Genomic DNA, 72,089 nt, shown 5'->3' with positions numbered 1-72,089 from the left:
CTTAATCTGGCTTCGGAGTTGTTGAAACAACAAAGAAGAGAACGTGCCGCCAGAGGTACGTTGTTTTGATCTATTTAATGCTATAATAATAAGGAAGTGGATCTAGAATTATGTACGTTTACTTCCAACTGTGATAAAACACGATGCGATGTTTCAAAAGCATTTTGCACTGTATGCGTTTGAATTTAAAATTCAGATTCGCTTGACTATAATTAGCTTTTATCGCAATAAGCAACTTTTAGTTCCGCGGAAAAAAGTCAACTTCAATCGTTCCATATTTAAATATTTTGACGTAGGTTTTATTCGCGCAACCTTCCATTTAAACAAACATATATCGGGATAATAAGTAGCCTATGTTAATACTCGTATATTATTAAAAATTAAAATGTATTTGTTGGAACCATAAAAATTACAATATACTCGTAGTAATATTGATAAAAAATTAAATGTGTCTACAAAACATCTCGTCATTCAGCGATTAGTGTATGTATATGCGTGTCTCTGTACGTGTGCGTGCGTGCGTGCGTGCGTGCGTGCGTGCGTGCGTGCGTGCGTGCGTGCGTGCGTGCATGCGTGCGTGCGTGCGTGCGTGCGTGCGTGCGTGCGTGCATACCGTTCCATTTATAACATAGTAGCAAATTGTTTTTTTTTTTTTTAAACTGTCCACTGTAACGAATAGTACTCGACTACCATAAAATATTAAACTATTCCTTTTTATAAAGTGTAAATGAAATACCAGCGGGTTTCATAGCAACGGAATTTTTCAGCCGACGAGTTGCTAACGAGTTGCCGAAACTAGCGGAAATGGTTTCCGCTAAAGTTAGAAACTGCTTGATTTGTTCACTGTTTAACTGCGTTTTAATGTTGCATACATTATTTTGATGTGAAACTTCTGTATGACGGTAGCAACAGTATAATTCGCATATATTATGTGAAATGGAGGTGCAGACCTATTTTAAATTACTTCTAAAAGGAAGTTTTAATCTATCTGTTTATGTTTTTTTATTATTGTCTGTCAATCTGTATATATAAAAATCAATTGCTATTCGTTAGTCCAGCTAATACTCAAAAACGGCTTGACCGATTTTAATATTTCTGTTTTGTTTTGTTCGTTATAATACAGGGGATAATTAAAAGAAACAAATAGACTTAAAACTTTATAATTTTGCATAAAAAATGGAAACAAGTTAAATAGGTAATTTTGTATGAGAATCGCTAATTGTATTGCTTTTAAAAATTAAACATAATAGAGTATACTGTTTTGCCCATGATACCCCCCATGCGTTGCCATTCCTGAGGACTCGGGTGTTATTCCTCTGTACCCAGTAAATTCACGCCATATCCCACCCTTTAAACCGAAACACAGCTATGCAAACACCGCTTCACGGTAAAAACACGAATGGGACAGAGGTATCTAAGCAATCGACTTGTACAAAGTCTCCCTCTGGTAAAATTACAATTTTGTCTACTACACCGTAATAGAGATTTAATTCCCGTGTGGTCCCGGCATAGAATGGGCCACCCCTTCCTTTCCCGTGGGTGTCGTAAGAGGCGAATATAAGGGAGAGCGAGGGATAGGCAGCAGCGTCCCTATTAAAACATCTCTAAAAGCCTAACTGCGGTTGCCAACCCGCCGACCAACTTAATGGTAGAGAAATGGGCAAAAGCGTTTCTCTTAAAATAACATCAAAGCATTCCTTTCCCTTGGGTGTTATAAGAAGCAACAAAGGGAACTTATTTGTCGAGGTATGGACAGCAGATTATCAAACATCGAAACCTAACTACCTCTGCCAACCCACCTGCCAATCATGACAATACTGTCAAAACGCCCCTCATGAGGGAAGCCTATGTTTAGCGGTAGATAGTTAAGAACTGAAATAATACAACACATAGTTTTACAATAATATTACATAGAATGAACACACGAAAACATTTGTCCTTTCTCGTCGTCTCGTAAATCTGAACATATTTCTGAAGCAATGACTCGCGCTCTGAATACGAAATCAAAGAGATTAATTTTTCGATAGTTCCCCACGTTGGCATTTACGTGAGAACAATTGGGAAAATTTGTTTATGTCGTTCAATTATATACGAAGATAATCAGAAGCCGACGAATAGAGATACTCGTCCTTTATTGATGAAGACAAGTCTTCGTCATTATTTTATTGTTATTCAATTTTAACTGGTTTTGTAATAAGATCGCGTTTTATATTACTTCACATTAATAATTAACTATATTTATTATGTTTGTAATTAGTACAATAAAGTGTAAAATAAATAAATAAATTGCAAATAAGTTGAAATATTTATTGTTATTCAATTTTAACTGGCTTTGTAATAAGATCGTGTTTTATATTACTTCACATTAATAATTTACTATAATTATTATGTTTGTAATTAGTACAATAAGGTGTAAGATAAATAAATAAATTGCAAATGAGTTGAAATATTTATTGTTATTCAATTTTAACTGGTTTTGTAATAAGATCGCGTTTTATATTACTTCACATTAATAATTTACTATATTTATTATGTTTGTAATTAGTACAATAAAGTGTAAAATAAATAAATAAATTGCAAATAAGTTGAAATATTTATTGTTCTTCAATTTTAACTGGCTTTGTAATAAGATTGTATTTTAAATTACTTCGTATTAATAATTTACCATATTTATTATTTTTGTAACTGGTGCAATAAAGTGTAAAATAAATAAATAAATTGCAAATAAGTTAATAAATTATCTGATGGCAAACGGTAACCGTTATTTTTAATTTAAAAATAGAGAAAATTTGTAAGAGTAAGTGGTAATGGCTGGAAAAAAGCTATATAGTATTTTATTTTAATTTATTTTTTATTTTTTATTTTGTTACACCATTCTTGTATCTCTTAATGTAATATTTAATAACTATAAATTTAATATGTATATAAATATAAAAACATTTATGAAACTACAGAAATGGTATAATTTTTTACCTCATCTTATAAGTAAGTCCTGTTGTTTTTTCATGGTTTTTTTTTTGTGGAATTCCAATGACAAAAGATTTTACTCCACAATGAGTTTTTTTGCTCCATAAATAAAAATGGTAGGTTTCGGTCTTAAGAAATTTAAATGACAATTCATTTAGATGTTTTATACAAGCATAATACCTTGGCCCTCAAAAACGGCAACACATGAAGGGTATCATGGGCGACCCAGTATATATATATATATATTAGTTTATTTACAAATTAATACATTTAGTTTTTTATTTATACTTTTGCACACATTAAAATATGGCGAGTAAATGGCGGTGCATAGAATTAAATTGTTAAAAAAAAATGTTTATATAACACATATAATTTACATACTTTAAAAACATTATTTCTTTTACATGTATCAGCTTAGTAAATAGTGAATTTTTCTAACCACAAAACACATTAGATGGAATTACAAACGGAGGTGACCAGGGCAACATAAATCAGAGAGAATTTAAACTCCTCAGAGCTCCCTGGGGAGGCGCCGGAAGCGAAGGAACGGCATGGATATACGTATACATTATTTAAAACAATTGGGGGATTATGAAAGAGTAACGGAAGCTTTTTATGCCGTGTGGATATCAAAAGAACATTAGAATTTAAACTCTATGTACTTTGGACTAAGTATTATGTTGCAGAAGTTCATATCACTGGTTATTTGATTAAAATTATTTTCTTCAATTCTGCTACTATTTTTTTTTGCTGGATGAAAATGGTATGGTAACCCCGCCTGCGCTAACGGGATACGCTGCCGGAGCACCAGTGAAGGGTGATAGATGAGAATGAAAACAGGCCAGTTAGCCCATCATGATGAATTCATCAGGATTTAAGCATGATAGTTTCCAAGGAGAACCGCGAGGAGGCCGACCTGGTTGGGTATATTGCTAGCAATGGGATTCTCAGTCTCCATTACTAACAATCCCTTTCCCCCTCCGCTACCATTAGTATGTGTATGACTGCCAACACTTGAAGACTGACCACCACTATTACTACCAGATGTTCCACGACCTTCCAAAAAAACGGTTTGAGTAGTTTTAATAAAAGCAATAGAAATTGATTTTTTTTTTATTTTTCTCTTTATTAACCTTATTTAAGGTATGAGAGGTTGTATGTTATGTGTTATCTATGTTGTTGTATAAAGGCAAAGGAAATTGATTTTTTTTTTTATTTTATCCTTAAATAAAGTATGAGAGGCAATAAAAATTGATTCTTTTTTTTATTTTTGTCTGTAAATGAGTTTGTAATAAAAGCAATAGAAGTTTTTTTTTTTTTATTTTTGTCTCTATATTTGTTCCAAGATCACACGAAAACTACTGCACCAAATTGTACGTAGTTATCAAAACGAAATATGGTGTATATTTCTTGTTGATACGCCATCTAGAAATGATTACCTACTTTCAAAATCCATGCGTACGAAACAGCGGGAGAAAACTAGTTAATAATATTTTAATTATTCTCCTAATTCTTGATATGACTACTTGGTTACGACATGATCGTAACCACAGATGGAAACGAGAATGGAAATGATATCCCCGGCTGTGCTTCACTGTAGGTATAATACTCAGTACTTAGCAATGAAGCCACTAGACTAGCGTTTTTGCACAAGTTTAATAGAAATATACATATATAATTCGCTATATTCCACGGCTTTTTGAATTAGTATATAAATCTTCATCGTGCCTCCAATCAAACTGTTTATAATTACTCCTCTCCATCCAAAGGTTGCCTGGAAAGGATCGCTTTTAGCGGTAAGGTCGCCCATTGTTTTCTCATTGTGATTATTTCTTGTAATTGTTTATATTTATAATAAGATTACTATTGTAATCTTTTGGAAGAAACAATAAAGAGTATCTATCTATCTATAAAATATCCTATATGATAAGTTAGAAAATAACCTATCTGTGTTCCAAATTCAATTTAATTCCGTTTAGTAGTTTTTTCGTGAAAGATTAGTGAGCCAGTACAAACAATATGTATCAGAGCAACCCTGTGTTTGTTAATAAAGGATTTTTTTTATTATTATTTATTTATTTATCCATTCATACATTACTTATTATTTTATGATATTTATAATGGCATAATATATAATTTACATATATGTATATACTGTACATATTGTGTCCTACAATTTCATTGCCATATCTTATATTTCAAACCGAAAAGCGCGGTTTCAGGGATGTTTTCTCATATAAACGCTCAGGTTATGCAATGAGCTTTCTGTTGAGGTTTTTCCATGAGACTAGAGCATGGGATTCTTCAAAGAAGAGGTTACATCAGAGTCGGTAACGCGCGTAATGGCCTTGGTATTCAAGGCATTTTTTTTTAATGGGTGAAAATGGATTGGTAACCCCGCCCGCGCTATCGGTATACACCGACGAGGCACCAGTGGAAGATGATAGATGAGAATGAATGCAGGTTAGTTGGCCCACCATGATGAATTCGACAAAAATTAAACATGATGGTTTCCAGGGGGTACCGCGTGGAGGTCAACCTGAGAGGGTATATTGCTAGTAAGGGAGCTATTAGACCCCATTACTAACAATCCCTTTCCCTTTATTTCAGGCATTCATACGGTCACCAAACTGAATATTTTCAGAGTTACACTTAAGTTAAGTTACACTGCGACACTACCAAAAAGAGGTGCATAGGAATGCTACCCTACTGCGGAAAACTTGGCTAGTTCAGTAATCTTTGAACTCACTCGTTTGTCTAATGCACCATCATCGATATCATTATCATTGACTGTAGATATTTGAAGTTCATCAAGATCCTCTTCAAGTTTGACACTGGAATTATTGCTGTCATCTTCCTTAGTCAAGTTCGAATTCACAGTCATTTCGCATGAATATCCTCACATATTGATTTACTACCAAGTACTAACCTACTGATTTTACATAGCAATTTACTGTATAAATATGACTCTTTGTATTATTGGTAAATTTTAAAATAATAAATTTCAAAGAAGGAGAAAATAATGAAAAAACAAAAACACTGACAGCCATAGACTTTTTGAATACGGTATCCGCTTACCATCAGGTTGACCGTATGCTTATTTGACATCTCAGTGGTATAAAAAAAATTAATATCTAAGAGGGTAATCTGCTTATTTCGTGGCCACGACTATCAGGATATATTCGGGCTCGTGTTAACTTCTGAAACATCACCGACATAATTTTACGATTTCTCATATTCGGGAGAATATTCTTAATTACAGTTTTATGTTACAATAACCATATGATTTACAATTACGCTACTAATTAGCACTTTATAGCTTTATTATAACACGTGCAAGATCCATATTAATTTTATTATTGCACTAATGTTGGCAACATTATGGTCACACTCGCTTACGAGCCTATTATGTATTCATTTATGTTTTCACGCTATATCTGACAGGGGGTTAACAGAGAGAACCGTAATAATATTTATATTGCCGTGTGTATCGTCCCAAGCGGCGCTTCAATCGACCGATTATTCGATTCTTAATCGAATGTCCACACCTCGCGGATATGAAGCGATTATATTATTATTAAGTTGGAGGGCAGTTAGTGAACTTGTCCTTGCACTCGGCTTGAGATCACGTACCGTCGCGAATCAAGAGCATAACCGAACAGTGATCTAGGAGATCCATCATATTAAAGATCAAATATTGTATATTTAAAGATATTTGTGTAGGCCTACCAATCAAGCATCTATAACAGCATCCAGTCAAAGGTAGAAAGCAGTGCGGCGCATGAGATTCCTTCAAGTAAGTGCACGTACCTTCTTAAATATTGTAATCGCTTCATCCTCATTATCAGAAATAAGGACAAACGTATTTCCACTGCTTAACGGTGTCACTACACCATGTGTGCCCCGGCATAGAATGAGCCGCCCCTTCCTTTCACCTGGGTGTCGTGAGAGGCGACGAGGGCGAAAAATGAGCAGCAGTGTCCGTCTTAAAATATCTCTAAAAGCCTAACTGCGGTTACCAATCCATCTGCCAAACATGGCAGCTACTGGCGAAATTCCTCTTATGAGGAAAGCTTATGTCCAGCAGTAGACAATTAACGGCTGAAATAATATTATACGCGTAATACCCCTAGTGTTGCAGACGTTTAAAGGCCGTAACCGTTTACCATCAGGTGGGTCAAAAAATTACGAGGTAAGAAACATAAAAAAAATACAACCAAATTGAGAAACTCTTTCTTTTTGAAGTCAATTGAAAAGAAAACAGTAGCATTAGAGTTAGTTTACTTTTACGTTTTATATTCTATTTAATATAGACATTTTGACAGAACTGATGTAATATACAGTACACAAGTAAATGTACAATTATTTTAAACATTGCCTTAGAAATATTGAAAACTAAGAAACATAGAAAAGAAAATAACAAAACGCCAAAACAGAAAAGCTTGATTAGGGGACAAATTGTTTTCTTAGATTTAGATATGTTGCAGTCAAAACTCTTAACCATTCAAAAGTACTATTGACTAGCAAAATCAGTCAAAAGTACTTTTGACCGTATGCTTTAGTCAATAATACATTTGACTAAAATAACAGTTAGAAGTAGCTAACCTAACCTAACCGAAAATTTGCGGGGGGATAGGATTGTTATGGATTGTGATGGAGACTGAGAATCCCATTGTTAGCAATATACCCAACCAGGTCGATCTGGGAGGAAAGGGATTGTTAGTAATGGGGTCAAATAGCCCTATTACTAGCAATATACCCTGTCAGGTCGACCTCCATGTGGTTCCCCCTGGAAACCATCGTGACTAATTCTAGTTTAATTCGTCAGGATGGGCTAACTGACCTACTTTCATCTTCATCCGTCATCCCTCACTGGTGCCCCGCCAGTGTATACCGATAGCGCAGACGGGGTCACCATACCATTATCACCCATTAAAAAAAAAACCAGGTCGATCTCCTGTTCTCGGTTCTCCCTGGAAACTATCATGATTAATTCCTGATGAATTCATCATGATGGGCTAACTGACCTGTTTCCATTCTCATGTATCACCCCTCACTGGTGCTCCGCCAGCGTATCCCGTTAGCGCAGGCGGAGTTACCATTCCATTTTCACCCATTAAAAAAAAATTAAAAAAAAACGGAAATTTGCAGTCAAAAGTACTAATAACTAATAATTTTCAGTCAAAACCACTTTTGACCAACCTGTCGAGTCAAAAGACTATCTTCCTAATACTCCTCAAATATTGCATCTAACTTGCGCCCACCAAGTACCCTCTTGTATAGGCATTCCGTCACCCGTATCCAATAGCGAGGACGGGATGCCTTAAATACTGTACCGCTAACTATAAAAAAAAAGTACTTTTGACTGATTCTGATAGTTGTGATGTTCCCCCCCCTGTGCCCCTTTGTACCCCTTCATATAAAATACCTACCCTCTAAACTAAACCTACACATCGAAAACCTACAAAGCCTAAGGAAAAGCCTATGAAGACTTAACCTAATGAAAACTCATGAAAATCTAATGAAAACCTACCATAAAGAATGACCTAACACCCTCAATATAACTCCATACCTATATTGCTTTATATATCCCAAACATCCTATGAATCATATAAACCCTTACAATAACATATAATATTGAACAGATCTTATAGTAGAACACTTGATCATTTGGCCAAATAAATAAATGTGTGATCGTCTAGTAATGTAGGACCCGTTGTGTGTGTAATACCCAAAACGTTCTTTAATTGGTATATGATAGGAGTTAAATAATGAAGATGATTGATAAATATTTAAGGATTAAGAATAATTAATGAATTATACTCATAATTCACGAAACTAGAAGGTTATGTTAATTTAATATTAAATTACAGAATAACTGTCATAATAAAAAAATGGGGGAGCGGTCGGGCCCCTCACACGCCCGGACCAGTGGAAGACTTTCCAACTATCTATAACTCTTCCTCCTAAAAGGTAGGGAAGGGTATTACTATTTATTAATGCACTCTGATGGTAATAAGGGAATGAGTATTCTTAGTTCCAAACCAAACATAAGTACATTTACTTCAACATTACAGTGGCTCCACCAGCCCCACGATGCTTCCAGTATAAATTAGTGTTTGCCAGAGGCAAACGGATCGAACTGAAATCCCAGGATCACTCCGACACGAGAGCTTACTCATGGGCGATGACCCTTTCAGTCCTATATGGCGACATAGAGATCACCCACTAACAGTACGAAACTGTTTCCCAGCGTCACCCTGTTACGAGCTTACTCAATGGGGGTTTCCCTTCGGCTCCACAAGAGATCAGACCAAGAAGCGAGATCACCCAGACACCAGAACTTACTTTGATGGGACATAACCCTTCGGCCCTATAATGTGACATTAGAGATCACCTGTGAAGACAGTCCGATAGAGATGAAGATTTGTGTGATAGGGGATACCTTCCACACCCTGGAATTGGCCAAGCCATATAATGTTGATAATTGCTATATCATAACATAGCATTGTCAATTTAATATTATTTACTTAATACCAAGAATACTCAAGGTTCAAGTTAAATCTGTTGATTAGGCCGGAGCCTAAGAATGAGTAGTCCAACCCATAGGTCGAGAGCTACTAAAAGTAATGAGTGCTATTGAATGAACTATAAGTCCAGTCAATTATATATAATATTATTGTTGATTAACCACATTGTGAATTAACCAATTATTTATTCAGAGAGATATATCTAAAGGAACTATAAGTCCTTTAAAAGACACTGATTAATCACAAGGTAACAACGTCTCGTGAAATAACCAGTTGGGTTTTCTATAAGTTTGAGGACACTAAGTCCAACAAGCTATTATTGTGTTGAGAGTAATAGAGATCTTTTGTAATATTTGTAGAGGTTTGATTACTCACATTGTGAAATAATTAGATTAAATAATTATGTAGCTTTATAGAGAGGACTATAAGTCCTAATTGGTTGTTGTCATAAGTACTGATAAATTACACATTAAATTGCCAGGTCAATTATTATATATAGGTATATAGGAAGGACAATAAGTCCTATTTGTGTATGTTGTAGTATTAGAGGCAATATATTGCATAATTATAATGTGAAAGATATAGATTAAATATATATTTGTATAGAAAGGACAGTAAGTCCCATACAATTATTGTAGCTGTACTATAGTTATACTATATCTACTTCCTTTTAGTGTCTTAGTAAACCTATTTACTAAGAGGATTTCTCAGATAAACAAGTGTTTTAGTGTTTAAATCATCATGATTAAATCCCTAAGAAATTAGGTCTTTAAATAATTATCATATCATTTAAGTGAAATTTCTCATATAAATAATTCCAATATTTCCCCTACAGTTATTATAAAATAACAGAAAATTATATAAATTTTCTATAGACTTAGATATAGAATCATAACGTGTATAATCTCCTTTTGTTTGACATCTGTCACATTAATGACGTATTGAATGACGTATTGATGTATTGAATTGAATTTTGATTATCTATCACAATTGTCAACGTAACAAACACTAGCAAGTTTGCCTATTTGTATTTGTTTAATATAATTAAATATAAAATCATCATATATCAACCGTAATATATAACTAAATTATCAGTGATATAAATAATCAAGGTTTACACCAGTAATAATTAATAGTATCCAGCAATGCCGCAGCTTTATATTCATATCAGTAGCCAAGCTTACTCTCAAATCCAAGAATGAACAGAAGACCAGAAGTTTAACATTCTTATTGCAATTGTACTTGCAATAATATATACATACAGTACTAATTATCAAGAACATTCCTCAAATACATGTGTGGTGAAGATTTCCCAATATGCTATCTATTTGATTCCTAACCTCCAATGCAAATTTATTAAAGAAGTGAATAATCAGTGTTAGTGTTTGCTTTATTAATATTTAAAGTAATTGTCCCAACTTGATATTAATAGGATAATATCTCCTTGGATACAGTCCGACATAAACATATAACTCAATAATTAAATTTATAAAACACTAATACCACATCCTACTACTTGTATATCTCCATACTATTCCCATAAAATATTCAAAACATGTATATTAAATATAAATCCAGCAAACATTCACTAATATTAACCCTGTCTGAACTTGTCTAATCAATATAACATGAACAAACAACACACATACAAACCCCATCGCCAGGACAACCTCCTTTCTAAATATGAGTAAAATACATAGCTTCACAAGTGTCATACAGTACCAATTTTATACTGAACCTCACACCTAGTTAAGAGTAACTATAGTCAGAGAATCCTTTAGTACTTTTATTACCATTAGGAAATAAATCCACACCTATAATATCAGCATAATTAAATATTATTAGTAATCAGTAATACACACAGAATTGTTATTATCAGCTTGCTTACTACAACAAAATCAATATTAAAGTTTATAATAAATCAAGACAAAATATCTATTTAAACAATACAGGCTTGCCCACCCTAAACACCCCACAGTCCCATGAATCCATCTACTAACACAACAATGCATTAAAAGTATTACATTCACATAAAATCACTTGCAACAGTTAAGTTGTTTCTTTGTACATCTGGTGTAAAACAAATCCCACATGTAGTCATGGTTAATCAAATATAGACCAAGAATCACCAATCTGGTCAACCGAGCAATGGTACAAAAACACCTCACCATGAAGCGCCAAGTATGAACAGATACTCCAAACCAACACTGCAATAGTGTAACAAATACAAATATTTCATCATCATCATCGTCTCAACCATCACCAACCCACGACCGAACACAGGCAACTTCCACCGACTGACACAAGGAACGGCCCCACAATACACATAAAACAGTCACCCCAAACAATGGAGGCAGCCCACACCGCACCTGCACATACAGGGTCGCCACTCAATAACCCCTCTCTCCCATCAACGGCCGTTTCCCCAGCAATGAGACCAAACCATAGTCACCCCAGTCTATTACTCCCAACAACTAAATACTTTATAATAACTAGATATGATAGATATGAGACCAGTTAGTATTGCAATAGTTCAATAGTTGATTCAATAAGTATTTTCCAAAACTGGACAATTAGAACATTGAATCAAATTGATGAAGTTCTATCAAACGACCATATAATTGGATTTTGTATATGAGTAGAATAACGTAAGTACGTAAATTATATTGATGTAAACTTTGTTCAAATGTGATTGCATTTAACGATATACGCATTACCTAAAGGTATATGGACTCGACTAAATACGTATTTTAATAGCCATTGGGAAAAATATTAATTATAGACCTTGCCTGTGATCACAGTCAAAAATCTAACCACGTAGTAATAAATGGAACAAGCTCACCGGATTCTCCAGTCTTCTATTGATTAATTTCACACACTTAATCCATAGTGATACACTAAGATCTCAAACCCCTTCATCGAACCAGTCCCTCCTAGATCTATATCCCAGTTATTTTTTATTTTATTGCGCAATCCCCAAAACACGACTCCCGCGCCATTTTTTTTCCTTTTTTTTTTTTTTTCTTTATTGCGCAATTCCTAAAAACCGACTCCCGCGCGCCCGCCGATCTGCCGTCCCTCTTTTCTTTTTTTTTTCTATTCTTTCTCTAATAACGTCATAGATTATGTCACCGAAGGGTAGATATTTCAATAATCAGATTTAGCCTATTATTCGAACTGAACTTTTCTTTAAATTCAATTTAATTATATGTTAACGTATTTTGGTATTTTATATTAAATTGATTATTGAATTTATAAAACTTTAAAGGCTCTCATAAACCTTATTAAACTGTGTTGTATGTATCTTTTTTACACCTGATGATAAAAAGGTAAACTATAATTTGGTTAATATAAAATATAATATATTTTTGTTTAATTTATTTAATTTTCTTGTGACGTCCACTACACTTTGGAAACACATCAAAGGAGTTTCCCTTCTGTGTCAATATTTCATATATGGTAACGTTTTCTCTGTATACTATTGTGAACCTTGACTTTAAAGTTTGTTTATATTAAATAGCTCAGCTTTCGCAGCGGTCACCCATAGGAACCCCTGTTTCTTTTATGTACTTATGGTATTAAACCTATTGTACTATAGGCGAACCGTCACATCCGGCCCCCTAATTATCAAGGAGTTTACCGGATTGATAATTACAAATATTCTGTTGTGCTTCCCCTCCCTTTTTGACATTACCATATTAAATCTATTTCCCTATATGCGAACCGTCACATAGTCAATAGTACTTTTGACTGGTTAAGAGTTTTAACTGAAACAGATATACGCTCATCACCATTTTATAAAAACTCGAACAACTCTGTAGAGAAGGCCATGGGTCTTATTTTACCTCTATAAATCTACAGATCAGTCGCTGAGTTTGCATGTAAACTTCAAAGTCATACAAATATCATGCTGTCACTTTTATGAAATACTGCCCGATCTTGAATAAATACACAAGGCAATAAATTTATATGTGTTCCAAACCAGGTGTCGGCAACCTGCGGCTCGCGATTCACGCGCGGCTCTTTTGATGTGAAGCTGCGGCTCTTTAGTTCCATATTCAAATATTATTTATTTTATAAAAAAAAAATTAAAATATTTCTGAATCGATTAAAGAAATTTAGTCACCAAACTTTATTGATGCAAGTACTATTTTATTGTTGGCATCAAACTTTTTTGTGGCTCCTAAAAAACTTTGAAATTTTCTAAAATTAAATTTTTGACTCTTCCAACTAAATAGGTTGCCAACCCCTGACCTAGACTATTCGCCAAAGTGTCTACTCTCTCGTAGTACCTACTGCAGATTACCTAGTAACTCATTCCCTATTCATTGGATTTTACTAGTGTCAGGCGTGTGACACGTATCTTGTATTTGGGTTAACTTAAATAAATAAACGGTAGATTTGTTGTAACACTTTTACTACATTAAAAGTATACAATAACTATGCTGAAATAAAATAGCTTTCATCATGTCCACTGCTGAACATAGGTCTCTCCCATAAGGAGAATTTTGCCAGTTGTTGACATTCTTGAAAGGCGAATTGGTAACCGCAGTTAGATTTTGGTGATATTTTAAGAAAGACGCTGCTGCTCATTTCTTTGAAATAACATAGTAAAGACAATGAAATTACAGGAATGCATAACACCATAGTTCTCAGTAAGGGAACGCATAAAGAATATCGTGGGTATCACAGTGCAGCGTTGTTAGATTGAGTACTTTTATTGCAATTGTGGTAAAAAAAATCTGTTAGCGTAATTTTGGAGAAATTAAATCCTTGGAGAAGGTTTTAGAGAAATTTAATGGGTTTCGAAAAATTTGGATAACTTTTAGGACAATCTTGGTATTTGTAAAGTGTATAAACCTTTATACACTTTATAATATACCTATTTAAACAGAATAATACCAGAGGGGTGTTTCGGTTTGAAGGGTGGGATATGGCGTGAATTTACTGGGTACAGTGGAATAACACCTAAGTCCTCAGGAATGGCAACGCATATGGGGTATCATGGGCGAGACAGTATACTCTATTATGTCCATGGTACTGCTCATGTCTATAGGCGACGGTTACTACTTTCCATCAGGTGGGCCGTCAGCTCGTTTGCCATTATAAGTTGTATAAAAAAAAATTACTTACAGAATACAAAGATCTGACATAAAAAAAAAATAATGAAATACTTTACAATTGGTTTATTGAGAAATTTTGTTATTCACTTGAAGACTATTTGAATACAAAATTTAAAGAACAAATTCCAAATAAAATATTTGCACGTCAAACGATTGAATGCAGAGAGACTTTTTTTTTAATATAAAATACTTCTTATATTTTAACCTGTATACGTGCAAATATAGTATATTACTGCAGCGGCCAGCAACTGAGGCATTAATGGACGAACATGCAAATGTAGGCCGAGGCATAGCCGAGGCACGTATATATAGTACACGTATGTGTATACGTGATTCCATCAATGCCTAGTTGTTTAGTAGTAGGTTTGTATAGTACTTTTCTTAAACAATGCGCGAAAATAAAAAACACAATTTTACTTTTTAAGTTCAATGACGAATAACGCACAATAATAATTTTTCACGCGCCATAATGTTCCTTTGTTTTTTTTTTTTCAATAATCGACTTTCTATTTGCAAGCCAATTCGAAATTTAAATAAAACCTTTTATTTACCTCCTTGGTAATGCCATGTTTCGAAATAAAAGGTCATTCCATTTTTAAATTACAGGACAGATATGAGTTTACATAGTAATTTATCTGGCCGCAAAACACGACAGATATAGATTTTCATACAAATTTTGCCGGCCGCTGCCCGCATGTATCTGGCAGAGATTGAAGAAGATTGTCAAAATAATACTCACATTTCCAAGCATGTTTGAGAAAAAGTTATTATTCATTTATTATCATTCAATAACTCATTCAAATTTCTCATTCAAATTTGTTTAGCTAGTCAAGCATGAATTAGTTTTTACGTAGTCAAAGCACTTTAAATCCTTTATACCACAAAATGGCTATGCAAAGTCAAGGGAATCGGGCCGTGAATATAGTTTTAAAATCAGTTCGTAGGTGAGTTGAATTATTCAGTGAGCACAACGGGATCGCTGGCTCTTGCTTCAATATTAAATCTTTGACATCAATGCGCTGAAAACAAAGGGGTTATGCCGAGGAACGATATTATAAAGGTATTATAACGTTATTACAAATATATTGCCGTGTGTGTACCGGCATAGAATGGGCCACCCCTTCCTTTCCCGTGGATGTCGTAAAAGGTGACCAAGGAAGGACGAGGAATGGGCAGAAGTGTCCCTCTTAAAACATCTCTAAAACTCTAATTGTGGTTGCTAACCCGCCTGCCAAGCGTGGCAACTACTGGCAAAACTCCCCTTACGGGGAAGGCTTATGTCCAGCAGTGGACAGTTAACGGCTGAAATAATAATAATTTTGTTTTAGTCGTTAACTATCCACGGTTTAACAAAGCCTCCCCCATAAGGAGGGTTTTGCCAGTAGTAGCTATGCTTGACAAGCGTGTTGACAGTTAGGCGTTGGAGATGTTTTAAGAGGAACATTACTGCTCATTCCTCCACCTTATAGTGCAGCGTATGCTGTTCCTCCGCCATTCGATGGCGGGTTCTACACAGTTATTTTTATAATTTTATTACAAATATATTAGACTTGACAAAAAATTCTATTTATGAATGCACACACTCTAGAACTACGATTAGCTTCAATCTTTGAAACGCTTACATTGAAAATATTTGAATTTAGAACTCGGTGTCGCATGCTTACAATAGGAAATTTTGTTTCACAACGTAAGAATTAAAATAAAAATTGTTAATATTTAAGTATTCAAAATTTTGCATGCCTAATTATGGTGAAATATGTGGACTTAATATTATTCAATCTATCTGTATATTTACCATATTTCTTGCTGTTTTATTATTATTGTTATTACAAGTCAACTAAATAGATTAGTAACGATGGATAAGAGAAATAAAAAAAAACAATCTTTTTTAGTTCAGTCATTGACACAGAAGTAGCTTTATTTTTATTTTTTAATACCATAAACAAAGTTAGGGTTGCTATATAGAGTTCACAATAAACTATACTTCAACACTTGCAAACAAATATTCATTCATTCATTCAACTTTGATCGTCAGCTGTTATACAACCCAAGGAGCAAAAGAATACAAAATTATATTCAAAATATATAACTAACAACAATCCTGTCATACTGATGAAAAAGAATCTGAAAATTAGTTTAGAATTAATGACGTAACATATAAAAAAATCTGACAGTAATATATATTTAAATTATAGATATATACCTTCTTCACTGGATATCGAAATAAGTTGCAGTTACACCAACGGAGCGAATGATCGCGTTTTCGCCACACCTTCAATTTTTATTTACTGTAAACAGGATAAGAGCATTTTACGAGCATTTCAAGAGCACTTCTTCGTTACTTGGCTGCATTCACGATCAATTTTGTACGTTGTACTTTCATATTGAAATGTTTTACTTATACGTTCTTAACTGCGTGAGGTTTTATGTTTTTCTTATTCATTGCTCTTCATTTTCTTAATTTTACACCACCTTGAAGTGATTTAAATTTAGTTGCTTGTGTTTAAAATAGCTGAGATTTATTAAAAATACATCTAAGATTGTTTCTACAATAGGGTTTCGCTCTAAACTTTGTTTATAGGGGCTCGCCACTCAAGAATTTTCCTTCCTTATTAATTTCAATTTATTTATGTCATAATATCAGCCATTATCTGTCCACTGCTAACCATGAGGCTTTCCCATAAGGAGAATTTCACTTTGGCACAATTTGTTTTAATTATACAGCAAAATTATTTCCATATTAGCCGTGAATTATCCACTGCTGAACACAGATCTCCCTCTATTTGGGTTGCCATACTTAGCAGGCGGGTTGGCAACCGCACGAACCTTAGAGATGTTTTAAAAGAGACGCCGCTTCCCTTCCCTCGGCCATCAAGTTTCCCTTAGTCGCCTCTTACGACACCCACGGGAAAGGAAGGGGTGGCCTATTCTATACCTTGACCAAATGACAAAATTAATGGGGGGAAGGGATTATTATAAATAAGGAGGTTAGTCCCCATTAATAACAATATAACCTATCAAGTCGACCACAACGCAGTTTCCCCTGGAAACCATCGTGACTAATTTATCGTTGAATTCGTTACGATGAGCTGTCCTTTCATTATTTCTCACTGGTACCCCGCCAGTGTATACCGATAGCGCAGGCGGGGTTACCATTCCATTATTATACATTAAAATAAAAAAAAACAACGGCAAAATTAATTCAGTACAGTTGAAGTAATTGTTTTCCCATCGTCCCCCATAATAAACACATAACAATGGCTGCCTTTCCCCGCCTGCACCGACTGAGCGTTCCTGATATCAACTCCTTTGCGAGGGAGCTTTCTGAAATGTACTAAAAAGCCATTTCTTGCTGAATTATGTTCACTTAAAAGTTTCCTGGCGTTACTATCAAATAACAATCTAAAAATTTACCAAAAGTATGTCAGATGCGCATTATCTGAGTTCCATAAGTACGTTTTTGTTTTTCTCTGTAAGTTATTAATAGAATGAAAGGAAATAATCAGTAATATATTGATATTCAAATCTATACTGTAATACTACATGATTAGCCATGACTTATATGTTTCTTATATTATATCAGCTTTAACTGTCCACTGCTGGATATAAGCCTCCCCCTTAGGTGGTTTTGCCAGTAGTTGCCACGCTTGGCAGGTGAATTGGCAATCGTAGTTAGCTTTTGGAGATGTTTTAAGAGGGACGCTGATGCCCATCCTTTGCCCTCCCTTAGTCGCGTCTTACGACACCCACGGGAAAGGAAGGGATGGCCTATTCTATACCGGGACCTACACGGCGATATATGTATTATTTTGTATTTCGCATATTTATTTATATATGTATTGTATGTAATTTATGTATGTATAATTTTTGTAAGTACATTATTTTTAAATAATGTATTTTCATTCATTTTAAAATGTATTGTTGTTGTTATCTATTAAAATATTTATTTCATTTGCAAACAAAATCTCGATCGAGGTCTATCTGCAATAATATACCACTTAGAAAACCAGAGGGAGACTTTGTACAAAAGTTGATTGCTTGGGTACCTTTGTCCTATTCATGTTTCAACCGTGAAGCTGTTGTGTTTGCATGGCTGTGTTTCGATTTGAAGGGTGGGATATGGCGTGAATTTACTGCGTACAGATGAATAACACCTGAGTCCTCAGGAATGGCAACGCATGGGGGGTATCATGAGCGAAACAATATACTCTGTTATGTCCATGGTACTGCTCATGTCTATAGGCGACGGTTACCACTTTCCATCAGCTGGGCCGTCAGCTTGATTGCCATTCTAAGTTGTATAAAAAAAATATTTACTTACATTACAGTATCCATTAAAATATTATAAAAAATATTACTAATTTAAAACAATTTACAAAATCTTATTCTACGTACAACTACAACTTTATTCTCGTAACTCCGTTTATTTTATTTATCAATTCCAAAATTTTAAAAAATCTGACCGCATTAAAACTTTACTGCAAAAATAATTATTTCAACATTCAGATGTCACCTCTAATATTATCATTCCACTTTATGATCGCAAATGTTTATTTTGATATCCAGCCAACGTAAACAAACGTCTAGTTAGGAAAGGTGTACATCATCACGACGACCTAATAATATCCTACTTCAGGAAACATTGCTGTGTGGTCCCAGTATACAATGGGCCACCCACGGGACAGATCCCGTGAGTGTCGTAAGAGGTGATTAAGGGAATTTATTGGTCGAGGGATGGGCAGCAATGCAAGGGATAGATAGATAGATAATTTATTTGCATTAGTTACAGCACACAAAGTGCTGCATAAACAAGCTGACGGCCCACCTGATGGAAAGTGGTAACCATCGCCTATAGACATGAGCAGTACCATGGACATAACAGAGTATACTGTTTCGCCCATGATACCCCCCATGCGTTGCCATTCCTGAGGACTCGGGTGTTATTCCTCTGTGCCCAGTAACTTCACGCCATATCCCACCCTTCACACCGAAACACAGCCATGCAAACACAACTGCTTCACGGTTGAAACACGAATGGGACAGAGGTACTCAAGCGATCGACTTTTGTACAAAGTCATAACAATAACATAAGACTACAATATTATACCTTCGTATCCTGTAATACTACTGCCAAATCCCAACCTTCAAACCAAAACACATCCAGGCAAGCACAGATCTTAAGATACACGGTATACTACAATGTAAAATAATCAATATTCAACTTCTCCATATTATAATATTTCAACGGCCCAATACTGACATAGAACGTTCTCTTTACGATTCCTTTATATGTCGATGGAGAGATGGTAACATAAGCGAGCTCTCAGCTAAGTGAGCGTTTATACTTAGAATTTACACGTCGTAAATTTATGACTGGATACTTCACTTAGTCCTAGACATTCTTGAAAGCGCTTATCGAACCATGACTGAGCAGGGAAATATAGGTACATAAAAATATAGGTATCCAATTGATATTTGCTGAAACGTGCGCTACACGGTTAGAAGAATAACTACAGCAGCTTGGAGGATAGGTGGCGATAAAAATAATTTTGAGATTTTGAGTCTGCTGTTTTTTTTCATATAACTTAGAATGGCAAACAAGCTGACGGCCCACCTGATAGAAAATAGTAACAGTCGCCTATAGACATAAGCAGTATCATGGACATAACAGAGTATGCTGTTTCGGTCATGCATTGCCATTCCTCTGTACCCTGTAAATTCACGGCATATCCCATCCTTCAAACCGAAACACAGCCTTGCAAACAAAACTGTTTCATGATAGAAACACGAATGGGACAGAGGTACCCAAGCAATCGACTTTTGTACAAAGTCTCCCTCTGGATTTAGAAAGTTGTTCAGTTTCATACATCTCTGTTTCATACATATCATCATCATTTCACCATAAGAATAAATTTAATAATAATAATAATTCTTTATTGCACAAAAGAGTAAATAATAAAATAATAAAGAGTATAAATACGAAGAGTATTTATACAGAATGTGCATATACAAAAGGCGGCCTTATCGCTTAAAGCAATCTCTTACAGACAACCTGGCATAAATAGTTCAAGTAGGTACCTACAGAAAGAAAGGTGGATGGCGTAAGTCAGACACGGTATATACAAAATGTACCCATATAAAATGCATAATATTCTAAATGTCATTTATATAAAAATAAGATTACAATACATATACATACATATATAATATAAATAATAGTACATAAATAGTGTATATACATAGTGTATATGTATGTGTATGTGTGTGTGTGTGTGTGTGTGTGTGTGTGTGTGTGTGTATGTATATACTATTATATATATTTTTATGTTCATCAATATCATATATAATATCAATAATCATCTGCTCTCGATTATTTGGTTTAGTTTATTGTGGAAACTTTACTGATTTATGTTATGGTTATGTATACTATTTTATATGTTTTAGATATTGTATGTTTCCCTTTCAAAGTAAAATAAAAAAATAAAAAAAATAAAAATAAACGTACAAATATACTAAATAGATCAAGGTAAATAACACGTAGTAAACATCAAGGCAAACTAAAAAGATAGGTAATGAGATTTAACATGCCTCTTAAATGAGGCAAGAGATTGTGCTGATCTAATGGAAAGAGGTAATGAGGTCCAGAAACGGATAGCTTGGATAGTGAAGGAATTATGAAGAAGAATTTAGAAGAATGTAACTTATACATATATAATAATACAATTAAATTTAACGCCTATTCATAAGAGATGAGCAGAAATTATGTCTTCGTTAGACCACTATCTAACTAACCCACAGCTGACCAAAGTTGAATACAAGTAGATGATAACGTATGGATTTTAAATTAACTATCTTCATAGCTTTGAAAGAAACCTTTAGAGTTTATATATATATATATATATATATATATATATATATATATATATATATATATATATATATATATATATATATATATATATATATATATATATATATTTATTATTTATTATTTTATATTCATATCACCAAAGTTAATAACGCTACAAAACTGAATACAAGTTACTAAATGAAGGAATCTCGCGCTGTGCAATGTACGACCCTGAGGATCAATATGAAATTCGAAGCACATCTTAAGGTAGTAAGAAGTGGAAAGATGGAAAAGAATAGTGGAAAGAAGAAATAGGAATATACTAGATTGTTCTTATAATTTGAGCTTTTATGCCTATTACGACGATGCTCGTGTGATCTACATTTTTCCCTAAAACATTGTAAATTCTATTGATTTTGATGGCAATCTGAGTATGTCTTTTAGTAAAAGTAACTGGTAAAAAGGGTTTATTTTTACTTCTTGTCTAAATTTTGTAAAAAAAAAAGAGAGCCTGAAGATCTATAGTACAGGTTTCGATCTAGTTCAGACTCCAGACTTTCACAAGGATTATTTATATTTTAAGTTAAAACCTAAATAGTTATACACTGTACAATATTCCTTGTGAGTAGTAAAATAAAGATAATTATTAAATAAATTCTATAAAAAGAACAAGAATATACAGACTTTTTTGTATTATTTCAAAGCCAGACAAAGTAGCAAAATGTGTAAGTGAGAATAAAACATTACGGATTCATAATGGCGCTTTTAGCGAACATCCTGCACCAGCCTTACACCCGTTCACATATCATATTGTTTGTTCATTATACGACGTCACAATGGGTATTTTGGATACAAGTAGCGTGCACACGGAAAATTCTATTGTTTCAACATAATTGACTTGTTTGGCTCCATCCAAAAATGGCGCGCAGTACTTTATATTATCCGTAAAATGTTTGTATGTAAAATTGAAATTTTGTTCTTTTATCGTTTCTTGATGAAATAATATTAAATTTATTTGCAGTTAGAAACAAAGAAAGAGATAGAATTTCATCAGATATTGATCAAGGATAAAGTAGATAATTAAGCCTCTTCTGGTAGTAATCAGAAGGGCTAATTGCAAATTTAATATTTAACATCTTTAGATTACGTGATTACAAACTATCCCGCCTTTTCTATGACTTTACTTTCTGAAAGGCATCTCGATTTATTGTAAAAAAACTTTTATACTACCTTATTTATAAAAACGACAAATCTCGTATATATCCATCTTAGCTCTTAAACTGTTTTGTCTCTTTCTTGGTGCTAAATTTCTAATTTGAAATAATGTGACAAAACAGTGTAACAGTTATAACAGTTTTTTTTATACAACAGTAAAATATAAGAATGGCAAACAAGCTGACGGCCCACCTGATGGAAAGTGGTAACCGTCACCTATAGATATGAACAGTAGCATGGACATAACAGTACTGTTTCGCCCATGATACCCCCATGCGTTGCTATTCCTGAGGACTTAGGTGTTATTTCTCTGTACCCAGTAAATTCTCTGCCATATCCCACCCTTCAAACCGAAACACAGCCATGCAGACTCGTCAATAATGCAGGTAAAAAACAAGCCAAGATATTTTGAAGATTTTAGTTTTTAAATATAAGAGGTTTAGACTCATAATAAATATTTACTTCTTTGCATCGAATGTTAGTAATCTTATGATGTTGGCTCACTCATGTATTGTTTACATGCTTTTGTTATTTTGTTTAATTCCGCTAATTTAAATTAAGTAAGGGAATTAAATAAAATAAAAATAACAGCGCTGCTCACGACAGCCGTGGACCGTGCTCATGAATTAACACTCCTAGTGTTCGAAACTAGTCGAGCGTCCCCGAATACACACACATACCTGAGTAAAGTGATATAAATAATTACAAAATAATAAAAAAAATAACCTTTAAAAATGTTTATTCAATTACTTTATATTGCATTTTTTAATTACATAAGAGGGTGGAATTATTTATTTAATACGTATATTTATCTCGTGGATCGTATAACGGTACTTTTATGCGTTGGAAATCCACCTCCGGCTCACAGATCCATCAGATTGTAAAATTTCAACACCACAATTCTGTGGGGAACGGACCCTTCATATTTTATCATTTAACCCGATTTTCGTATAATGTCGGAGTCGGGACCAGGGTCGCCATTCCTCCGGGCTATCCCGGATTTATCCGCGCTCGATTCTGTACATAGTCCGCATAGAGTTACATTAAAATAACAAAGAGTTAAAAATAAGAGTTGTAATATAGAAGCAAGTTCAGTGAATAAAACGACAATACAATAAGAATGTACAAAAGCATTCGCGAATATTCACAAACAATGAAATTAGAAATAAGTGAAAGTAAATTAATTTTAGGGTAGACTGAAATGTTCGCTCTCTTGATACAACTGCACTTTAAAATTACAAAATCAATTCATACCTTTTATTCAAAAAATATGAGTAAGTAAACAAATGTAACATAATACATTTTTTATATTACATATACTTGTACTTCTCTTCATTGTTATATTACAAAAATGAACGAAAATTTGTTTATAATCTTGGTACTTTTTTTTTGGATGATATACAATGGTAACTCCGCCTGCGGTAACGGTACATGCTAGCGGAGCACCAATGAGGAATGATAGGTGGGAATGAAAAGGCAATTCAGTTTGCCCATTGTGATGAATACACCTGGAATTCAGAACGATGGTTTCCAGGGGGGACTAGGTACCTGTACCGTCAAGATCAACCTGACAGGGTATATTACTAGCAATGGATCTGGTAGTTCGCATTATTAACAATGCCTTCCCCGTCTTCTATTTTTCTTGGTACTTTGAATGTTTAACTAAATTATGTTGGCCTTCATGCAATATTTGACATTGAGAATAACGTTATCCCGGTCAATAATATATTGCAACAATATCAACCATGCAAAAAGGGGGATAGTGATTGTTAGTAATGGTTCCCATCAGCCCCATTGCTAATAATATACCCTATCAGGTCGAACTCCATTCTTCACGATAGACCGCCTGACCTGACTTCATCGGCACCTATGATACCTCATGACTCACTGGCCCCACCAGTGTATACCGATAGCGCGGGCGGGGTTACCATTTCATTATCATCCATAAAAAATGAAACATGCGAAAATGTCACGACTGACAACTATTTTTTTTTACAACTTAGAATGGCAATCAAGCCGACGGCCCACCTGATGGAAAGTGGTAACCGTCACCTATAAACATGAGCAGCCATAACAGAGTATACTGTTTCACCCATGATACCCTCCATGTGTTGCCGTTCCTGAGAACTCAGGTGTTATTCCTCTGTACCCTGTAAAGTCACTGCCGTATCCTACCCTTCTAACTGAAACACAGCCATGCAAACACAACTGTTTCAAGGTTAAAACACGAATGGGACAGAGGTATCCACGCAAACGACTTTTGTACACAGTCTTATGAAAAGCAACAATATAACAAGTACCTATAAATTTGGATTAGACAGTTATTATATACAAGTTAATACACAGCTGACGTTAGTGTACATGTATTTTATTTGCAAAATAAATTGCCAGTAAATTAAAAAGGGTTTTAAATTAAAAATGTGCAGTTTTGTCCTGATAAAAAGATTTTGCGGGTGGCAACCCTACTATAAAAGAATGAAGGTAATCTATTTGGCTGTATTATATTCGCAAATATGTATGTTTTCAGTCGAAGAGGCCCTTACATTATTAAGACATGAAAATTGTATTTAAATATTTATCTGCATCTTCTATTCTGTAGCCTGCTTTTTCGATCTTTTAAAGAATCGTTACATCCTTATTAATATTTTAAATGTGAAAGTGAGTTTGTTTGTTTGTTACCTTTTAGCCCCTTTTTTTTTCATTTAAGAGTTTCCTCTTGTCGGTGCAACTAATTCATGCATCTTCCTCCAGCCAGCTCTATCCCAGGCCATATCCTTTTAGCACATACATACTCGTATATGTACCTATATACATACAAACTATACATAATACCATATGTAACGAGTTCCTGAACCTTGATATATTTCGAGACCGTGCCAAATCATCCAGAAATGAAATACTAAAAATTCTGCCATAATATTTACCATATAAGACTCCCGGATAAAGTAGAAACAATTAACAACAATTAATTAATTAATTAAATAATTAATTATTATATATATGTCAATTCTTGCCACGCTTGGCAGGCGAATTGGCAACCACAATCAGGCTTTAGAGATATTTTAAGAGAACGCTGCTACCCATCCCTCACCCTCCATTAGTCTATTCTTACGACATCCATAGGATAGGAAAGGGTGGCCTATTCTATGCTGGGACCATGCAACTTATACCTTAACATCTCATTCTGGGGGGAGAAGGGATTGTTAGCAATGGGCATTAGTAGCCCATTGCTAGCAATTTACTATATCAGGTCGATCTCCTCATGGTTCGCCCTGGAAACCATCGTGATTGATTTATTGTTAGATTCGTCACGGTGGGATTACTGACCTGCTTCATCCTCGCCTATCGCCCATCACTGGTACCCCGCCAATGTACACCAATAGCCCAGTCGGGACTACCATTCCATTATCATCCGTTAAAAAAAAGCATCTCATTCTGTTAAATAAAGTATAATATAAACCAAATCAAAATAAGCCTTCAAAATAACAGAAAATCCTATGAATATAAGTCAAGAATCCATTGTTTTAGCAGTACCTATGCTCCGTTAACAGTAAGGTAAATGTCGAGATATCGGGGCACTGCAGGGCAGGTCCATTGTTCCCACTATTCCCGTATATCACGAGTGGAACACAAATCAAAACTGTCTACATTGTCTACACGACTTCTAGAATGAACAGTGTAATTTTACGTCTTTCAAATTACATAATTTATGTTTTTTTAAGAGACGAGAACTTGTGTGTTTATTATGATACTAGTTTTATCTCACGGCTTCATCCACGTGAATTAGTACATAAAGTATTCTATGTGCTAAATTAGGATATAACCTACCCATATACCAAATTTCGCCATGTAGATCCCGGCATAGTATAAGCTATCCCTTCCTTTCCCGTGGGTGTCTTAAGAGGCGTCTAAGGAAGCTTATGATGGAGGGATGGGCAGCCTTATCTTAAAACATCACCAAAAGCCAAACTACGGTTGCCAACTCGCCTGCCAAGCATGGTAACTACTGACAAAACCCCCCTTATGGGGAGGGCTATGTTTAGCAGTGGACAGTTAATGGCTCATACAACAATGCAAAATTTCACTGAAATTCGTTCTTGTATGAAACAGTATCTATCTATCCATACATCCATTGATACAAACTTTAAATACGATTAATAGGGGGGAAAGGGATTGTTAGTAATGGAGACTGAGAATCCCTTTGCTAGCAATATAACCAACCAGGTCGACCTCCTAGCGGTTCTCCCTTGAAACTATCATGGTTAATTCCTAATGAATTCATTATTATAGGCTAATTGATCTGTTTTAATTCTCATCTATCACCCTTCACTGATGCTCCGCCAGCGTATCCCGTTAGCGCAGGCTGAAAATGGTAACCCCCATACCATTTTCACACATAAAAAAAATAGGATTAATAATTTAAATGCTTGCGTTGCTTTCTGTCTCATTAAAAGTAGTACTTACATACCGGCTAAAAGCCATAAGATGTGAAGAAGACCATTTTTCATTAGTCGCCTCTTACGACACCCATGGGAAAGGAAGGGGCGGCTCATTCTGTGCCAGGACCACATAGGAAACTGCACGCGTTAATTCACGTAAACTATCATAGTTTATCTAAATAATTACATTACTTCCAGCCTTATAAATTATAAAATAAGCAGAGCCAAAATCTATATAAAAAATAATTTAATGCAAACAAACGGATAAAATAAAAAAAATATATATATAACATAGTTCTAGCTAATATTGCTCTTATTGGTCTAATTTTGTAAATAAAATAAATCCTTCAACTTTCGACGCTCGTTGTCTTAGGACCCAAGTTTCTCAGTGGGCACAGTCGACCCTAGATCACGTTTCTCGCGTAATATTTCACGTCACTTAATACAAAGGTGAAGCGTTTTGTTAATTTATTTCCCCTTATTAATTCATAACGCGTACAAAATTCTCACGAGATAAGATTCGTGTCATTTTGCTTATCTTATATTTATTATATCAAACAATTTTATAGACCTACTGGCTATGTCCCTCGGTTTCCTCCACGCGTATAAATACATACATACATACTGTCACGACTGTCTCCCATTAGGTTAGGCAGAAACAATGGAACGCCAAATGCTTTCGCTCAACAAACCTCTTTCGCTTCTTCCACATTCATCAATCTTTTCATACATGCTCGCCGGTTACGGGTACTTTTAATTTGGCCCTTCTTCAGCACGTCGCCTATTTAATCAACATACGTCCGTCTAGGGCGGCCCCTACCGACATCTCCATTCATTCTTACTCCATAAATCTCTTTCGTAATTCTTCTTTCATCCATCCTCTCCAAATGACCAAACCAAACCTATTTTATAAAATAAATATATAAAAGATCCTATATATTAAGTTAGATAGATATACAATATATAGATAGATAGACAATAACTGTTTATAAAATATGCTGGTTCTTGTTGTTATATATTATTATTTATTAATTATATTTAATTGTAACTAAAAATACCGTCTGTTGACTTGATGTAATATCTAATATATAAAATTCTCGTGTTGCGGCGTTTGTTACCAAACTCCTCCGAAATGGCTTTACTGATTTTTATGAAATTTTGTGTGCATATCGGGTACGTCTGCGAATCGGCCAAGATCTATTTTTCATACCCCTCAATGATAAGTGACCCACCCCTTAATATTTTTTTTTTAATTTTTTTTATTTTATTTTATTATGGTTTAGCATTGAAAAATACATACAAATTCAAATTTTCACGCTTATACGATCAACCCCTGTTTTTTAATCGCGATTTTTATATGCCTCAATAAGGTTGCAAGATTACAGTCGAATATAATAATTGTAGTACGATAAATTTCCAACTATAGTTCTAGAAATATATGGTAAAACAACATTTGCCGAGTCAGCTAGTACGTATATATATTTTGTTTTAAATTCATTTGTTTATCATTTTCCTTTTTTATAAGAAAAACTACATCTATCTAAAAAATCTATGTAAAAAAGTTCATTTTGAACAATAATAACAATAATTATAGGTACAAATAAACATTAATAAAAAGGGATATCATCGGCATGATCGGCCGAGGGGTATCATGGGCGAAACAGTATACTCTGTTATGTCCATACTACTGCTCATGTCTATAGACGACGGTTACCACTTTCCATCAAGTGGGCCGTCAGCTTGTTTGCCATTCTAAGTTGTATAAAAAAAAATCCCGATGAATTCGTGGGACAACTCTCTTGACTTCATCCTCATCTGTCGTGTATCACTGGTGCCTAACTGGCTTATATTAATAGCGCAGGCAAGCAGGTTAGCGTTCCACTTTCATCCCGTTCAAAAAATACCTTTGCATATCCCATCAAAGCTTACAATCGTGAGCAGATTTTTTTTATATATTTTTGTGAACATATATAACATTTTGCTACTCCAAAACCTTCTCATCTCGTAAAGGTTTAATTGTCAAATAAATATTTAACTTTGTCTTAATTTGTTTATCTATTGAAGGTTTTATTAAAAGGGGCACCAAGCACCCGTACCAAGTAAATAGACGAGAAGCTTCTGAATACCACATAATTCATTACGGTGCGTGTTGATTTTTATTTAACTTACAAATTGCATTTCATTCGACGTTTGTGTCTAATAAATCCAAAGGAATATATTTGGTACAAATTTACAGTCAAATTCGAATTAATTAAACAAAAAAAACAACTCCAATCGTGATGAAATAATAATAATAAATTTATTTAAACAATACACACAATTTACTTTATGTAAATACACTAATTTTGAATACCTCTATACAATATCCTAATATTCAAACCGAAACACAGCCATACAACACAACTGTTTTACGGTTGAACACGAATGGAACAGAGGTACCCAAGCAATCGACTTTTGTACAAAGTCTCCCTTTGGTATAATAAATATCTGGTATAAGTGAACGACATCAAGAAAAGAAGATCCAAAATTCGGTTATTATTATTACCTTTTATGTTTGTTACCTCATAACACCGTCAATTATGAACCGATTTGAAAAACTCTTTTTTTAGGATCTAAAACGATACGAAAGATTAGTCGTATAGAAATTTTCCGAAATACAGTTTAATTAAATTTACTTTTTAAACTGGTTTTACCATAATTGAAGTCGGTTTTTTTTCTGTTGTAGAACACAATCTTTATTTTGAAGTCGGATAAAGAAAAATTGTTGCATTGTTTTCAAGTGGTTTTATTTTTTTAAGTTTGTCACCCCATAACTCCATCAGATATGAATGGTTTTTTTTTATGGTTGAAAATGGTATTGTAACCCCGCTTGCACTAACGGGATACGCTGGCGGAGCACCAGTGAAGGGTGATAGATGAGAATAGAAACAGGCCAGTTAGCCCATCATGATGAATTCATCAGGAATTAACCATGATAGTTTCCAGGGGGGACCGCGAGGAGATTGACCTGGTTAGGTATATTGCTAGCAATGGCATTCTCAGTCTCCATTAATAACAATCCCTTTACCCTCAATATGAACCGATTAGGAAAATTTCCTTTTTTGAAAGCGATGAAAGAAACTAACAACAAGGGTGATAGTTGAAGAATCTCATTGGTCTGGTAAGTTTACGTCAAGTTATTTACGAACTTATCAGACAGAACTTATTAAGAACTATGTTATTAAGCACTAATTGTACCTACCACTTAGTACGCGTGGTAACTGGTAATTATATTTCGTAAAACATAAATATTAACGAGTGGCCAATACAAATTGCTTTTATATTATTTTACTATACTTTTATTATATCTATTTAACTCTTTATTGCACCATAAACATAAAAATAAACAATAACATATAAAACGATTCAACTGAAATACAGTAGCATGGAGTACAGATCAAGATATACATATAAAGGTACAAAAGGCGGTCTTATCGCTAGGGCAATCTCTTACAGACAACCTTTGGTTAGAAGAGAACATATAGAAGTGGGTAAGGCGTAAGAATAAATTAATATTTTTTTCTTTTCCTTATTTATTTATTCCTAGAAACTCTAATAGCGTATATAACAAACTTAACTTATCATGTGGCCTCGGCATAGAATGGGTCATCCCTTGCTTTGCTGTAAATGTCGTAAGAGGCGAGTAAGGAAACACACGTTTCTTTAGTCGACGACGAAGACGTCAGCAGCGTCTCTCTTAAAACATGTGGCTAGCTGGCTAGCTGCGGTTGCCAACCCACCCGCCAAGCATGGCAACTACTGGCAAAATCTTTCCAATGGTAAACTGCCATAAGGAATATATATATATATATATATATATATATATATATATATATATATATATATATATATATATATATATATATATATATATAGTGATAAGGATGCCGAGTGATTGACTAACTGAGCCGAAACCGCTGTATCTAGAATCTTGAAATTTTGTATATAGTTTTTTTTTTTTTTTCTTTTTTTATAGAGCGTATGTTAACAATAAGGAAGGAATTTTGAACATTCAACCACTATAAAAGATCAAACTTCCAAAATCCACACGTACAAAATCACGGGCAAATGCTAATTTCAATATATGTATGTACAATAGATAGACATATTTTTACTCGTCCAACGAATCAAATGTCACTGTCAACACATCTTTTATAACGAAGAGAAAAAAATGCACAGCAATGCCTAGTTTGTCTAGACAGGACGCTGTTTATTTAATTATTAAAGATATATTTATTCTAGTACTCGTATCTTTAATCACGCCTACTTCTTATTAAACGCCTGCCAAAATATGACAAGCAAATAATAAATATTTATCATAGTAATGATCAAAGTGCTTCATAAATACAAATACATTGGGGGGAAAGGGATTGTTAGTAATGGAGACTGAGAATCCCATTGCTAGCAATATACCCAACCAGGTCGATCTCCTCGCGGTTCCCCCTGGAAACTATTATGGTTAATTCCTGATGAATTCATCATGATGGGCTAACTGGCCTGTTTTCATTCTCATCAATCACCCTTCACTGGTGCTCCGCCAGCGTATCCCGTTAGCGCAGGCGGGGTTACCATACCATTATAACCAATAAAAAAAACAAATACATTTTGTTACGTAAATAATTTAAGATTGTCCCACAATGTACTGCTTATGTTGTGGCAAAATTAGTTATTTTGACATAAAAACTAAAATAGTGAAGTGATTTCTATAATATTTCTATAGAATCAATCTCAAAATACATTCTCGTGGACAAATAAATAATTTCCCAAAGCGGTTTACAACTGACGGAGTTCACCATCATCACCATTTCAGCCATTATCCGTCCACTGCTGGACATAGGCCTCCCCCATACACTGCCATAAGGAACGATCCTGAGCCACCTACATCCAATGACTCCACTGACAGAATTATGAAGCAACAAATATAAAAAAAAAATACAATTGAATTAAAAAAAATGCTTTAATCGAATAATAAAAGATTTTATAAATTTTTCGCTGCTGGTAATTGCCTTCAAAAAACCACGCAAACCCCGATCGGGTAGCTAATATCAAATAAACTGTAAATAAATGTACTAATGTAATAAAATCCTTTCAAATCCATGCAATTTAATTTCGCCAAACGTCCTAGAACTGCAAATCCCTGAACTGACCCTCGGAAAATAAAAAAGGGGATGAAAGCATTAGAACAATTAATTTACGATAGCACTACTAAAGACAAGCCGAGCTGAATTTAGTTCGGATACAAAGCAATAAAGACTCTGTGTTAGGGACTCGTAAAAAGATATCCCGACTCGAGTCCGAGAATTCGGATAAATATTTGAGTATTCAGCGAAAGGGATTATTGGTAATGTAGACTGACAGCCGCATTGTTAGCGGTATGCCTATCAGGTCCACTTCCCTGGAAACTATCGTGGTTAATTCTTATGGAATTCATCACGATGAGTTATTTTTGACAAAACTTTTACAGGACAAATTTGAAAGTAATTTCTTTTTGATGAAAAAAAGATTTTTCCAAATCGATTTATAATTAACGAAGTTATTACCTAACAAACGTAAATAAAAATAAAAGCAAAATGAAAACCTCCTCCTTTTTCGAAGTTGGATGATAAATAATAAAACGATGCAACAAAAACATAAAAACTTAGGTATAAATGCGTTTAATATTCAAGTATCGCAAGTACTCGATACCAGTATTCGAATATTGCGTATTCGATTTCTGTATATTAAAAGCTCGAGTACCTATTAGGTATTCGAATCAGTACTCGAGTCGGCCTAACATGAAACATCACTACTCTGTATAGGGTTGCCAACATTTAGTCGGCTGATTATTATAGTATTTTTCATAATAAATTATAAAAAAGCAAAGTACACTTCTAAAAAATATATATGGGTACTAAGGGTAAAAAGATTAAGAAAAAGCATTTCTTTTTTTGTTTTTTAGCCAATTTTTGTAACGGTACTGCGCTATATTTAGCAAGATTTTTTTTTTTTTTTTTTTTTTTTTTTACAACACAGGGGGCAAACGAGCATGCGGCTCACCTGATGGTAAGTGACTACCGCCGCCCATGATCACCCACAACACCAGCGGCATTGCAGGTATGCTGCCGGCCTTTTAAAAAGGAATATACTCTTTTCTTGAAGGTTATGTTGTCGTATCGGTTCGGAAATACTGCTGCTGGAAGTTGATTCCAAAGAATGGTTGTGCGTGGAAGAAAGTGCCTTGAAAAACGCACGGTGGAAGACCGCCACTCGTCCAGATGATTGGGATGAAACTTTAGTTTGTGGTGGTGTACGGTGGTGAAAATCAGCAGCAGGTATCAATCCGAACAATTCCTCAGAACACTCCCCATGATAAATTCGGTAGAAGATGCACAGAGACGCAACATCTCTGCGCAGTTTCAATGGGTCAAGTCGGACAGTAAGGCGTTGACTATCGATAATTCGAGCCGCCCGACTTTGAATGCGGTCTAACGGAAGGAGTTGGTACTGTGGCGCTCCTGCCCACAGGTGAGAACAGTATTCCATATGCGGCCTGACTTGGGCTTTATATAATTTCAGGCGGTGTTCTGGCATGAAATATCGTCTCACCCTATTGAGCACTCCTAACTTTTTGGAAGCTATCTTAGCCTTCTCCTCCAGATGACCGCAAAACTGGACGTCGCAAGATATATCAACGCCCAGAATTCCTAGACTTGACTTTTTATCAAGGGAAGTGCCCTGAAAGTGAGGAGATACGACAAACGGCGTCTTTTTTGCGGTAAACGCGCAGACTTGTGTCTTTTTGGGGTTAAATTGGACAAGATTTTGTTCACCCCAGATCGAAACTTGATGGAGTGAAGTTTCGATTTCAGACACAAGTCTATTCCGGCACTCATCGGTATGTGCCCGCGAGATCTTTGCATGACCGGTATATAATGTATCTCCTGTACTGTCGTCCGCATAGCAATGAATATTACTTATCTGTAACATATCATTGATATGCAGAAGAAACAGAGTCGGAGATAGTACACAGCCTTGCGGGACACCAGCATTCAAAGGTTTTAAATCAGAGCATGCACCGTCGACTACGACCTTAATGCTACGTTCCTTGAGAAAACTGGCGACCCAAATGCACAGTCTCGCAGGCAACCCAAATGAAGGTAGCTTTGAAAGCAGCGCTCTATGCCACACCCGATCAAAGGCCTTCGCAATATCCAGACTAACTGCTAAGGCCTCTCCCTTACTCTCGATTGCCACTGCCCATCGGTGTGTTAAGTAAGCTAAAAGATCACCGGCCGAACGTCCCTGTCGAAAGCCATACTGGCGATCACAGATCAGCCGGTGCTCTTCTAGGTACCGGAGCAGTTGACGGTTAATGATGGATTCCATAACCTTCGAGAATAAGGAAGTGATAGCTATGGGCCTATAGTTAGCTGGATCTGAGCGATCTCCCTTTTTAGGGATCGGATGCACCAGAGCAGTCTTCCAAAACTTTGGGACTATGCCCGATGAGTAGCTAAGCCGAAAAAGACGCGTAAGAACCGGAGCCAACTCTGGTGCGCACGTCCTAAGCACAATTGGAGGAATACCATCAGGCCCACTCGACTTATGGATTTCGAGAGAGAAAAGTGCTCTACGCACTGAGCTATGCGTGAATTTAATGTCAGGCATAGAGCTCCTACAACACGTGATGGTCGGTGGTGGTTTCTCCCCGTCATCCAATGTCGAGTTTGACGCAAAGATGGATCCAAGAAGATCGGCCTTTTCTTTAGCGTTCTGGGCCAACGAGTCATCCTCCCTGCGCAAAGGTGGAAAAGATGACTTACAGAAATTCCCTTGTGCAGCTTTGGCAAGAGACCAGAAAGCTCGAGTCCCAGAGGGCAAACTAGCCAGTCTCTTGCCAATTCTACTAATATGCTCTGACTTCGCTGTGGCTATAACTCTTTTGAAAGACCTAGAGGCAGAGTTATACTTCTTTTTAAGAGCACTGGTGTTAGGATCTCGCGACGCCACACCTTTAGCCCAGGTTAGGAAGCACTCCTGTTTCAGACGAGATGCTGTTCTACAGGAGGCTCCATACCAGGGCTGGGATTTCCCGCCGACGGGCACCACAGAGTTAGGAATAAATAATTCCATTCCCTGAAGCACCACATCAGCAATGGAATCGGCAATGGCGTCGGGATCATCCAGTGTGAAGCAAACCTGCCTCCATGGGTAAGATGCGAAAAAAATCCGCATCTCATCCCAATCCGCCGACCTGTAGTGCCAAATGCGACGTCTACCCGTAGAACGAGGTGGAGTCGGACTCGTAAGAGGCACTTCGCTCCGCACCAAACAGTGATCCGACGATCCAAGCGGGGCTTCGACGGAGATCACATAGTTGTCTGGGTGGGTGGTCAGCAGAAGGTCCAGCAGTGAAGGTGAATGATCCAACACATCAGGGATTCGCGTAGGCGAGGAAACAAGCTGTGTCAGACCATAAGCCAAAGCAAAGTCATGAACAGATCTTCCCGCATAGTCGGTTGTACGCGAACCAAGCCATTCGGCATGGTGGGCATTAAAGTCGCCAACAATCACGACTTCAGCGGAAGGAATCTGCTCAAGCAGGGAATCTGTAGCCATTTGGACGTGCTCAATTAGTTGGTCGGTTTCAGTGTTACCGCTGTGGGACCTGTATAGGCACGCATAGATGCGGGGATGGTCATTGCAATCTACGCGCAGCCATAGAATGGACAGGTCCGTACCTTCAAGAGTCCCAAGGCGTCGACAGCAGATATCCTCTCTGACATACGCACATACACCGGCACGCGAAACAAAACAATGTTCAAGCTTATACCCCGGGTAGGTCAGGTATGATGTTTCGTTAGGAGGGGATATCTGTGTCTCCGTGAGGAAGAGCAATGCCGGCCGCGCCGTTTCTAGGTGGTGGTGGACAGCGTTCAGGTTTGAATGAATTCCCCTAATATTACAGAGGCTCACATTGAGCAAAGGGGATGCCGCAGAAGTCTTGCTCTGTTTGCCCTTGGTCCCATAGAGCGGAATTTTGCCCCCCCCAGAATACGCAGGGCAGCCCGAGCGTGGTTGCTCGAGGGAGGATTCTCCAGCAACATGGCTGCTGGTACCTCCCTGGGGTACGTTATTTTTTTTAAATTCCACTGCCATGGTATTGAAAGATGGGGGGACGGAGTTGGGGGAGGATTTTAGGATAAGGAAGGGGATGGGTATAGGATGGGCCTCCGGACTCCCTCACTCACCATACGGAATGTGGTCGCACTAAAAGTGCGGCCACTTAGCGTCGGTATTCTGTGAGGGTGTGGTACTTCCCCGGTCGAGCCGGCCCATTCATGCTGCAATACCATATGGTATTACAGCGTGGCTCTACCACCTACAAGATACTTTGTTTCTTTCCTTTCGCCACTTCGAATTAATAAATATATATTTTCTATTGTACATTAGTTACTGGAACATAATATTTTTGCATATTATATATTAATTGAACAGTATATAGTAAGGCGAGTCGAAATATAGTACTATACTTATTATAATATAATTGGCAACCCTAATTCAGTATAACCCTCCAAATCCTACAGGTTACAATTGCTTAGTGAGGAATCTATAAATATGTAGCGAGTACAGATAGCTCTTATTGCGTTGTAATTACGTTCATTTTCGCGATACATATAAAGGCAACGGTGGAATAATTTTGTAAAAGGATTCATGATATCTGCAGGGTTTAAGGAGTAAATGACCAGTAACAGCGCGATGGTGCATTATAAGAAATGTCGGTAGAAATACGAGAACAAATAGACCGACTTCACTTTATGTTTTGTTTTCATCAAGTTCCGTTTAGACTCGCTGTATACTTATTTTGAAATGCTATTTGAAATAAAAAACAAGCTGATTGCTCACCTGACGGTAAGTGGCATATATAGACATGAACAATACCATGGACACAATAGTATCATAACTAAGACATAACATAAGACAACAAAAACTAAGGTTTTACGCCTTCATATTCTGAAATTTCACTGTTATTATTATTAAAGCAGCTTTTAGCAAAAAAAGCAATTAGAAGTGTATAATATACAGCAACGTGTATAATATATATATATTTATCAGAGATTACCGTCAAAACGACCTGTGCCTCTTTCAATCCGGTCAGCTCCGCTCTCGCGGACGTACTGTTCTTTGCGGATGCAGATGTCGATGTCGAGGGCAGAACCTCGACAATCTGCACCACGTCCTCCTCGTCTGTGTCTCGTCCGGTGGTCCGTTCCACAATCCGGCGCTTGCATCGAGATGTGTTGCCGACTGGTCCAGACATCTTGGCGGATGCGACGTCACTCTCTAGCTCTGAATAGAGCGAGAAAGATGACGCCGTGCGCTCGGTGTCAACATCCTCATCATAGAGCGCAAAGTACTCTCCAAGGAGTTTTTTGCGCTCCTCCTCCTTTGTCTTACGCCCCCCTTCTCCACTCTTACTCCCACTTCCTACCTGGCCTTTCTTGTTCTATTCTATTCCATCCTATTCCATCATATTCAATTCTATTTCATTCTATACCATTCTATTCTATTCTAAGAACAAAACTTTTTAGCTTTCAGTTCTTTCTACCTACGCTACAAGATTCTTGGTGTGAGGATAAGTTAAGTTGTGAGTGTAAGTTCTCGTAGAATAAGTTTTTTTTTTTTTATTTACAATAAAAGTTTTGATTTATACCTACCATATTTTATGAGACGTTATTTATAATACCGTTTTATGTTGTATCTAGTTGAAATTCTTGATCTATGATTTATCTATGATATACGGTATTTGCCAATCAGAAATAAACTCTGTTACAATAGAACAAAGACGTTAATGTGTGCACTGAACTAAGATACAGATTTAGATTCCAAGCACGCGTCGTTCGCGACACTAGAAATAATGGGGGTTGAAAGAGCAAGGGTAGCGGCGGGTTGTCTAATGACCGTCGCTCCAGTTTCATACCTGTGAACACTAATTTGCCATTTTAGTTTTTTTTTTCAACACGGAACGGCGAACAAGGACACACCTGATGGAAAGTGTGAACAATCGCCTAGAAACATGAAATTTGTTATGTAATTAAAAAATCGAATGATTTTATAAGTTATTAAAACATTTCGGCAGTTTTTTTTTTTTTAATATATAAGTTTTATTACATTTACACAACAATGTTATGTTAATTTTTAGGGTTCCGTACCTCCAAATGAAAAACCGAAACCCTTATAGGATCGTTCATTGTCCCTTCTTCCGTCCGTCTATTAGGATCCTTTTTCGTAGGAACGCGTGGAGGTATCAAGTTGAAATTAATATCATATACAGTCTGCAATCTCTTAATGGCGTAAAAGAATCAAGTTTTTAATTTAACACAATCAAAAGATACAGCCGTTTATGTTCCATTTATATTGCGTATTTTTAACATTCGCAAAAGGAATCAAAACCTATAGGTACTTCCCGTTAACCTAGAATCATGAAATTTGGCAAGAAGCAATGTCATGTAGCACAAGTAAAGGAAAAATCTGTAAACCGAAAACTTGTAGTTATTTCACAAAAAAAAAATGTAAACTTGATCATTTTGTACGGAACCCTCGTTGTGCGAATCCGACTCGCACTTAACTGTTTTTTATTTTTATTTTATGCAACTTGGAATGGCAAATAAGTTGATAATTCGACTGATGGAAAGTGGTAACTTTTGACCTTCATACGTTGTCATTCCTGAGGCCTAAGATGTTACACCTCTCTACCTTGTAAATTCACAGCCATATCCCACTCTTCAAACCGAAACACAGCCATGCAAATAAAACTGCTTCACGGCAAAAACACGAGTGGGACAGTTGCTGTATTTATTTATCTAAAAATTGAAATTATTGACTAAATAAATATATTGTAATATATTACAATTTATGACATTTAGTAAATTTGTTCAAGATTTATTTACTTATTTTTAACCAATTTAAAGAAAAAGTTTTCAATTCAGAAGTTTTTTTCTGTTGCCTCATAACTCCAATAATACCAGAGTGTACTGTACAAAAGTCGATTGCTTCGTGTTTCAACCGTTAAGCAGTTGTATTTGCATGGTTGTGTTTCGGTTTGAAGGGTGGGATATGGCGTGAATTTACAGGGTACAGAGGAATAACACCTCGAGTCCTCAGGAATGGCAACGCATGGGGGGTATCATGGGCGAAACAGTATACTCTGTTATGTCCATGGTACTGCTCATGTCTATAGGTGACGGTTACCACTTTCCATCAGGTGGGCCGTCAGCTTGTTTGCCATTCTAAGTTGTATAAAAAAAAAATCTGTTTAAACCAATGCGGAAAATAATTTTTATATGTCAAACTATATACTTTCTGATTGGTTTCATAGAAACATTATAGAAAACTATTCTATAGTTTAGTTTTTAAAACAAAATAACTGTTTGTGTTATGATTGAAGTAGTTTTTTTTTTTATGAAACAAAATTTTATTGTGAGTTAGAAATAACACTATATAAAGCGCCATCTCTAAAACAGAATATGAACTACATTGAATCAAGTCACTGTGAACTACCAACATTAGAACTCCTTCACAGGAGCTTTACTCGTGAAAATACTCCAAAAATTCAATAGAGTGCTTAAATAAACTTTTTAGGGGACTTAATAAAACATGTTATTAGTTCGCCTATATTTTTGGGTCTAGTTTTTTTTTAATAGATAAAAATAGAATGGTGGCATGCCTACCTGTATACGCTGTCGCGGCACCAGTGGCGGATGACATATGCGAATGAGGTCAGAGTGTCTACCATGAAATGTTTTCCGAAATTTTGGGACCGAACAAAACACAAATTTAATGTTAAAATTACATTACACAAAACATACGTTTAAAAATATTAAAATATAATTCCTTTGGTCTTTTATGGTAGGATTAATGACAAATAAAATGTTAAGCACCGTATACTAGGCTGATTTTGGTATAAACGAAAACACAAAATTAAGTTCGAAAATTCGGAATTTGACTTCATGGTAAACCCCTAGGTCAGTTGGCGTTTCGGAACGATTTCAACAATTATAAGCCACGATGGTTAGGAGGGAAAGGAATTGTAAGTATTCGGGACCTAACAGTCCCATTGCTAGCAATATATCCTATCAGTCGACTATCAGGCTGATTATCCGAAAATGCGACATATCACCTTCATCCATTCTCGTTAAAATACAATTGTAAAGAGCGCCATCTATGATAGGGAACCTAAACTTCCATCTCATTGAAATAAGAATATACTATCTTACTAGAAGCTTGTGCTCTCGATACTTTATATGACATCCCATTGAAATTACTAAGCATCCTAAGATAGGTACTGTTTTACATAAACAAAATGCCTTCAAATGGAAAGTAAGAAAATCTATTAGTTAATTTAATTCCGAATATAAGAAGGCAAATTTGTTTTATACAACTTAGAATGGCAAACAAGCGTCAGCTTGCCCACCTGATGGAAAGTGGTAACCGTCACCTATAGACATGAGCAGTACCATGGACATAACAGAGTATACTGTTTCGCCCATGATACCCCCCATGCGTTGCCATTCCTGAGGACTCAGATGTTATTCCTCTGTACCCTGTAAATTCACGCCGTATCTCACCCTTCAAACCGAAACACAGCCATGCAAACACAACTACTTCACGGTTGAAACACGAATGGGACAGAGGTACTCGAGCAAACGACTTTTGTACAAAGTCTCCCTCTAGTATATATAGTCGCAAAAAAATGACGACACCTGACGCTTATATTTCCAATGTTAATTTAATATATTATAATAAATACATAAAGAATCGCTTAAATTGAACATGACTAATTAATTAGGGAATTATAAATGCATAAACTAAGTAATGAAACCTCCGGATATCCGGACGAGGTCAGAATTACTGGTTCAGATCCGAACAGACGCTCAATGTTAAGGTTTATAGAAGAGTTGAGTGTGTAATTATCATAAATTATAAAAAAAAAAAATTGTGTAAGAAAACGTGTCAATATCAAGTAAAATATGTCATACTATACTAACAATAAATGTCGTAACTCCCGTGTTTTTGATGTGCCAAACACTAGGAATAGGGGGGAAAGGGATTGTTAGCAATGGAGTTTGACAGCCCCATTGCTAGCAATATGCTCTATTAGGTCGACGTCCACGTGGTTCCCCCTGGAAACCGTCGTGAACAATTCTTGTTGAATTCGTCACGATGGGCTAACTGACCTGCTTCATCCTCACCTACACTGATGCCCCGCCGGTGTATACCGATAGCACGGGTGGGGTTACCATTCCATTGTCACCCATTAAAAAAAAAACACAAGGAATAATGTTTCATTTAACAATTCCATTTTATGAATGTGTCAGTCTTATAATAATGTTCAGCGTGCTGGTGCTCATCAGGATGGTGAAAAACTTGATATATTTGGTTATTTTCGTCACGACGTTTACGTATTATTTTCCTCTGTACTCTGTAATTAGTAAATAGTTTCTTTTGTTGTAACATATATATGAACGTAATATGTACACTGGTATGTGTTGTGTGTGTATTTGTACAAATTCATGTGTTTTAGTGGAAAAAAATCATAATTTTATATTAATTATACTTTTGCTTACATAATTTCATGTGTTTTAGTGGAAAAAAAAATCATAATTTTATATTAATTATACTTTTGCTTACATAATTTCATGTGTTTTAGTGGAAAAAAATCATAATTTTATATTAATTATACTTTTGCTTACATAATTTCATGTGTTTTAGTGGAAAAAAATCATAATTTTATATTAATTATACTTTTGCTTACATAATTTCATGTGTTTTAGTGGAAAAAAATCATAATTTTATATTAATTATACTTTTGCTTACATAATTTCATGTGTTTTAGTGGAAAAAAATCATAATTTTATATTAATTATACTTTTGCTTACATAATTTCATGTGTTTTAGTGGAAAAAAATCATAATTTTATATTAATTATACTTTTGCTTACATAATTTTTAATTGTTATTATTATTATACTTCCGAATTCAATAAAGAATAAGAAAATTTTACATTTATAATATATAAATATAAAGCGTTCACGCTCACTTTTTATCTTTATCCGAGCAGTAAGTGCTTTATATTATTCCCAAATTCGTGTATAATATAGTATATATCATATATGCGTAAGTATATTTGTTATTCATATATATTTATTCGTTTATATATGTAATTTTAGTATGTATGTATATCAATAATTACTAGTACCGCATTCGAGTATTCTGACACTTCCCTATGGTTGACTGGGAGAGAATGCTTTTAGCATTAAGTCCGCCATGTACACATATTTGTACTAATGAATAAATAAATAAATATATATATATAAAAATAGATAGATAGATAGATAGATAGAAATATATTTATGTATATGATTATCCATGTGTTTGTTGCGTATTTACCTTTATAATTGTTAATGTAAAAGTTAAATATTTTTTTGTTGCATAAATTGTATTCTGTTTACATTCTTGTTTAGCCGTGTGTTTATGTTTCGATAATGCTGTGTACGCATATTTTTGGAGGATTAGCTAACAAAACATTATTGTATAAATTAATGTGACCATGTTAATTCTCTGCAATGTGTACCTATTAAAATAAAATAACAAATAACAAATAAAATTTCTTGCCGTGTAGCCTCGGCATAGAACAGACCTCCCCTTTTTTTCCCGTGCCTGTCGTAAGTCCTTCTTAATTTATCTTGCCTAAATTTATCTTTGTTGCCATGATAACGTGGCTGTGTGGTCCCGGCATAGAATAGGCCGCCCTTTTCTTTCCCGTAGTTGTCGTAAAAGATGACTAGTGGAGAACGAGGAATGACCAGCAGCGTCTTAAAACATCTCCAAAGCCTAACTGCGGTTGCCAATCCGCCTGCCAAGCGTGGTAACTACTGGCAAACCCCCCAAGTGGAGGCTAATGTTCAGCAGTGGACAGTTAAAGGCTGATATGATGATGATGATGATGATACCATTTCTTATCCATTATCACCGATGTTTATGAAACTAGAAATCTGATCTAATTTCAATTTATTGACCACTTAGAACATTTATTTCTACCGTGAAGCAGTTGTGTTTGCATGGCTGTGTTTCGGTTTGAAGGGTGGGATATGACGTGAATTTACTGGGTACAGACGAATAACACCTGAGTCCTCAGGAATGGCAACGCATGGGTAGTATCATGGGCGAAACAGTATACTCTGTTATGTTCATGGTACTGCTCATGTCTATAGGCGACGGTTACCATTTTCTATCAGGTGGACCGTCAGTTTGTTTGCCATTCTAAGTTGTATAAAAAAAAATCCTCCATCTTAAACTAACCCTAAAGAAATGTCCTGTGCTAACTGCATCCACTCCCTACAATGTATTTGAGGTCGTCACTTCAACTAGTGAGGGTCGTCCTACACTTCGTTTGCTTATACGGGCTCGCCACTCCAGAACCTTTCTTCCCTATCGGTTGTCGCTTCTTCGAGCTATGTGACCAGCCCATTGCCACTTCGGCTTGCTTATCATTCTTATAAAATTATACTAATATGTAAATATTAGCAGAAATATATGGTAATTCTAAGTTTTTAAGAAATTAAAAATATCGAGTTATAAATTCTGTTCTGCAGTCCAGTTTCTAATCGTAGTTATAGACCAAAATAAGTCTAAGTTGTAGTAAAATAGTAATTATTGTCGTCACTCACCAGAGAGAGATTTTGTACAAAAGTCGTTTGCTTGGGTACCTCTGTCTTATTAGTGTTACCGTGAAGCAGTTATGTTTGCGTGATTTCTGTTTTTGTTTCAAAGGTGGGATATGGCAGTGAATTTACATAGTACAGAGGAATAACACCTGAATCCTCAGGAATGGCAATGCATGGGGGTATCATGGGCGAAACAGTATACTTTGTTATATACATGGTACTGTTCATGTCTATAGGCGACGGTTACCACTTTCCATCAGATGGGCCGTCAACTTGTTTGCCATTCTAAGTTGTATAAAAAAAAGTAGACATCTTATAAGAATAATAATTTCTTCAGATATACTGGTATTATTTTCATAGAATTATTTAAATTTTTTGGCCCTCAATTGCGGCAAAACAATTACATTATCATCACCATCATTGTCTCGGCCATTATCAGTCCACACTGAACATAGGCCTTCCCCATAGACTGCCATAAAACACTCCCTAAAAGTTCTCTAATAATTTAAATTTCAACAGTTAAAAGTACTTATCCAACCTTATTTTTATGAGACAAATAAAACTACAGAAATAAATTGAGATCTCCAATTTATCTTTATAACTAGATATCACCGCTTTTGTTTAGAATTCTCAATAATTTCTAGCTATGTTTCTTTTGAGGTAAATAGTTCAGACTTACTTATAGAAAAGACTTTAGATTTGAAAGTATAAAGGTATCTACTTATGAAATTTTGTTTTTATATAAACAATAAATATATAATATATTTTATTAATTATTTTATTGTAATTTTATTCAAATATTAATTTAAATAAACCTTGAATTAATATAGATCAATAACCTGCTGACCCCTTGACCTTCTAAACGTTATTATTAACTTTTCGGATCATATTTTTAACTGACTTTAAAGATAGTGGGGAAAGGGATTGTTAGTAATGGAGACTGAGAATCCCATTGCTAGCAATATACCCAACCAGGTCGACCTCGCGGTTCTCCCTTGAAACTATCATGGTTAATTTCTGATGAATTCATCATGATGGGCTAACTAGCCTGTTTTCATTCTCATCTATCACCCTTCACTGGTGCTCCGCCAACGTATCCCGTTAGCGCAGGTGAGTTTACCATACCATTATCACCCAGCAAAAAAGAACTGACTTTAAAGTGAGGAAATTCTAAATTCGACTGTATATAAATTCTTAATCAATTTATGATGAATTTCTTTATGACAAAAGACAGTCATGCAATCACGTCTGTTTGGTGAAAGATGAATACATCAAAGAATGGACGACTTCTGTAATTATACATAATTTGACACAATACTGTACACCGTTTTATCCGCTGATATTGATGCTCCTTTCTACTTTGGGTTTGCTGGAAAAGAACTCTTTTAGAGTTAAGCTCGCCTTTGTACATATGCTTACCTCTGTCATATTCTTCATGTATCGCTAGTATGTACAATAAAGTATAAAATAAATTAAAAATTGTATCTATATAAGTCGCCACTCGCCATGTGGTCCCGCCATAGAATGGGCTACCCCTCCCTTTCCTGTGGGTATCGTAAGAGACTAACAAATGGAGGGAGAGGAATGAGCTGCAGCGTCCCTCTTATAACATCTCTAAAAGGCTAACTGCGGTTGCCAACCCGCCTGCCAAGCGTGGCATCTAATGGCGAAACTTCCCTTTATGCGAAAGGCTTATGTCCAGCACTGGACAATTAACGACTGAAATAATAAATCTATATAAGCTGGTTATCACTATATATTATAAGACAAAGTCCTCCCAAACGCGTCTGTCCGTCTATATGTTCGCGATTATTTCAAAAACTAATGAACAGTTATTCATGCAGTTTTCATTTAACAACAGAATTATTCTTGAGGAAGATATAAGCGTATAATTTGTTAAGGTGTTGTGAAAATTAGATGAAACATATCAATGATAGATAGATAGATAGATAGATAGATAGACAATTTATTTACATTACTTACAGCACACAAATTACAATAAAAAAAAACATACACGTAATACACAGCAAAAGAGACAAAAGAATAAAAATAAAAAAAAAACACAAATAAAAAAAATACAAAAACAAAATACATAATCTAACAATCTCCTTTGTTACCGTTCCTTCATGCGTGTGCCATAGTAACACAAAATGGTCACAGCACAGTTTATTGCTTTGCCCTTAAAAGAGCAAAACACTGATATTCTGCTGTGGCCAATGATTGTTGAGAAGCTCATTCTTTTTGAAGTCGGTTAAAAAAATCATTATTCCTTATTTGGATATGAACGTGAGATTCATTATATGTGTTTGTTAAATAAAATTTGTGCTAACATTGTTTTCGAATAATTCAACAAAATAAGTAAACTTAAACATAATGTTTCCGGTGCATGTAAACTAAGTATATATGTACATGAATAAACGACACCAGTACGAGACGGATGTACCTATATGTATATACAGAGAACTCCATATAGTAAAGTAACAAAAATACATACAACATCGTCATGTCAGCCAATACCTGTCCACTGCTATACATAGGTCTCCCCCACAGACTGTCATAAGGAACGATCCTGAGCAACCTGCATCCACTGACTGCCTGCAATGCATTTAAGGTCATCGATTTTTTATTTGAAGCTTTTGCATATGGGCAACCATGTAGAACCGTGTAAAACGTGGTAAAGAGTTAACATACAATGATAGACTTAACCCATAAATAACCTTAAAGAAGCTGAAAGGCATCCATAGAATGTTCCTGTGTGAAAATTGTACAGCCAAAGACAAAATTTCAACCTATTTTTATTCGGGGGGAAAGGGATTATTAGTAATGGAGACTAAAAATCCCATTGCTAGCAATATACATGGTTAATTCCTGATTATTTCATCATGATGGACTATCAAAAACAATCAATAAAATCTGTTTCCTATTTACAAAAAATATCTTAGAACGGCTTAACAAAAAAGTAAGCAAGCTAGCTTACAACTAATTTGTTTGTCAAATAATGTTTTTAAAATCACGTCGTTCAGCCGGCGCTCATGTCGGTATACGAGTACTTTATAAATTCTCGATGCTACATCGAACTGGTTTAGTGTAACCGAACATCTTATATATTACAAGTCACAATTTTAAATAAAAATATTTTATTAATAATCATTTGTTATAGTAAAAATATATTGTAAAGTACAAAAACGAACAATAATTTGTGATGAACAATTACAATAATATATAAATATTATTGAAAAATATATTATAAAATATAAAAGTGACACAAGAATTTTGGATAAAATCATATTTTTAAATAAAAATCTTTTTTTATTATTAATTTTTTATAATAAAAATATATTGTAAAGTATAAAGCCGACACAATAATTTGTGATAAACAATTACAATAATATTTACAATAATATATAACTGACATAATAATTTTTGATAAACAATTATAGTTCTTTTTATTTATATAATATTTAGTGAATATTTAAGAATAATGTTGTGGCAAATATGTTTAGTTCTTTTGGCAGTTTACTATTGTATGTGGCGTTGGAAAAATAGGGATATAATAAAATTATCGAAACAATTACCATTTCCATATACATGTCTCCCTTTTATAGGACACGCGTGGCTTTTCATCAGGAGGGGTAAAGGTAAGATTTTTTTCTAATAATCTAAATTCAATACAATTAATATAATTTATCTTTGTTGTCATGATGACGTAGCTGTGTGGTCCCGGCATAGAATAGGCCACCCTTTTCTTTCTCGTAGGTGTCGTAAAAGGTGACTAGTGGAGAATGAGAGATAGCCAGCAGCGTCTTAAAACATATCTAAAATCTAACTGTGCTTGCCAATTCGCCTGCTAAGCGTGGCAACTACTGACTAAACCCCCTTAAGGGGAGACTTATGTTCAGCAGTGAATAGTTAAAGGCTGACATAATAAAGGATGATGATGATCTTTGTTGATCCGTCGTGTAGGTCCGAACATGGAATAGGCCACCCCTTCCTTTCCTGTGGGTGTCGTAAGAGGCAACTAAGGCAGCTTATGATGTAGGGATGAACAGCAGTGTCCCTCTTAAAACACTAAAAGCCAAATTGCGGTTGCCAACCCAACTGCCAAGTGTGGCAACAACTACCAAAATTCGTGATATCGAGGAGACTGCTGGAAAGTAGACAGTTAACGGCTAATACAACATATTTGTTAATGAAATAATCTAATATATTTTGACATAAATAAAATTTTTACACATATTAAAATTATATGCATAATTAATTAAATATTATACATAATATACACATTATACATATTTTATTATACATAATAAAATAAAATATTTTTTACATATTTTGTAAAATTTTGTCCAAAAATTAAGTTTCTATTTTTATAATCTTTAAATTACTTAAGATGAGTTACCCGTGTCGCTTTTTGTGATTAGCCGTTTTTATAACTGCTCTGTTTAATATTCAGGAAAATGAATTTTTTTTGAAGTTTTATATCCTTTTTATAATAAATTTGAAAAGAACCTAAGATATGCTTAAAGTCAGATAGTAACTTAAATTTATGAAAAATATAATAACCATTTACATATTATTTTAAAAAATAACAAAAAATAATTTTAATCATTAATTTCAGATCCCATAGACACGTTTCGACTTTTAGCGGATGAAGCACATAAACGTAATGGTATCACTAGTTTTTGGTTTGGAAATAATTTGTATGTTAGTAAGTATTACCATAAAATAACAAAAAATAATAATAATATACAAAATAAAGAAGTGATTCCTTTCCTTTTAAAATTGAGCACTAAATAAATATTTCTTTCTTTCTCTCTTTCTTTCCATCTTTCTTTTTTCTTTCTATTCTTTATTATTATTATTTTTATTTATCTTTTCCATAAAAATATTATGTTTCTCTTTTCAGATGTAGCAGATCCTTATGCTGCAGACAAAGTAATGAAGACAAGTCTCGAAAAAGATGAGGTGATGGATCTTGTACGACCGCTGATTGGGAATGGGAGCATATTTGCACCAGGTAAGTGTTTTTAAATAAAAAAATAGGCAGTATATATTGTATATCTTTCATGTAAAAAATGTAGTTTAGATTGTATTTTGCACAGGTTGCTGTCTCTTAAAAAACCCACGGGAAAGAAAGGGCCTATTCTATGCCAGGACCATACGGCAAATAAAAAATAAATCAGTTACTTGCTATCAAATAAAGTGCATATTAGCTTGTCTCTCTTCCATGTAAAAAATTTTGTTTAGATTGTATTTTGCACAGGTCTGTTTGTAAAATCATTGAAAAGTAAAATTTACAAGACAATTAACCAGAGGGAGGCTTTGTACAAAAGTCGATTGCTTGGGTACCTCTGTCCCATTTGTGTTTCAACCGTGAAGCAGTTGTGTTTGCATGGCTGTGTTTCGGTTTGAAGAGTGGGATATGGCGTGAATTTACTGGGTACAGAGGAATAACACCTGAGTCCTCAGGAATGGCAACGCATGGGGGTATCATGGGCAAAACAGTATACTCTGTTATGTTCATGGTTACAGCTCATGTCTATAGGCGACGGTTACCACTTTCCATCAGGTGGGCCGTCAGCTTGTTTGCCATTCTAAGTTGTATAAAAAAAAAAGAAATAACTTTTACTTTGTAGTAACGATATGGCGACCGCGTCGCAAAGTCCTAGCTCCCACGTTTGGACAGAAAACTCTGAACAACTTCGTGAAGATATTCTACAAACAGAGTGCAATACTAGCAGACCAGTTGCAATCAGTGGCTGGAAAAGAGAAGTTCTCGATCTTCAGTTATGTCACTACATATTCTATGGACGCGATATGTGGTAAGATATATTCTCGGTTTCCTTTCTGAAAGGTTTTTCTTCTACCTGATCCTTTGCTTCCGAATTTACTTCTTGTTGTTAGTGAGTTTTGGTCGCCTCAGTTTTTTGTAGAACATGCGATCCACTGCTATTCCTCGAGTTCACGATGTGGCGGCAATCGGCCAATCGGCAAGCAGCGATCCATCCAGTCGAGTTTTGTCCTTGCAAGGATCCGGTGCATCACACCTAAGTGTGCATATGTAATTTTTGAATAAGACTAAGAAAATTAATATAAGTAACTCTTGTATACTTCTGTTTTTAGAAACCACCATGGGGGTTAATGTAAATGCTCAAGGAAACATAAATCATCCAGTTCTAAAGGCTTTCAATGGTTTTTGCCAAATGTCAGCTGCTCGATTCGTTTGTCCCTGGCTCCACCCGCCATCGGTTTACAAATACATGCCGAACTATTCTACGTACGTCAAACACTGTCAGCTGTTAAAAAATTTTGTGGATAAGGTAAATTGTTACAGAAATAATGAATATAGAAAATTAATCTTATTTTTAATTATTTTATTTTGACTTAAAAAAGAAGGGGGTTCTCAAATCGAATGTTTTCCTTTATGTTTGTTACCTCATAACTGTTAGTTGTAAACTGATTAGATATTTTTATCTGAAAGGATATACATACAGATTGGTCTTATATAAATATCAAAATCAGTATCAAAACAACTGGTGTTGTCACAATTGAAGTCGGTTTTTTGTGAGCCCCAATCTATAATTGTCATTATCACAATATTAATTATGTTATTTTACATGCAAAATTTTGTACTGATGATAATGTTACATGTAAAAAACAAGTTTATGATGTACTTAATAACAATATATTATTATAATTAAATGTTCAAAGAAGAAATTATTAAACGTAATATCAATCGTTTACTGCCCACTGCTGAACTTAGACTCCCCTCAAAGATAAGAAATTATACAATATGTAAAAAGGTAAATTAATATTTTTTAGATCATTAAAACAAAGGGTCAAGAAATAAACAATGATTGGAACAACAACGTGGAACCCGATGATAGTAAGTGTCTATCAATACAAAATAATAAAATAAAAATTTCATTTGTACATTGTAAACTATTAATGTATATTATTAAAAAAAACCTGGTAGAACTAATTTTAATTCAAGTATGAAAACATTATATTTGTAATACAACTGTAATGACAAATACTTGTAAACGATCATCCATCTTAATGTGTGTCAAGAGAAATAATATACCTATAGATATTAAAAGCACAATGAAGGATGAAGCAGGTCAGTGAGCCCACCGTGACGAATCTAACAATAATTCAATCACGATGGTTTTCAGGTAGAACCACGAGAAGGTCGACCTGATAGGGTGTATTAGGGGTACTCAACTAGCAATGGGGCTATTTATCCCCATTACTAACAATCCCTCCCCCACCCCTCCAAAGGGGTTTGCCAATAGTTGTCACACTTCGCAGACAACAGTCAATTTGTTAATGTTTTAAGATTCATGCATGTAAAAAAACCCAGTTCTAAAATCTACGATTTTGTGCTTTAATATGAATTAATGGACATAATCCAGTTGTTTCCTACGTATTTATCTCATTCTTTAAACCAAAACATTGTAGTTAGTACAGTAATTTCTAATTTTATTGTTATATGCAGAAAACTTAGTATCCTTTCAATGGAATGTTGTGCTAGCAAAAGGAAACATTTAAAGAAAATGTTTAGTTTCACTAACAGAATACTACTTTAAAATTATGCTAATTCTCTCTATATATTAATTTCAAATTCAATAGAAAAAACTAAAACATTTCTGGAGCTACTGATCGAGTCATCAAGAGAAAACAATGTCTACACAGATTTGGAATTACGAGAAGAAACACTAGTGATGGTGCTCGCCGGCACTGACACGTCGGCTGTTGGAGCATCCTTTACAATGCTGTTACTTGCCAGACATCCAGATATTCAAGAAAAAGTATTCCAAGAGTATGTACGGATAATTTTAAGTATTGAAGTTACATTTTGTGATTTAGTTACATTCATTTTTTTATTAAGTTAAGAAGTAATTACGCTGTGTGGTCTCGGTATAATGGACCACGTCTTCCTTTCCTGTGGGTGTCGTAAGATGCGACTAAGGGAACGCAATGGTCGAGGAATGAGTAGCAGCATCCCTCTTAAAAGGCCACCAAAGTCTAACTGCGCTTGCCAACCCGTGGCAACTACTAGCAAAACTCTCTAATAAGGGAAGGCCTATGCTTAGCAGCAGATAATGCTGATGATAGTGATAGAAATAAAAATTTATCTTAGCTTCACTATGGCATTACAAGTTTAATTTTCAACATTTCTACAAACTTGAATTTTCAAACGCCTGCTATTGTATTGGTTGCAACTTTTAATTGTATTTTAATTTTTAGGATCGCACATGTATGCGGTAATTCAGAGCATCCGATCGAAACGGATCATTTGCCGAGTCTTAAATATTTGGATGCCGTGGTCAGAGAAAGTTTAAGATTATACCCACCAGTACCTGTTATTGTGAGAAAAATTGAAACGCCTACAACTTTACGTTAGTATCAATATATTAATAATAATATTTGCATTGTCTTTTTCAGCAATAAAGCTTGAAATTTCTAATGAATTTGTCATCAAAGCCTAACTGCGTTTTCTGCCAAGCAACTATTGGACCTTCCCTCTCCTCCTATAAGGAAGACCTACGTGCAGCAGTGGACAGTTGATAGAATACAATAATCAAATTATATGATAGGATAGGGCAAATGATCTAGCTTCCTCCTCACTTATCTTTCCAGCGAAAACTAATAAAACAGGCGGAATTATCATTCCATTGTCTAATATTTTTGTATTGTTATCTAAAAAAAATAATATTGTTAATTAATTGATAGTTGAGTTAGTAATGCTCTCTTCAATATTGTAGATGGTGGTTTAAAATTAATCAGTTTACGCTCTTTTCCCTCCGTTTACTTAATCATTTTTAATAATAATTATTATTCCTGCGATTTAATCCAATAAATGGTTGTGTAAATTTCGTTCATAATCAATACTTCATTTACCACCATGACGAGAGTTGTTGATAAATTTTGTGGTAATCATGATACCAAAGGTATTTCTTTCCGTCTACATTTAACGTAATGTATTCAAATTGATTATTTGAACAATTATCATCTATTGTAATAATAGTAAAATTAATCAAACCACTTTTAATGAAAATTTTCTACAATACTAGTATAGTATATAAAATTAAACATTTTATATTACTAAACAATATTATCTTTTCAGCATCAGGGCTGACACTGGTACCAGGTGTAGGAGTAGCCATAAACATTTGGGGTATACATCGTAATCCAGACATATGGGGACCGGACGCCAACGAATTTAAACCCGAACGCTTCATAGAGAGCACTTTAAAGCATCCTGCTGCTTTCATGCCCTTTAGTTACGGACCTAGAAATTGTCTTGGTCAGTATACTTTACTAACTGTATTCCACTGCTTCACTAGCGTAAAAAAGGCATAAAGTGTCTTGTATACTAAGTTTGGATATAACTTACCCGTGCATTAAATTTTATTCAAATTCGTTCAGTAGTTCTTACATGAAAGAGTAACAGACATCTATCCATCCATTGTTACAAACATTTGCATTTATTATATTAATTGGAATATATCTGAGGTTGTACTCGCATGTGTGCATGAATCTGTATAAAAAAATCCTTGAATATGTCTATCAGTTGAAGTACTAGTACTGCTTAATTTATAACTTGATGTTACTTTGTGTTATATCCAGAACTATTAGTTTAAATCTTGTACAATTCAAGATTGATTTAGATTGGAAACAAAGAATGTGTGATATTAAGTTGTGAGTTATCCTTTATTAATAAAGAACTAGTTTTTAACTGCAAGTTCATCAACATGACCGGGATCTCAAGTAACATAATTTAGGTATGTTTGTATGGTACCTTATTAGGTATAAATATTAGATACGTTCTATTCTAAAACTATGCCACCTAATCCTAAATCGTATCCAAATTTTATGCAACTCTAAATACTTCACGTTTACCAAAGTTTATAGCGATTGATTGGCGCTAGGAGGTAAGATACAATCAAAATTACTTTTGCATTTGTATCAATAAGGATTATGGTAAATAAATATATATATATATATATAAATATATATATGTTTGCAACACAACGCTCAATTTTAACTAGGTATTATTAAGTTTTTAGCTGTATAGCTTTTATCCTCAAACATTCTATAGTTTTCTTTCAGCTTTAAAAGTTTAACTATAAGAGATCCCTCTATAGAGTTTCTTAAACTTTTTGCAGTCACAGACCACTGTCACAATTTAAACAATTCCACGGAACTCTGTCAAAAAAACATTTTAATTATGTCCTAAAATTTTGGATTTTTTATTTAGGAAAAGAAAAAAAGGTAAAAAAATCTTTTATTGGTAAACTACCAATTACATTACAGTATAATATACTATTCATTGAATTCACCGATACGTCGAGTTTAATACACAATGTCTTAATAAATATTTTTGTACTTAACTGACCTATTGCGGTCCGCTAATATATATGCTATGCACTCCTAAAAGTCCATGGACCTAACTTTAAGAAAATTTGCTCTATGGAATAAGTCTGTCTGTATATTAAATCAAACAAAAAAATAATGTAGTATGTATATTAAATCTTTTAATGTCTCCAATATAAAGTATGTACAATAAACATTTTACAATACAATACAAAATATTAATTACAGGATATCAATATGCAATGATGTCGATGAAGACCGTTATAGCAACAATAATAAGAAATTATCGGATACTGCCAGCAGAAGATCAGGAGCTGAACTCCTGCGCCAGTAAAGCAAACCTTGAGGTTAAGTTTGAAATTATGATGAAACATGTCAACAATTTTCAAATCCGACTGGAGAAAAGAAGTATAAATGAGTGCATTTGAGAATGTTATATATATATATATATATATATATATTTTTATTGATCTTGTTTGGTGTCAGCAGTTAATTTTAAACTTTCGCGTTGTTTACACGTATTTTAAATACATTATCGGGATTTAATGCTATGAAAACTTTACAAGTAAATAGTACCTACATACTTGCTCCTTTATTGTCGACGTTTCAACGTGGATTGCACCACGTCGTAGCCATGACTGTTTACTTGCAAAATTTTCATCACTTAGTGTTGACTAAAAACTTATGCATTTAAATCTTTAGAACATATTACGTTTTCTCAGTATACCTACGTGTAATAATAAAGTTGGCTACTATCTAAAACAAAGTTTAAATACATTTGGGGCTAACTTTATCAAAAAATTGATAAATATAGGCACAATGTGACGTCCATGCCTTAACGCCAGATTGTGCATACTCAAAATGATTTTTTTGGGAATTGTATGTGGTTTTATATTCTATGTTGATATAAGTAAAATTAAATTATCATTTTGCCATTGTTTTTTTTTTCCTTTGGGTGAAAATAGAAATACAATCCCACTTTATAAACACATAACTACAATAACAGTTAATCAAATAAAATTTCTATTATCTAATAGAAATATTATTTGACTTCAATCTTGAAGTCAAAATTTCTGTACATTTATTTATTTTCCATATTTATATATTTTCCAGCATGAAGTTAAATTTTTTTAATGGATGACAGTGGAATGATAACCCCTCCCGCGTTAACGGTATACCCCGGCGGGGCAGCAGTGAGGAATGATAGGCGATAATGATATGGCAGATTAGTTAGCCCATCGTGATGAATATACCTGGGACTCAGTACGATGGTTTCCAGGGAGATCACGTGGAGATCTCTCGCTCCTGTCACGCAACTTTATCCACGTGACTGAGATATATTCACTGACCAAGATAAAAAGAAGCCTTTGTCCCTCTATCCCATATCGTACCTGTATACTAATTTAATAGTGATTGGAGCCATTCTAATTCGAGCCATGTTTCTTTCGGAGAAATAGTTCAGATTCACTTCTCCATTGAAAGGAGTCTAATTTAAATTTCAAACTATAAAGATACCTGTCAAATTTTATTTCTATATAAACAATAAATAAATAATGCATTTTATTAATTAATTTCTTGTCATTTAATTCAAATATTTAGATAAACCTTGAATTGATATAGATCAATAACCTGCTGACCCCTTGACCTTCTAAGCGTTATTATTAACTTTTCGAATCATATTTTTAACTGACTTTAAAGGTAGGGGTGAAAGGGATTGTTAGTAATGGAGACTGAGAATCCTATTGCTAGCAATATATCCAACCAGGTCGACCTCCTCGCGGTTCTCCCTTGAAACTATCATGGTTAATTTCTGATGAATTCATCATGATGGGCTAACTAGCCTGTTTTCATTCTCATCTATCACCCTTCACTGGTGCTCCGCCAACGTATCCCGTTAGCGCAGATGAGTTTACCATACCATTATCACCCAGCAAAAAAGAACTGACTTTAAAGTGAGGAAATTCTAAATTCGACTGTATATAAATTCTTAATCAATTTATGATGAATTTCTTTATGACAAAAGACAGTCATGCAATCACGTCTGTTTGGTGAAAGATGAATAGATCAAAGAAATATAAATGGACGACTTCTGTAATTAAATGTAATTTGTCACAATACTGTACACCGTTTTATCCGCTAATATTGATGCTCTTTTCCACTTTGGGTGTTGCTGGAAGAGAACTCTTTTAGAGTTAAGCTAGCCTTTGTACATCAGCGTTGTTCATCAAAGATCAAAAGAACATAAATGCACGACTTTTGTAATAAAATATAATTTGACACAATACTGTACACCGGAGGGAAAGGGATTGTTAGCAATGGAGTTTGTCAGTCCCATTGCCCTATGCCCTATCAGGTCGACCTCCACGTGGTTCCCCCTGGAAACCATCGTCAACAATTCTTGTTGAATTCGTCACGATGGGCTAACTGATCTGATTCATCCTCACCTATCATCCTTCACTGGTGCCCCACCGGTATATACCGATAGCGCGGGTGGGATACTGTCCATTATCACCCATAACAAAAAAAAATACTGTACACTGCTCTACCCGACTCTTTTAGAGTTAAGCTCGCCTTTGTACATATGCTTACCACTGTCATATTCTTCATGTATCGCTAGTGTGTACAATAAAGTATAAAATAAATGAAAATTTGTTTCTATATAAGTTGCCATGTGGTCCCGCCATAGAATGGGCCACCCCTCCCTTTCCCGTGGGTATTGTAAGAGACTAACCAATGGAGGGATGGACAGAAGCGTCTTTCTTAAAACATCTCTAAAGCTAATCCGCCTGCTAAGCGTGGCAACTATTGGCAAAATCCCCCAAGGGGGAAGCTTATGTTCATAAGTTAATAGTTTATATGATAATGATATTATTTACTTATTAATTTATTAAGTAAAAAAAAGTAAGTTTGTTTATTACATTTAAGGCCTTAATAACTCAACTAAATTTGAGATGTAAGCAGTAGAAACTAGTATTAAATAAATTAATATTTTTTCAAAAAAAAAAGAATACAAATTAAAATTGTGTTCCATAAGAAATCTTCGATTTTGACAACATTTCTATGACTTTTTCATACTTTTTTCAACACTGGATTAAACCAACAGATTGGTAAAAAAAGAGTCAATAAAAACTGTTTCATATTCACAATAAATACCTTAGAACGGCTTAAAAAAAAAGAAAACTACGATACTACTAATTCGTTTGTCAAATAATGTTTTTAAAATCACGTCGTTCAGCCGGTGCTCATGTCGGTATACTCTATAAAGTTTCAATGCTACGTCGAACTTGGTTTAGTGTAACCGAACATCGTAATTCATAAGTAACAATTTTAAATAAAAATATTTTTTACTATTTATTTGTATATAAATAATATCATAATAAAAATATATTGTAAAATATAAAATTGACACAATAATTTGTGATGAACAATTACAGTAATATTTATAAAAATATATTATAAAATATAAAAGTGACACAAAAATGTTTGATAAAGTTATAATTTTAAATAAAAATCTTTTTTATTATTCATTTGTTATAATAAAAATATATTGTAAAGTATAAAACCGACACAATAATTTGTGATAAACAATTACAATAATATTTACAAAAATATAAAATATAAAACTGACATAATAATTTTTGATAAACAATTATAGTTTTATTTATTTAATATTTAGTGAATATTTAAGAATAATGTTGTGGCAAATATGTTTAGTTCTTTTGGCAGTTTACTATTGTATGTGGCGTTGGAAAAATAGGGATATAATAAAATAATCGAAGCAATTACCATTTCCATATACATGTCTCCCTTTTATAGGGCACGTGTGGCTTTTCGTCAGGAGGGGTAAAGGTAAGATAATAATATAAATTCAATTCTATTAATATAATTTATCTTTGTTGCTATGATAACGTGGCTATGTGGTCCCGGCATAGAATAGGCCACACCTTTTTTTTCTGTGGGTGTTGTGAATAAGGGAGAACGATAGATGGCCAGCAGCGTTTTAAAACATATCTAAAGCCTAACTGTGGTTGCCAATCCGCCTACTAAGCGTAGCAACTACTTTTTTATAATAAATTTGAAAATAATCTAAAGTCTAAAGTAGTTTGCTTGGATAACTCTGTTCCATTCGTGTTGCAACCGTGAAGCAGTTGTGTTTGCATGGCTGTGTTTTTGTTTGAAGGGTGGGATATGACAGTGAATTTATAAGATACAGAGAAATAATACCCGAGTCCTCAGTAATGGCAACGCATGGAGGGTATCATAGGCGAAACAGTAGTACAGTGCTCATGTCTATAGGTGACGGTTACCACTTTTCATCAGGTGGGCCGTCAGGTTGTTTACCATTCTAAGTTGTATAAAAATTAAAAATATAAGAACCATTTATATATAATATTATTTTAAAAAATAACAAAATATAATTAAAGTTCGTAATTTCAGATCCAATGGACACGTTTCGACTTTTAGCTGATGAAGCATATAAACGTAATGGTATCACTAGTTTTTGGTTTGGAAATAATTTGTATGTTAGTAAGTATTACCGGAAAATAACAATAAAAAAAGAATAATAAATAAGAATAATAAAGTGCAAAAACATAAATAAATAAATAAGTTATTTTTTTTTCCTTTTGTTTAATGTTAAATAGTTTTTGTGATTAAATATAAAATTGAGCACTAAATAAATATTTCGTTTTGTCTCTCTTTCTTTCCTTCTTTCTTTTTTTTCTCTTTTCTTCATTATTATTATTCTTATTTATCTTTTCCATACAAATATTATTATTTTCCATTCAGATGTAGCAGATCCTTTTGCTGCAGATAAAGTAATGAAGACAAGCCTCGAAAAAGATGAGGTGATGGATCTTGCACGACCGCTGATTGGGAACGGGAGCATATTTGCACCAGGTAAGCTAAATTGTACCCTAATTGAAATTTAGGATGGGTTTGAAATAAAAAAATAGGAAGTTAAAAAGAAAGGAAGATCGAAAAAATGGTTTTCAGAACACGACATGGGAACTTTAAAGAAGAGAGTTTTATAGCTTTTTAAAAGGCCAGCATCATAACAGCGAAATTTCTGATCTTAGTATCTAAACATTAAAATGATTACAAGTGTACATAAAATTTCACTGTGCGTTGAAGTTAAAATAAATAAGTTACTTGCTATCAAATAAAGTGCATATTAGTTTGTCTGTCATCATTAAAATGCAAAATTTATTTTATTATCATCATATCAGCCTTTATCTGTCCACTGCTGAACATAAGCCTCCCCCTTGGGTAGTTTTGCCAGTAATTGTCACGCTTGGTAGGCAGATTGGTGTGGTAACTCCGCCTGCGCTAACGGAATACGCTGACAGGCAGTTTGGTAATCACAGATAGGTTTTAAAGATGTTTTAATAGGGACGCTGCTGCTCATCCCTCGCCCTTCCCTAGCCACCTCTTACAACACCCACGGGAAAGAAAGGGCCTATTCTATGCCGGGACCACACGGCAAATAAAAAATAAATGAGTTACTTGCTATCAAATGAAGTGCATATTAGCTTGTCTCTCTTTCGTGTAAAAAATGCAAAAAAAAATATTTTGCACATGTCTGTTTGTAAAATCATTGAAAAGCGAAATTAACATGACAATTAAATTTGTAGTAACGATATGGCGACCACGTCGCAAAGTCCTCGCTCCGACGTTTGGACAGAAAACTCTGAACAACTTCGTGAAGATATTTTACAAACAGAGTGCAATACTAGCAGACCAGTTGCAATCAGTGGCTGGAAAGGAGAAGTTCTCGATCTTCAATTATGTCACTACATATTCTATGGACTCGATATGTGGTAAGATATATTCTCGGTTTCCTTTTTGAAAGGTTTTTCTTCTACGTGATATCGGGAATACTAGGTCCTTAAGTCTTTATATATTTATGTTAACATGGTTTATAAGCCTGGTTCTCAAATCCTTGTTATTTTTCCTAATTTTGACTTTACTAGTTATATTTTTTTAAAGTTACTATCTTATTTAATAGAATAAAATTGTAACTATACGTGGGATATATTTAAATTGATATAAGGGGTCTTGTAAACACTGATAGAAGCCAAAAGAATAATTTTAAGTAATTTTCCCTCTCTGTCTTTCTGTATGTTTTTTTCGGCATCACTCAAAAACTCCTGCACCAAATTCGATACAGTTGTATTATATTAGGTCTTAATACAACATCTATTAATGGTCTATATCATTAGTTTTCAGACTTTAAAAATCAAAATAGCGGGCAAAAAAATAATATGAATTAGTGATTCGCTTTGAATATGCAATAATTGTTCCTCTCCGTTCGAGATTTGTCTGCGAGAGGTCGCTTCTCTGATGAGGTCACCTATTGTTTTCTATGTATTAATTATTTCTTATATGTCATATTTACATTATCTTTGACGGGAATAAATATAATTATGCATTCATTTTAGAATGACATAATAATTCACAAAAAAAATTTTTTTAATGTAATTATTATTTCTAATGTATTTATTTATTTCTTATTGTATTACATATAATAATATGATTGATAGATGACACTTTCAACATTAATTATGGATCGTGTTAGGCACAGCAAGTAGAAAACAGGAGTACAACTTTTTTTGCAAAAAAAAGCTCTACTCTGCCTGCTCCATGCTATAGTGTAGCGTCTTTATATTTTTTTAAATGCCTCTCAGGTACAGATGGGCAAAGCACCGGGTTTAAACCCGGTGCTTTGGTAAAAACCCAATAAACACCCATAAACTCCCATAATCACCCAAAAAAATAGGTTTTTACGTATTTTTTTGAAAATATGTAAGTAATACCAATAAATTATTTTTATAAATTGTATTGATCAATTCTACAATATTAAATAAAACGTTAACTAATAATATTTCAGGAAATTTTAAAAATCTATATATAATAAAATGAAAGTAATTAATTTTCAGTGTTTTCATGTTGCAGTTGATCAACATGTTGGCCTTTTGCTTCCCGTAGATACTTTAAAATTTCTTCATAACACCTCGTTCGCACACATGGCCGTATATATTTAAATTCTTGAGCCACTAACAGTCCGAAATACTCATTTCTTTTATCCTCTTCTCCATAAATTAAGCATTTAGAACAGTTTGTTTCTTCTTTCAGTAAATTTTCTTTTACTTTATCCTCGTTTTTTTCTTTGTTGCGACGACGCTGGGTAAATCATCTGGACACTGGGTCTCACTATCGCCAAATATATTTGGAGATCGGCTTCGGCTACGGCTTGGCAGACATTTTTTTCTTTCTACAATTTTAAATTAAATTTATTAGAATAAATGCTTCGAACACACGCGATCTAAGTACCTTTTGTGTTTATTATACCTTACCTACCTAGGTATAAAAAGAGTACTTACGTAGATTTTCTTTTATTAACTGTTTTATACGAAGATCTTGATCTCTCAAATTAGCATCCATTTTACTTCCAGTGATTATCAACTAAATTAATAATCCACAAAGTATTAAATAACGTTTTTATGAAATATTTAGCACAAAAACAATACCCTTTAAATATCGATCGTCAGTAACTGTGGCTGACTTACCTATATTCTAGCAAGCAGGACTGCCAGATGTGAAGGGGAAATCCCCAATAAATTGTTGCATGTGACTGATGATGTGAGCATGTTCGTTTCATAATAAAAATGTTGCCAGGTAACCAAAAAGTCATATGTTTTTGTGCGAATTACGATCATAATCTTTACGATCGTACATTAAAAAATAGACAAATAATAGTATGAGTACGATTTAAATCGTATATCTGTCAACCCTGCTAGCAAGACAGCGACAAAATCACGTTGCATAACAATGTAGCCCAAGCTTATATCTTATGAAATATACGGAAGAGATACGGACTTAGAAAAAACAGAAATGTTGTTCTTTGTGGAAGTCATTGATGAAATTCTATGTATTTTAGCCCGCAAACTTTCTTCAAACAAAAACAGCGCCATCTAGTATCGAGTTCTGTAATTATCTCTTTGTTTATGGATTTGAAGTAAGACCGCCACGCATGCAATACATTATGACTGGGGATTCCCCTATTCGTTGACGCTGAATATGAGGCGACGACAATCACTGTCAAACGTGTTCACTATTACTCTGACTCTGGTAACGTGACTTCCTGGTAACGTGTTAGGTAGGAAAAGCAGTAAAAAAGTGCATATTAAGGGAGCAGATTTGAAATAATATTTATACTTAACAAGAAATAATTAAAGGTAAGTGGATTTTTGAATGATACAATTATATCATGATCACTTAACAATTTTAACTTAAAATTAGATGTATTATTACAAGCTTTTATTTAGCTTGCGTTATGTAAATAAAAGTATGTAGGTATGTTCGTATGTTGATGCAATTATCCTCAATCCTCAACCGACTGGGATAAAATTTTCCATACACGTTTATTTTGGATGATAGTGCATAGTTAGCTGAGAGTCGTCATTGGATAATAATGGTGGATAGCCTAAGATGTGTACTAGATATTTATTTTTAACATAATATGCGTAAGTACCTAATCGAATTAAAGAAGTTGCTGAGAAAAATACAGAACAATACGATAATAAACTAGCGTCTGCGTTTAATCCTCCGAGGAGATGTAATTTTACAAAGGTTTTTTGTATTTATTTTATTATTTTTTTAATAAATTTATTGTAAATAACAAGAAATAATCATTGTAAAAAAATAGGCACTCTATTGTTGAATTTTCGTCAGACCAACTAATCATCGTTCATTTTTTTAGGTTCAATGGGGAGACCTAAAGATTTACGCATATGGGAGCACTACCGTACTTTACCAAACAAGTCTGTTTCTTGCAAGCTTTGTAATAAGGTCTACAAATTCAGTAATGCTGCCAAAATGCTTCAACATCTTATCACTTGTCCAAAATCTCCAGAAACATTAAAAGACTCTATGAAACTTATAAAAGATAGCTCGTCCAAAACCAAAATGTCTGGACTGTCAGAGATAGAGACAAATGATTCTTTTATAAGCCCCTCGTCGTCTGCTAACACTACAATAAATGCTGAGTTTCAAGACACCGATGATCATATAAAAACAGAATTAGCGAGAGCTATATTTGTAACAGGGACGCCATTATCGATGGTGCAACATCCTTTATGGATACAATTTTTCGAAAAATTGCAACCAAAATTTAAAATACCTTCACGTAAAGCTTTAGCGACAAAATACTTAGATAAAATATATAGAGAAATGCGTTTTGAGTTAAATGAGGAACTAAATGCTTGTAGTTACTTACACCTTCAGTGCGATGGCTGGTCTAATTTAAGAAATGAAGGAATAATAAACTTTCTTATATCAAAACCTCAACCTGCATACGTTAAAAGTTTGAATACAGAAAGTAATCCTCACACTAGTGAATACCTTAGCCAAGAAGTTGAAAAAGTAATGAAAGTGTATGGAGCAAATAAGTTTCTTGTACTTATTGGCGATAACGCTAGAAATATACAAAAGGCATTCGAATTAACAAAACTCAAATATCCACATGTTGTTCCTCTCGGTTGCTGTGCACATATCCTTAACTTGTTGTGCCAAGATATTGTAAAGATACAAGAAGTAACTGTGTTTATTATGCAAGCCATAAATATAATAAAAACTGTTAAAAGGAGTCAACGATTAAGTTCCTTGTTGATAAAATCAAGGCAGGGTGAAGATTCTACACAAACACTAAAATTGCCTTGTGCTACAAGATGGGGAAGTCATGTTACTTCGTTAAAAAGTTTGAAAGCAAATAAGATAGCTTTGCAAATATTAACAGTTAGAGAAGATGTGGTAATTTCAAGAGATATTAAAGATTTAATTCTAAGTGATGATTTCTGGACGAAGACAGGGGAATGTATAAGTATTTTGGAACCAGTCACTGAAAGCATATTTTACTTAGAGAGCGACCAGAATCGTTTGCATCGCACATACATTACATTTAGAGATGTACAAGCTAAGATACGTTTTGCATTAAATGAGATTTCGACATTGAGCGAAGAAAGCAAACAGCAGATTCTAACATCAGTATCTTCAAGATGCAATATGGCAATGAGGCCAATACATTTTGCAGCATATATTCTAGACCCCAGGACTCTAGGAGTCGAACTTACTCAAGAGGAAGAACTTAAGGGTATGGAGTTTATCTACAATTTAAGCCAACACTTAAGTTTGTCAAATGTAATGGCAGATTTGGCGTGTTATAAAGCTAAAGAAAACTTTTGGGCCAGAGGATTTGTATGGAGCTCATTAGATAGCATTGAGCCCCTAATATGGTGGAAAGGTATTTGTGGTTCCACTGAGTTAAGCAAAGTAGCGATTCGTATTCTATCAGCTCCCTGTACTTCGGCAGCCACTGAGCGTTCCTTTAGTATCCAAGGCTACATACATAATAACAAAAGAAATCGACTTACAACTGAAAGAACTGAAAAAATTTCATTCATTTGTTATAACTGGAATCTTAAACATAAAGCTGAATGCGAGGACATTCAGTTTAATGAAGAAAATACCTTAGAAGCTTTCATTGAGCAAGTAAATGAACATAACAGTTTAGACGAAATAGAGCCTATCGAACCTATACAATTCATCGCTTGTAATAACTCTGAATCTGACAGTGATTGACTGTAGTTTTACATTTTACTTTCATCTCTTTCTTAATAAACTCAAAATCAAATTAAAAGTTTTTTATTCTGTAGGCTGCATAATAATATTGTCTATGTCCAGTATAGTGGACGTCTTGCGGCTGAGATGACGATGATGAAGTACAAAATCATAAACACCCAAAAATTTGGGTGTTTATGGGGTTTAAACCCAATAAACCCAAAACACCCGGTTTTTACCCACCAGACTTTAAACCCACCCAGGTGGATTGCCCATCTCTACTCTCAGGTGATTAAAGAGATCGACAAAGCCGTAACGCCCAATGTACCAGTTACGGTCTTAATGCGGTATTCTGATTTTTTAGCTTCGCCGATCCCTTGCTTCCGCTTTGCTTCTTGTTGTTAGTGAGTTTTACTCGCCTCAGTTTCTTGTAAAACATCCGATTTACTCCAATTCCTCGTGTTCACAATGTGATGGCCCCATCAATCCAGTCGAGTTTTATCCTTACTAGTATCCGGTGCATCGCTCGTAAGTGTACATACGTAATTTTCGAATAAGGCTAAGAAAATTTATGTAAGTAACTCGTGTATACTTCTGTTTTTAGAAACCACCATGGGAGTTAATGTAAATGCTCAAAGAAATATAAATCATCCAGTTCTAAAGGCGTTCAATGGTTTTTGCCAAATGTCAGCCGCTCGATTCATTAGACCCTGGCTCCACCCGCCATCGGTTTACAAATTTATGCCCAAATATTCTACGTACATAGAACACTCTCAGCTTTTAAATAATTTTGTGGATAAGGTAATTTATTTTAAATTTTAATTATTTGCCACTGATTTCAAAAAGAAGAAAATTCTCAATTCGGTTGTACTTTCTTTATGTCTGTTACTCGTAACTTTAAACTGATTTGGATTTTTTTTTATCTGAAAGGATGTACTTACAGATTGGTGTTATAGCAATTATATCAAAATCACAAAATCAGTGCTATAGTTTAGTTTTTAGATCAAAATAATTGGTGTTATCACAATTGAAGTCGGTTTTTGATATTAATATATATATATATATATATATATATATATATATATAAGCCGTCAGGTTTTTTAATGGGTAATAATGATATAGTAGCCCGTCTACGCTATCGGTATACAATGGCGGGGCACCAATGATAGATGACTAATGAGGATGAAATCAGGTCAGTTAGTCCATCCTGACGAATTCAACTAGAATTAGCCACGATGGTTTCCGGGGGGAAAATCCATTTCCCCCCAGCCGTCAGGTTGTTTGCCATTCTAAGTTGCATAAAGAAAAAGTTTATAACCCAATATTAATAAACATGTTATTTTACATACTCAATTTTTTATTGACAATAATGTCACATATGGAAAACAATTTTATGATATATTTAATAATGCTTATATATAATAAAATATTCAAAGAGTTATGATTACAAGAAAATATTAAACAGTCTTGTCAGTTTATAACTATCCACTAGGTATAGAACATTATGTTTTATTTTAAAAATTATTGTAAGTTTTATCTTTGGCTGTAGCGTTTTTACACTCAAACATTCTATAGCTTTCTTTCAGGCTCTCATAGGTTAACTGCAAGAGTTCCCCCCTATGGGATAAATCTACCATTGTATGTTTAAATCTTTTTAATATGTCTAATATAATGTATGTACAATAAACATTTTACAATACAATACAAAATATTGATTACATGGTATCAATATGCAATGATGTCGATGAAGACCGTTATTGCAACCATAATAAGAAATTACCGGATACTGCCAGCAGAAGATCAGGAGCTGAACTCCTGCGCCAGTAAAGCAAACGTTGAGGTTAAGTATGAAATTATGATGAAACATGTCGACAATTTTCAAATCCGACTGGAGAAAAGAAGTATAAATGAGTGCATTTGAGAATATTTCGTGTCGTTTACAAGTATTTTAAATACATTATCGGGATTTAACGCTATGAAAACTTTGCAGGTAAATAGTACCTACATACTTGCTCCTTTATTGTCGACGTTTCGACGTGGTTCGTACTCACAATAGGACTGTTTACCTGCAAAATTTTCATCGCTTAGTGTTGACTAAAAACTTATGCATTTAATTCTATACAATATATTGTGTTGTTTTCTTAATATATGCCTATTCAGAATGATTATATTGGGAATTGTATGTAGTTTTATATTCTATGTTGGTATAAGTAAAATTAAATAATCATTATGCCATTGTTTTTTTTTTTTCTTTTGGGTGAAAATAGAAGTGCAATCTCACTTTATAAACGCATAACTACAATAACAGCTAATCAAATATTTAGGATTTAAGTCAAAATTATTATACATTATATATACCTCTGTCCCATTCGTGTTTTTACCGTTAAGCAGTGGTGTTTGCATGGCTGTGTTTCGGTTTGAAGGGTGGGATGTGGCGTAAATTTACAGAGTACAGAGGCAAACAAGCTGACGGCCCACCTAATGGAATGTGGTAACTGTCGCCTATAGACATGAACAGTACTACGGACGTAACAGTGTATACTGTTTCGCCCATGATAACCCCCGTGCGTTACCATTCCTGAAGACTCGGATGTTATTCCTCTGTACCACCAGTAAATTCACGCTATATCCCACCTTTCAAACCGAAACACAGCCATGCAAACACAACTGCTTTACGGTTGAAACACGAATGAGATAGAGGTACCCAAGTAAACGACTTTTGTACAAAGTCTCCCTTTGGTAAATGACGATCTTCTGCTTTTCCACAAATAAGAATGGCGTTTCATCTCTGAGTGTATTTTTTATGTCAATAATCGCATAAACTTAATATTAAAATCATTCAGTAATATAGGTTATTGGGGGGAAAGGGATTATTAGTAATAGAGACTGAGAATCCCATTGCTAGCAATATACCCAACCAGGTCGATCTCCTCGCGGTTCTCCCTGGAAACTATCATGGTTAATTCCTGATGAATTCATCATGATGGGCTAACTGGCCTGTTTTCACTCTCATCTATCACCCTTCACTGGTGCTCCGCCAGCGTAACCCGTTAGCGCAGGCGGGGTTACCATACCATTTACACCCATTGAAAAAAAAATATATAGGTTATTTACTACATATATGTATGTTTATTACTCATCATGTAAATTTGCTGATATGAAAACATCAGGCGTTTTAAAAGTCAGTAATATCAGCCTGTTAATATATATTTATTACTATTGATGGATGAATGTTTATTACTATTTCACGCAAAAACTACAAAACGGATTGCAATGAAATTCTATAAACGTTTAAGTTATATTTTAAAACAATCAATCAGGGTCTTCTTAGAACCCGCCAGTTATTAATGCGGGCGAGGCATTGCTTCAACTCCGGAGGCTACCACCTCCAGATCTCTTGGTGTTAAGCCGATATACATATATGTATATCGGCGTGGCATTCTGTATATATTATATATTTTAAATTATCACATAATATCCTATGTAGTGATTTATAAACAAATAAAATGCACCAATAGACAGGCCAAGATCTTTTGAAATTAAACGCGAAACCTTGTGCCCTTTAGAATAAGAGAATGGTGGACAAAATGAATAGCGTTTGACAAGTGATAACTAACTTTGTTTATAATTATTTTAGAAAATCTATTAAATTAAAACGATCTAGTACTATATAGTCTTCCGAACGAGGATATCCGCAAAAGAAATAAAGTAACCGACATAGTCTAAAGAATAAGCAAGCTGAAATGGCAGTGGGCTGATCACATAGCTCAAAGAACTGACAACCGACGGGAAAGAAAGGTTTTAGAGTAGCTACCTTGTACGGACAAACGCAGTGTAAGACGAACCCCCGCTTTATGGAATGACGTCTTCAATTACATTGAAGGGAGTCAGTGGATGCAAATTAGAGTTGTTAAAAGGCTCGAGTTTCCCGAGTCTTCGACTCATTGAAGGCTCGAGTCACCTATGAAGGCTCGAGCTTAAGCCTTGAGCCATATTGCGAAGGCTCGAGCCCAGACTTGAGCCCTAGTCCCAAGGCTCGAGTCGCGACTCGAGCTCTGTTTTAAAAGCTCATTACACAACATTTTGCTCCAAAATAAATCTAATAAATATGTTTTATTAATTTCACTGCTGAATAACATATTTTTATTACAATTTTGTACCTCGTCCTATAGAGGAAACTAAACGCGCCGATCCAATGTTATCGCTAGTTTTTAGAACTACCCACATTACTATTAATATTATTGTAATAATTACTTGTATACGCCATTCATGTAGTGCAGTTTGCCTGGTTTAAATAAAAATACATTTTATCGTAGTTTTTACTGGTTAAAGTTTGTTAGATTTACAAAATGATTGAGGAAGATAATGTAACATCGGAAGACATTGAGTTTGATACTACTTCGCTTACAGAAAATGATGCTTCAGCATCTTCTATGACCCCATATGTATGACTCCATAGATATGACTTCATAGATATGACTTCATAGATATGACTTCATAGATATGACTTCATAGATATGACTTCATAGATATGACTCCATAGATATGATTTCATAGATATGACTACATACATATGACTACATATATATGACTACATACATATGACTCCATAGATATGACTCCATAGATATGACTCACTAGATATGACTTCATAGATATGACTTCATAGATATGACTTCATAGATATGACTCCATAGATATGACTTTTTTTTTACAACACAGGGGGCAAACGAGCATGCGGCTCACCTGATGGTAAGTGACTACTGCCGCCCATGGTCACCCACAACACCTACGGCATTGCAGGTGTGCTGCCGGCCTTTTAAAAAGGAATATGCTCTTTTCTTGACCTCATATGTATGACTAGAGTTGTTAAAAGGCTCGAGTTTCCCGAGTCTTCGACTCATTGAATCATCGACTCAGTGTTATCGCTAGTTTTAGAACTACCCACATTACTATTAATATTATTGTAATAATTACTTGTATACGCCATTCATGTAGTGCAGTTTGCCTGGTTTAAATAAAAATACATTTTATTGTAGTTTTTACTGGTTAAAGTTTGTTAGATTTACAAAATGATTGAGGAAGATAATGTAACATCGGAAGACATTGAGTTTGATACTACTGATACTTCGCTTACAGAAAATGATGCTTCAGCATCTTCTATGGTGTCGAAAAAGCCGCGTGTTTGTTGGAAATGGTGTCATTTTAAGAAACACAAATAGAAATATTATTTGTTGTGCAAGGTATGCTGTCATATATTTTCTATTAAAACATCGCACTCCATTTTGCAAAGGCATTAATCACATCATGGCGATGTTGATTTTATACAGAGTGAACAAAACGAAAAGGCATCATCTGGGTCCTTATTAAAACATAAAAATCAACAAGTGAACATAAATGACCTTTAGATAAAATTTATTCTATATGGCCAGCATTCTTTCCGAAGAAAGCCAGAATTCTTTCTTGGGAGAAGGTAGAAGCATTGGTAGATGCATGGTTAAAAATCGAATTATCATTCATTATATAATAAAATTTTCTTACTTTCTATCCTTTTATTTCATTTTATACGTACTTACCACAATGAAATAAAATTATTTCATTTTAATATTATCAGGTATATAAATAAAGCTCGAGCTTTGACTCGAACCCTTTATTTAAGACTTTTGAGCCTTCAAGACTCGAGCCTTTAAGACTTGCGAGCCCTCAGAGCTCGAGCTTTGAAGACTCAGTAGCTTCGACTCGGAGCTCGAGTTTCCGCCTCGGAGCTCATTTTTCACAACACTAATGCAAATGGCTCAGGACCATTTCTTATGGTAGTCTATGGGGGAGGCCTATGTCAAGCAGTGGACGGATAATAGCAAAAATGAGAACAATGATAAATCGGTCTTTATTGTAGTTAGAACTGTTGATCATAAAAAAGTCTGTAGATTACAGATATCAGCAGCTGGATCTTGGGCTATAAATTGATTTAACAATTTATTCCATATACGTAAACTAAATTAAGAACAAAACCTATTAATGTTCTTAAAAACTCGCCCACGTAAACTGCTAGTAATAAATAAATGTTGACGTATGTGCTATAAATCGAATAAGTATTTATACGGGACAGTTCTTAAAAAATAACACTTCCTTGTTGGTTGAATAGGCAACGTTTAAAAACATGACTGTAATATTTTTATCTCTTATAAAGAAAACTATAATTTAATACTAACTTTGACTTCATCAATACGGACTCTATTGTAGAGAAAATAAACTCAATGGAGGGAGACATTGTATGAATGTAGGTTTTTTTTATACAACTTAGAATGGGAGACAAGCTGACGGCCCACCTGATGGAAAGTGGTAACCGTCGCCTATAGACATGAGCAGTACCATGGAAATAACAGAGTATACTGTTTACTCCATGATACCCCCCATGCGTTGCCATTCCTGAGGACTCAGGTGTTATTCCTCTGTACCCAGTAAATTCACGCTCCTTGGATACCTTTGTTCCACTCGTGTTTCTATCATAAATCTGTGGTTCTTGCATGGTTATTTAACAGTAGCAAGTGTTTACTTTATCATTCACAAGTATACCCAAGTGGAGGGGAGAGATTGTTAGTAATGCAAATTACCACTCCCATCGCTAACAATATACTCTAACAGGTCGACAACCCCGTGGTCCCCCCTGGAAACCATCGTGCTGAATTTCAAGTGTATTCATCACGATGAGCTAACTGACCTGCCTTTTTATTCTCACGTATCATCCTTCACTGGTGCTCAGCCAGCGTGTACCGTTAGCGCAGATAGGGTTAGCATTTCATTATCATCCATCAAAAAAAGAATACCCAAGTTCGACGACAATGGAAAAGGAGAAGCGTCGTCCGAGACCAGTTCGAAACAAACGCAGCACCACCCCAATTGCAAGAACATTAATGTCATTTTCAACTAGCCACAAAATGTATTACTTTATACTTATAAACTTATTACTTACTTACTTATTTATACGCTAATGCGTATAAATAACTGCTAAAATAATACTCGTGCTACCGTAGCGTTTGTGTGCTTCATAGCCAAAAGTCGAAACGTGTTTTTTTTTAATGGATGATAATGGTATGGTAATCCCGTCTGCGCTATTGGTATACACTGGCGGGGCACCAGTGAGGGATGACAGATGAAGATAAAAGTAGGTCAGTTAGCCCATCCTGACGAATTAAACTAGAATTAGTCACGGTTTCCAGGGGG

At 34.6% G+C, this 72,089-nt stretch overlaps 3 protein-coding genes across 4 annotated transcripts; all 3 read left to right on the top strand.

The window, feature by feature from the left end:
- The first annotated feature begins 47,109 nt into the window (after positions 1-47,109).
- On the top strand, positions 47,110-55,181 carry LOC113514939 (cytochrome P450 4C1-like). 2 transcript variants are annotated; one of them, XM_052897335.1, is made up of 10 exons: positions 47,110-47,506; positions 48,487-48,576; positions 48,775-48,885; positions 49,505-49,690; positions 49,992-50,188; positions 50,691-50,754; positions 51,564-51,690; positions 52,119-52,270; positions 52,999-53,178; positions 54,477-55,181. In XM_052897335.1, the coding sequence occupies exons 1-10, from the start codon at positions 47,350-47,352 to the stop codon at positions 54,674-54,676; spliced, it is 1,464 nt and encodes a 487-aa protein (XP_052753295.1). In that variant the 5' UTR covers positions 47,110-47,349; the 3' UTR covers positions 54,677-55,181. The 2 variants fall into 2 exon arrangements, with proteins under 2 accessions (XP_052753295.1, XP_026754835.2); XM_026899034.3 differs by having other exon boundaries at positions 47,112-47,506; positions 51,501-51,690.
- Positions 55,182-58,690: 3,509 nt separating this feature from the next.
- Positions 58,691-66,786, top strand: LOC128201198 (cytochrome P450 4C1-like). The gene is made up of 5 exons (XM_052897428.1): positions 58,691-58,775; positions 59,037-59,147; positions 59,882-60,067; positions 65,470-65,657; positions 66,595-66,786. Exons 1-5 carry the CDS (start codon positions 58,691-58,693, stop codon positions 66,784-66,786), a joined length of 762 nt encoding a protein of 253 aa, XP_052753388.1.
- LOC128201255 (uncharacterized) lies at positions 62,359-65,149 on the top strand. Its single transcript, XM_052897694.1, has 2 exons — positions 62,359-62,485; positions 63,010-65,149. Exon 2 carries the CDS (start codon positions 63,015-63,017, stop codon positions 64,884-64,886), a length of 1,872 nt encoding a protein of 623 aa, XP_052753654.1. The 5' UTR covers positions 62,359-62,485; positions 63,010-63,014; the 3' UTR covers positions 64,887-65,149.
- Positions 66,787-72,089: the final 5,303 nt, after the last annotated feature.

This window comes from Galleria mellonella, unplaced genomic scaffold (assembly GCF_026898425.1).
Source record: "Galleria mellonella isolate WM207_F2 unplaced genomic scaffold, CSIRO_AGI_GalMel_v1 utg117, whole genome shotgun sequence".
Classification (NCBI taxonomy): Eukaryota; Metazoa; Arthropoda; class Insecta; order Lepidoptera; family Pyralidae; genus Galleria; species Galleria mellonella.
This window is presented reverse-complemented; position numbering and strand designations above follow the sequence as displayed.

Excerpts from the sequence above, each read along its gene's own strand:
- LOC113514939 (XM_026899034.3), top strand. The coding sequence starts at position 47,350 with ATGTTGTGGCAAATATGTTTAGTTCTTTTGGCAGTTTACTATTGTATG. Across the intron at positions 48,577-48,774 it reads TGGAAATAATTTGTATGTTA|ATGTAGCAGATCCTTATGCT; the intron begins GTAAGTATTACC and ends TTCTCTTTTCAG. Across the intron at positions 53,179-54,476 it reads CGGACCTAGAAATTGTCTTG|GATATCAATATGCAATGATG; the intron begins GTCAGTATACTT and ends TATTAATTACAG.
- LOC128201255 (XM_052897694.1), top strand. The coding sequence starts at position 63,015 with ATGGGGAGACCTAAAGATTTACGCATATGGGAGCACTACCGTACTTTA.
- LOC128201198 (XM_052897428.1), top strand. The coding sequence starts at position 58,691 with ATGGACACGTTTCGACTTTTAGCTGATGAAGCATATAAACGTAATGGT. Across the intron at positions 59,148-59,881 it reads CGGGAGCATATTTGCACCAG|TAACGATATGGCGACCACGT; the intron begins GTAAGCTAAATT and ends TTAAATTTGTAG. Across the intron at positions 65,658-66,594 it reads CTCAGCTTTTAAATAATTTT|TATGCAATGATGTCGATGAA; the intron begins GTGGATAAGGTA and ends ACATGGTATCAA.